The sequence below is a fragment of the Polyodon spathula genome, chromosome 26 (assembly GCF_017654505.1).
Source record: "Polyodon spathula isolate WHYD16114869_AA chromosome 26, ASM1765450v1, whole genome shotgun sequence".
NCBI lineage: Eukaryota > Metazoa > Chordata > Actinopteri > Acipenseriformes > Polyodontidae > Polyodon > Polyodon spathula.
This window is the reverse complement of record NC_054559.1, coordinates 2,324,137-2,380,263: the sequence shown is the minus strand read 5'-3', so window position 1 is coordinate 2,380,263 and position 56,127 is coordinate 2,324,137. Positions and strand designations below refer to the sequence as shown.

The 56,127-nt window shown below is 39.3% G+C and overlaps 2 long non-coding RNA genes across 3 annotated transcripts; one reads left to right on the top strand and one right to left on the bottom strand.

The window, feature by feature from the left end:
- Positions 1 to 5,199: 5,199 nt before the first annotated feature.
- Positions 5,200 to 28,386, bottom strand: LOC121300612. Its single transcript, XR_005947546.1, has 3 exons — positions 28,116 to 28,386; positions 6,593 to 6,879; positions 5,200 to 5,985 (listed from the first exon to the last, which is right to left on the bottom strand). It is a non-coding gene; the product is annotated as an uncharacterized LOC121300612 (long non-coding RNA).
- Positions 28,387 to 28,634: 248 nt separating this feature from the next.
- Positions 28,635 to 55,835, top strand: LOC121300680. Of its 2 annotated transcripts, XR_005947557.1 has the most exons (8): positions 28,635 to 28,667; positions 33,613 to 33,833; positions 49,002 to 49,038; positions 50,074 to 50,169; positions 50,808 to 50,860; positions 51,987 to 52,077; positions 53,394 to 53,429; positions 55,629 to 55,835. It is a non-coding gene; the product is annotated as an uncharacterized LOC121300680 (long non-coding RNA). The 2 variants fall into 2 exon arrangements; XR_005947556.1 differs by lacking the exon at positions 53,394 to 53,429.
- Positions 55,836 to 56,127: the final 292 nt, after the last annotated feature.

Genomic DNA, 56,127 nt, shown 5'->3' with positions numbered 1-56,127 from the left:
GTTTTTCAAAGCTGAAGAAATAAAGATGAGTCATTTTCCTTGTTCCGAGCGGTTTGGTTTAACAAGGACTGTATCCTCCAGGTCTTCTGTTCCTGGTCATTGTTGCATGTTTCTACACCACACAAGTTATTCACATTGCAATGTAAAACTGTAATTTTAATGGTGGCAGTTTTGACCTTGTATTCTGTTGGACATTGCACCCACTTTTTATCAATTTTTGTAATGAGGCACATAGGCTCACCCTGTTCCTCATATCTATGAAATACACCAGCAGTAATAAGTTTGCCTGCATACATCAGCTGTACAGCCATTTGAACTGCAGCTTTAGCAAATGTTCCCCACTCAAACTTGCCTGCATAAAGAATGCATTCTGAATGTGTCTAGAAAAGTTATCCATAAGAACGGTATACATGGAGGTGCTTACGTATACATGTTTTAATTGCAATTGTGCATAAGATTTATGACTGGGAGGTCCACCTAAGCTTCCAAGTATTTGATTGATTTCAAAACTTTGTCAAATGGGGTCTTACTAATCTCAATCTAAAAATTGATTGGTGTTGAACAAGGTAGAGGGGCCTGTGCTACTTCCTTAGACAGGCATGTTATACAGGGGTGAAAGTGTTCAGTCTAGATGGAATTGCATCAGAATTGCCTCTAACCAGTCCATTCATATTATTTGTATTGAAATACAAAAAAATGGGGGCGGTGGGTTCTGGTATCTGACAAGTGCTGACACGGAGGGATTCCTACATTCGAAGCTCCATCCATTGCTGATCTAAAAATGCAACTTTTTAGATTAGTGAGCTCCATCTATGAAAATGCGGCCAGTTTATGACATCCCAGCCACACTGGGACTCTAGGACTACAGATATAAGCAGTAAAGTGGCTTAATGTAATAAGGTGCAAGCGCCATTTTCAATGTGAATGCTTACAGAAACACGACTTGATGAGAACAGCAACAACGTGTTTTGCCAAGTCTTGAGTTTCTAAAAAAAAAAAAAATTTGCGGATGTTAAAATGAATCCAAGTATGACGCTGATACCACAAATGACGAAAATGCAACGAAACATGGTAAAATACTGTTAACGTATCTGTGCTGGACCAAAACATCAGGCAGGCATGACTATTAGCTATGTAGCCTGAACTGTCAAATGGCGATCGATTTAGTTTTGGGTTGGAAAGATGATACCAAAGGAGAATCGGTGAGTAACTGACAGTGAGAGAATTTGAGAAATGAGTACAGTTTGGAGTGCATATTTACATTTAAAGTGAAGGGAAAAGTTGTGAATTTTTTTATTGCCTTTAATAGTGCTTTTTAACAAAAGTACTGCAAAGCACTGTACAGTTTAAAGCAGAACAAGAACAAATCACAATGTATTTGTATAGCATGTCACACATACAAATGGTAAAAAGATACTTTAGTAACTTTCCTAATATGAGACTCAAATGACAGATCAGGATCAAAGATGACCCCCAAGTTCTTAATTTCTAGTTTTGATGAGAGTCTGCAAGGGTCAGCCTCATGTAATCCCACATTTCCTTTTAGTTGTTTCCCTTCAACTACGAAATGTATCTTTTAACTTTGTTTACCTAAAAATTCTGAGACTTACCAAAGCTGCCACACAGTGACCAGCAACGTTATCACGCCAGTCCCCTTCTGGAAGAGACTAGGCTCTGTAATGATGGTTTGTTCAACAGTGCCATTTTCTTTTCAGCCTGATTCGAGCAAGCTGCAGAGTCTTTGTTTCAAATGGATTAATCAAATGTTTATTTTTTTATTTTATTTTATTTTTTTTTAAACTTGTGTCATTCGATTGAACGTTTCCTTGTTTCCTTTCCTGTTTTTAATTGCTGAATTATTTTATAATTTAAGATTTATTTTTAGTTTTTAAATGTGTTTTGTGAGTCCATACGTGGCCTTGTGCCACGCCAGGAGCCTGTGGCTTGCCTGCACCTCCCCCTGTGGATCATTTCACCCTCCTCTCTGTGTCACGGTTCACTCTAGCTGGAGCTGTATCTCTGAGGAGATTTTTCAAGCTATCTGGACTCATAGTCTTGTATTAGTGCTGCGTAGTCTGGGCTCAGGCTGGTCTGTGCCTTGTGTGTGTGTGCATGTGTATATAATATATTACATATATATAGTACTAGTGAAAAGTTGAGTACGCTTGCTGGAAACTAGGTTTTTTTCATAATTGACAATGTTTTAGTCATACACGTTTCTGTAAATACTTAAATAAAAACACGTTACAATATACAAAACAAAACATGAGTATCAAAGCAAGGTTCAAGAAAATTGAAAATTGTCTAAATCTTGGATTCTTCAAAATAGCCACCCTTTGCCTTAATAATAGCCTCACAAACACCAGGCATTCGGTTAACAAGTTTCAGCAGGAAATCACCCGACGTGTCTTCCAAGCTCTTCTGCAGGAATTCCCAGAGATGTAGGGCACTTGTGGGTAGCTTTGCTTCGACTCTTTTGTCCAGTGAGTCCCATACAAGTTCTGTGGAATTGAGGTCTGGAGACTGGGATCATTATATTGAGTTGTCCTTCACTTTCCTTCTTGGCCAGATAGCTCTTGCACAACTTTGAGGTGTGTTTCGTTTCATTATCTTGCTGAAGAATGAGGAACTGCCCAACTAGCCGTAATCCTGATGGAATGGCATGCCTCTGAAGTATGCTATGATAGCCATGCTGGTTGAGCTTGCCATGGACTTGGTAAAGATCACCAGCAAAGCAACCCCAGACCATGACACTGCCTCCTCCATGCTTGACAGTGGGAACCACACATGCATAATTCATGCGTTCACCCTCTCTTTGTCTTACAAATACTAAACGGTTGGACCCAAATAATTCAAATTTTAACTCATCAGTCCATAAGACCGACTTCCACTCCTCAAACGTCCAGTCTGTGTTTTTTGGCCCAGGCAAGTCTCTTCCTCTTATTTGCACTCTTAACAATGGTTTCTTTGCAGCAATTCTTCCAGTTAGGTCAACTTCACGCAATCTCCTCTGAACAGTTGATGTTGAAACATCTGTACTTCTAGTAGCATTTAGCTGAGCTTGTATTTCAGGGGCAGTTAATCGCCGGTTTCGCAGACTTGTGACTCGAATGAACTTGTTCTCTGATTCTGAGGTCACCCTTGGCCTGCCTGACCTTGTTCGGTCCTCATGAGTGCCAGTTTCTTCAAATTGTTTGATGGTCGTGGCCACAGCAGTTACAGACACTTACAAAGTTTTTGCGATTTGTCTTAAAGTAATTCCAGACTGTCTTTTTTCTTTGCTTAACTCGGTGTATTTTGCCATTTTCTGCTCCCTTACAGTCAGGAATGACAAACTTGTGCCTATGCTACCTATATTTATAGTAATCATGTAACCTGTTAACAATAATTGGTGACAAAAGGTTAATTAGGTAACATGCTCAGAGAACATCTAATAAAGACACTTTTATACTTAAGCCAGTGTTCTAAAACAGTGTTATACACATTTCAGACTTAACTGACTTGGGCTTCATCCCCTTGCTTTGGGTGACCATTTCATTGAAATTGACAAGATTTACATTTTCTTTAAAAATTACATTTTTGAATGCAATTCACTTATGATTATCAGCTTATAAGTACACGTATCATATAATGAAATATTAAGTATAGACAAGTTTATACAGTTAAAAGCATAGATAATCATGAAAAACCTAGTTTCAAGCAGGTGTACTCAAACTTTTGACTGGTACTATGCCATGAATCCCACTGAAAACCACTGCTCACTAAGAAGAATATGAATGCTGTCTCAAGTTTGCCAAAAAGCACCTGGCTGATCCTCAAGAGTTCTGGAACAATGTTGAGTCAAAAGTGAATTTTTTTTGCCAACATGGGCCCTGTTATGTCTGGCGAAAATCAAACATTGCATTCCACAGTAAAAACCTCATACCAATGGTCAAGCATGGTGGTGGTAGTGTCATGATTTGGGGATGCTTTGCTGCATCAGGACCTGGATGACTTGCCATCATTGAAGGAACCATGAATTCTGCACTGTATCACATAGCCATCCATCTGTGAGATGAAGCTGATGCGCAGCTGGGTCATGCAGCAAGACAATGATCCGAAACACACAAGCAAGTCTACATCAGAATGGTTGAAGTATAAGAAATTTTAAGTTTTAGAATGGCCTAGTCGAAGTCCAGACCTAAACCCCATTGAGATGTTATGGCAGGACCTGAAACGAGCAGTTTATGCTCAAAACCCCACAAATGTCATTGAGTTGAAGCAGTTCTGCATTAAGGAGTGGGCCAAAATTCCTCCATGGCACTGTGTTAGACTGATCAATAACTACAGGAAGCGTTTGGTTGCAGTTATTGCTGCTAAAGGTGACGTAACCAGTTATTGAGTCTAAGAGGGTGATCACTTTTTCACACGGGGCATTGGAGGTTGCATAACTTTCTTTAATAAATAAATTAACTAAGCATCAAAAATTTGTGTACTTTTTTACTCAGGATCCCTTTTATCTAATATTAGATTTTGGTTGAAGATCTGATAACATTCAGTGTCAAAAATATGCAAAAATGCAGAAAATCAAACAGTAGGCAAATACTTTTTCATGGCACTATATATATATATATATATATATATATATATATATATATATATATATATATATATATATATATATATAAAGCGTTTTAGTGGGAGTTATTCCTGGCTCACTCTGATAATTCTAACTCTGTTTAATGAAGTAAAAATAATGTGTGTCTGGACACGCTGAAGACAGCAGCATTACTACTGGTTGCCAGTTTTCCTATCACCTCTCTACACCCAGGAGCTCCACAGCAGATGGTAATACTGCTTTTGTAACCCATCTCCAAAAAGCATGAAACCTAAACAATCACCTAAAACAACCAGTGCCTTTAGTCTTGCTGTATAACAGAAACAGAATTGTACTTCTCATGCGGGCACTAGAAGGATGTTGTAGTTAAAGATGTTTTTATAGATTTATACTGCATGCAAAACACAACAAAGGGCTGAACTAAAAGAATAATTCACAATGTAAATACTGCCTAACGAAAGCAGGGCAAAGCTGACAGCAACCCAAGCAGCAGGTTTTAACAATTGGAAAAATACATTGCAGGATCAGCTGGTGTTCTTTATGGTTGATAGTGTAAGGTATTGTACATGCAAAATAAAAGGATAGTTCCTTGATTGGGGGGGGGGGGGGGGGGGGGGTAACTGTTATTTACACCTAAACTACAATTTGATTCCTTTCTTGCTTCCAACAGCAAGAGTCAAAATGATTAATTTTTACCCATGTTACCCCACTCAGGCCCTAAATCATGTTACCCCAGAATAGATCAATTGCCCCAATTCTAGGAATCTATTTTTACATAATTTTATTGTGGTATTAAAACTTATTGTGGTTTGTGAAATTAAACAAAAATATATATATTTTTTAAAAATATTTTTCATATTTTTGTTTGGCAATTTTTTAAAAATTTTATTACAGTTAAACCCCCTCTTCAAATTGAAGCCACAATCCCATCTCACGTCTTTGTTAAAATCATTTTGAATACATTTGTTTGGGATTATCTATTCAGGGATACTATGATATTACCAAATTAGGGGAAATGGGCAACACATTTTGTACACCCTAGTTTTCATGTAGCATGCTCAATAAAATCTTCCGCACGTATTTGAAAATCTACACTAGTGGGCTCGGCACCCGAGTGGGTTAAATAATACACAGTGTCTCAGTGTGCAAACTCTCCCATGCAGAAACTGTCATCTAATCTCTCACCGACAGCGCTGGTAGTAAACTTCAGACCCTTATCCCTCCCCAGGTTCTACACATCATACTGGTTTGAGCGCTTTCCCAGAGCGTGGGTCTGCCGGCTGTACTGGAAGTGATCCGTCAGCATGTTGTTTCCTCTGTACTGGTAGTCCGAGTTGACTGGGAAGGGCATGATTCCATTGGCTTGGCTTTTTTCCAGCGCAGCACTTCTGTGATCAAAGGAAAGAGATTTTCTTTTGAAACTGGCAACAGTTTCTTATTTGCCTCCTGGTTTGCATCGTATTTAGCCTGTTTAAAAATGACAAAGATGTTAAATATTCAGCTTTGCCACATACACTGAAGTCTGCACCACTAGTTATTCATGAAATAGCTTTACATGGATGCTTAAAAAACATGGTGCTAACAAAATAATTCCTGTAAATCTTACCTTAATTATAGGTCTTTCCTTTAGGAAAAACACACACATTTGGTAAAAGTGAATTTGAATTTGTAATGGTAATTTACAGTAGTTGGTGCTTGAGCCATTAAAAATCAAATACACATTTAACATAATGTGATATCGGAAAATAGGAGATAGCTGAATTAGAAAAGATGTACTGGAATTATTGTGTTAGCTATACTTACTTTCTCATATATGATTTATAATATTTAAAAATGCAGACTTTATTGCATAACTCACAAGAACAAACACAAACTGTACGGAAAAGCAAAAAAAAATTTAAATGCTTTTAATTACATCTCATTTTTGTATCTAGAAATGTGGACTTTTTTAAAGTGCTAAAGTTACATCCAATAATAACCCAGGTACTAACGTACCTGTATACATTCCATAGTCACTTAGTAACCATAGCACAGCGAATGACTCTTGCCCTTGTTGGCACACTGAGTTTAGAGGTGTGTGCTGGTGATTTTGAGGAGACGGGGTTCCTCAGCAGCAGCAGGGACACGCTGATCACAATTATGCGCTTCGTAGCGTTTGCCACAGAGTAGCTCAGAGGACTGATGAGGTTCAAAATGCTGAAGGCAATCATGTTCTGAGCAACGTTACAGAACCCACTGACCAGCAGCAGGACCAGCGTGCTCGACCAAATTGATATGACACTCTGAAACGAGAAGGAGGGTTAGGGTGTAGCAATAATGCCTTGCTAACAAATTCTAACTGCACACTTTCTGGCATTATATAGGGCTCAAATTGGCAGTTTTGAAACAGACACCTGGTACTAGGTTAGAGGCACTTCCTAGTTTGCTTGCCTTGCCTTCCAGGAAGTCTGTTACTACTTTACTCCCTACTCCCTTGGTCACTCTAGCAGTGTCTTCTGGGTCAAGTTACTGGCTGAAAGCATGCCAGTCAAAAGGGGAAGCAGCTGATTGGTTATTTACAGGAAAGTAGTAGGGGTCAATTCAAGCTTCCAGGTGACCCAGGAAGTGCAAGACAGTCTAAAAGCATGGCTTACAAACAGAGATTTTGTGGTGAGGGTGAAGGCAGTGAGGAAAACATAGGTCAGTGATCCTTGTCACGTTGTCTGAGCTTGGGCCACTCCAAGCTCAGACAACGTATATACTCCTATATATATATACAGTGCCTTGCAAAAGTATTCAGACCCCTGACCAATTCTCTCGTATTACTGAATTACAAATGGTACATTGAAATTTCATTCTGTTCGATATTTTGTTTTAAAACACTTAAACTCAAAATCAGTTATTGTAAGGTGACATTGGTTTTATGTTGGGAAATATTGTTAAGGAAATAAAAAACTGAAATATCTTGCTTGCATAAGTATTCAACCCCCACACATTAATATTTCGTAGAGCCACCTTGCGCTGCAATAACAGCTTTAAGTCTTTTGGGGTAAGTATGTACCAGCTTTGCACACAGTGTCAGAGTGATTTTGACCCATTCTTCTTGGCAGATTTGCTCCAGGTTGTTCAGGTTGGTTGGACGACACTTGTGGACCGCAATTTTCAAATAGTGCCACAGATTTTCAATGGGATTGAGATCAGGACTTTGACTGGGCCACTGTAGGACATTCACCTTTTTGTTTTTGAGCCACTCCAATGTTGCTTTGGCCTTATGCTTGTCCTCATTGTCCTGCTGAAAGGTAAATTTCCTCCCAAGCTTCAGTTTTTTAGTGGACTGAAGCAGATTCTCTTGCAGTATTTCCCTGTATTTTGCTCCATCCATTCTTTCTTCAACTGTGACAAGATGCCTAGTCCCTGCTGATGAGAAGCATCCCCACAGCATGATGCTGCCACCACCATACTTCACTGTAGGGATGGTGTGTCTTGAGGCATGGGCAGTGTTAGGTTTGCGCCACACATAGCGCTTTCAGTTTTGGCCAAAAAGCTCTATCTTGGTCTCATCTGACCACAAAACCTTTTCCCACATCGCAGCTGGGTCACTATCATGCTTTCTGGCAAACTCCAGATGTGCTTTCAGATGGTACTGTTTGAGTAACGGCTTCTTTCTTGTCACCCTCCCATACAGGCCAGTGTTATGCAGAGCTCTTGATATAGTTGACTGGTGCACCATTACTCCACTCCCAGCCACTGAACTCTGTAGCTCCTTCAAAGTGATTGTTGGCCTCTCTGTGGCTTCTCTCACAAGTCTCCTTCTTGTTTACGCGTTTTGAGGGACGTCCTTTTCTTGGCAGTGCCTGGGTGGTGTGATGCAGCTTCCACTTCCTGATTATTGATCCAACTGTGCTCACTGGGATATCCAAACACTTGGATATTATTTTGTACCCTTTCCCTAATCTATGCATTTGTATTACTTTATCTCTAACTTCTATAGCATGCTCTTTGGTCTTCATTTCCCTTTAGATTCACAGCCTTACCAATGCTCATTTAACAGTGGGATTTTTATGCAGAAAATGTGACAGCAACTTTAATGGTTCACAGGTGGAGGCCAATGGTAAGGTAATTGTGTCCTCATTAGGGCAATTTCTTTCATCGGTGCAAACTGGGAGCTTCCACAGCACAGGGGTTGAATACTTATGCAAGCAAGATATTTCAGTTTTTTATTTTTCTTAAATATTTCCCAACATAAAACCAATGTCACCTTACAATAATTGATTCTGAGTTTCAGTGTTTTAAAATAAAATATCAAACAGAACGAAATTTCAATGTACCATTTGTAATTCGGTAATATGAGAGAATTGGTCAGGGGTCTGAATACTTTTGCAAGCCACTGTATATGTATATACACACACAGTTCCTATAGGAAGTATTCACCCCCCCCCCCACCCCCCCCACCCCCCCCACCCCCCCCCCCCCCCTTGGACGTTTTCACAGTTTGTTGTGTTACAACCTGAAATCTTGATGCATTTAAATTGGATTTTGTTGTGAACTAGAGTGGCCCAGTCGAAGCCCAGACTTGAATCTGATTGAGAATCTGTGGCAAAACTTGAAGTTGACAGAGCTTGAAGAATTTTGCCAAGAAGAATGGACGAATATTGCACAATCAAGATGTGCAAACCTGGTAGAGACTTACCCCAAAAGACTCACAGTTGTAATTGCTGCCAAAGGTGGTTCTACCAAGTATTGACTCAGGGAGGTGAATACTTATCTAACCAAGACATTTCAGTTTTTTTTTTCATTCAATTTTGTTTCACAATAAAAATTCTCTTGCCTCTTCAAAGTGTTGAGTAGGTTGTGTAATTAAAAAAAAATATATATATTACGGAAGAGTATTGCTGCCACGTAGAGCAAAATAAAATTCAGCACATACATTGTTATAACGATATAACTATTTCGTTATAACGAAATAATTATATCGTTATAACGAAATAGTTATCTTGTAAAAACAGAAATAGTTATCTCGTAAAAACTGAAACAGAAATCAGTGTCAGTCTTGAGAACGTCCCCAACAGCAGACATCTCTACTGTACAGCCGCCCAATCTGTGCAGGTAAGTCACACAGTCTGTTTTTAAGTAGACCTATTTATTTCTATAATACTTTATTAACACGATGATGTAGTTAATATATACGGAAACTTCCATAAATGTGGAATGTGTTTGTGTGAATTAATTAAAAACAATGTTTAGAACCCAGCCTGTTCAGTCCACTGAGGCACTTGCTCCTGTAAGAGCTGGTAAATACATTTGATAAATACCACTATAACTTTATTGTGTAATTATACATTTGTACTCAATAGTAATTATAACGGAAGATAACTTATTTTCCAAAAGGTTAAGTGTCGCGTCATGGCAAGAGCAACAGAGGACAGTGCTGTAAGGTTTCTCAGAGATCTTGGTATGCCTGATGATCAATTTTGCAAAAATGAAGCAGGACAGGGTAACGTGTTTCTAAATTACATACAGCTCTTACATTTAATTGCATCTCATTCTCTTTCAAATTGCACCCAAATGACATAATATAACATTACGCCCTGGAAACTTTCATTTAGTAGGTGACACATTTTTTAATAAAAATTAGAAAAGTGTGATCTGAATATGAATCGAAAATAAACTTTCTTGGTTTATCTATCTATCTATCTATCTATCTATCTATCTATCTATCTATCTATCTATCTATCTATCTATCTACGTGTGTATTTTTATACATGAATGTGTCTGCAATGTTTACATTTTGCGGTTAAATAATGCATTGTCATTCATTTTTAATTTTTTTAGGCCGATATACGTTTTCAAATATGTTTATACAGTAGGCCTACATACAAAGATTAAACGATCGCTGTCTACAGTCTTAACTTGCAAACCACTCGTCTGGGTTCAAGGAAACTTTTGCATGAACATTTTTGTGGGTAGCTCTTGGATGTATGTATGTCATTTGTTAGTGTAGTATTGTCTTATGTTTGATGTATACTGGCGCATTTTACTGATACACTTGCATTGTTTTCAAGAGTAGGTTGGAAAATATTTTTTTAAAGTCTGATTCAGGCGGCCGTATCTTTTTATAAATGTTTGTAAAGGGATTATTAGCAAGTGAGCAGGTTTTAGTAACCCTTTACAACCCTAAAACGGTTTTTACAAATTATTTTACGACCTAAGGTCTGTTTTGCTGTTTTGCACTATTGAAATCAAGAATCAATTATGTGTATTTCTTTCATGTTTTCAGTGATACGTAAATGGTGGCATTAATGGTGTATGGTTCCTTATTGTTTATTTATTTGTTTTGTGTATTTTTAATGGTTAATAGTAAATGATTATGATTACATCTCTATCTGATTTTTTGTGCTATTTTAAAACATAAGTCACAAGGTTTAAACGTATATTATATTAAATCAGCAGGATCACTGCCTCTTTAGGTCAGTAGTCTTTTTTTTATATGCCAGGGGATATGTACCCTTATTTCAATTCTCATATTTGTTTAAAAGGGAATTTACAAACACAGCGTAATTATCCACATTCCTTTAATTGCATTTCAGAAATCTGCTTCAATTTCAATTCAATATTATTGTCAAAGTGTGCCTGAAAAACACTGAAACAGTTTGAAAATTCCAAGAAGCATTTCATAATATGTTTTTTCCTTTTTAATTTGAATGCCAAAATAAAAATTAAGTGGGTAGATGAAGTTGAACTATATCCTACATATTTCATAGGCCTAACATCCATAAAACCCTACTGAAAAAAGTGTTGCAGATAAAATACTTTTTAGACACATTCATTAATGCATATAAATGTTTTATATGCTCTTAGAACAATGGTTTTAGAAACAACACCTTTTCAAATACTTCATACTTTTTGTGATTTGTGGAGGTTCTACAGTATAGAATAACAAAACATTTACTAAACATTTACTAAAATGTTAAATATTAATATGCATCTATGCATCTGAATATTTTCTGCAACAATATTTTCTGCAACACATTTTATTTACTATGTTATATGTAGCTATGTAACAATATTTTTACCTTTACAGATTGACAGAGAAGTAATCTGCCTAATGGATGATAACCGTCTGGCCAAATATGTCCCGATCTTTGGTGACAGGATTGCAGTACGAAATTTTTGCAAAAGTAGAGAATCAGAATATAAGGAAAAAGCAGAAACAAAGAAACAGAACCTATTGCAGAAGCTTAGAGACAAAATGATGCTACATAACAATGGGAAAGAAGTTGTGAACACTGGAAGGGATGGAGGTGGCTATGAGAACAACAGTAAAAGAAGACGTTACTTAAAAGGCAACAGTCATGCAGTAAAAGAAAGTTGCAGGATTGAATTGGAATGGTTGCATGAAGGAAAGCAAGTCAGGAAGCAAAATGGTGGAGGAACACATGTGTTAGAAGTTCCCGAAACAGCAGACAAACAGGCACTTATACAGTTGGTGAAGGATTTGTTCTTTCCCAATGGAAAATCCAAGAAAGGTTACTTGGAAGACTTCAAATATGACATCCTGGATTTCCAGGAAACAGTAATGCCAGATAGTTCAAATGTGGGGGAATTGTACAATGCTCTAAAATTGGGTATTTTAAGATTTTACCTGGCAACCTATCCAATTTCTGAGAGTACATTAGTTTCAGACAATAAACCTCAAAAGGATATTTTGTCTCAGATTGATCTAACTACAGACATAAATTACTCTAGACAATCCCTAGCTCAAATCCATGGTGAGGCCAAAGATGAGGGAATTAATCTTTCCACATTAGCCATGGAACAAGAGGCAGTTTTAGAAACCATGAACGAACACAGTGAAGACAGGTCAGAAATAATAGTGGAACACATTGCACTGAATACAAATGCTGTAAGTGAAGAACCCATTGTGCATGAACCAACATTTCATGTTGTAGAAGGATTGTCTGCAATCAACATGGAGCCAGTTAACCAAAGTTTCTTGTACGAAATATAGTTTGGACCAGTGTCTGAGGACATAGCAGCTTCTCAGTTGACTGACACGCACCCAAATGAGACACCACTCCAGAGAATTCACAATGTGTTGTGCACCTAGATTTATCTTCAGTACAGGTGGACAGTGTTTCTTATAGTGTCCCACCATCTGCAAGAAGACTGACCCCTTCTCCTGAAGACCAGCCCATAACAACTATCAGACTACATAGATCTAATCTCCTTCAAGAAATGAATGCACAGTTCAAGAATCCAGGTATACTGTCAGCACAGCTAAAAATGTTCTTCATAGATGAAGCAGGAGCTGATGTTTTAGGACTGTCTAGAGATGCTTATTCTGCCTTTTGGACAGAATTCTTTGCTTCTGTTGCTGAAGGGGAAAATGGTAGAGTTCCTGCCATATGTCCTAGGTGGCAAGAAGAAGAATGGAGGGCTGTTGGCAGAATTTTAGCCAAGGGATATTCAGACCACAGTTACTTCCCCCTACAGCTTGCCCCAGCTTTCACAATAGTACTCATTCATGGAGAACACTCTGTTAATCCAACTAGTTTGCATTTCTTTCCTATATAAGCCAAACTGAAAGAGGTTTGGTTGATGCAGCAATTGAAGGCATTCTTACAGAAGATAACACAGATGACTTGTTGGATTTTCTGGACAGGATGGGGTGTACCACTATTCCAACAAAGGAAAACATGAAACAAGTCTTCCTACAGATTGCCCACAAAGAACTTATCCAGAAACCAAAATACGCCCTTGATAAAATGTCGGAAGTCTCCAGAGTTATTCTGAAAGGGTTTTTCCCAAACAGTCAAGAAGTGGAGAAAATGTACACAGAAAAGATGCCAACTGTAAAAAAAGTGCTGAAACTGTTGCAAGCAACTCCATTAAACTGAAAGCCAGAGCTTCAAATATTTACAGCAGTACCTCAGAGGTCTAGATGATGTGTCGTTAAGGAAGATGCTCCGTTTTATGACTGTCTCAGATGTCATGGCAGTGGAGAAAATCCAAATTATGTTCACCAGTTTGGATGGTCTAGCAAGATGTCCAGTTTCACATACTTGGGCTTGTGTTTGAACTTCCTTCAATGTACCAGAGCTATCCAGAATTGAGGGGGGAAATGGAGAATATTTTATCAAGCAAAGAATGTTTCAAGATGGACATTGTTTAATGTCAAGTACAATTTAATTTTGGAGAATCACAGTGTGATGAGTCAAAGGGGTTTCGGTCTGCAATTCAGCCTCCCAACAGTAGAAGGCATCAAACCAACTCGGGACTTCCCTTACCAAGGTCTTGTGACCATGACAAAAGTCATCTTTTTGAGGGGCGGCACCTTGGTGAAGGGCAGAAGTACGAGTATGTAAATTCCAGCCACTGGAGTCAAGTGAAATTAAGGATACCTGTCAGTTTGGGATTGGTGATCCACTGACTACCGGGGCAGGGTTTGCATACTAAACGGAACGTGCTACTGTGTTCGGGGTTGGTCCTGAGGAATAGAGGCGGGGAAAAAAAAGGCTGGAGGGAAGTATATATATATATCTTCCCAGCGACAGCGAGTGGAAGCGACAGCGAGTGGGAGAAGTACAGCGTGGAAAAGTACAGAGCAGTTTCGAAGCAGAAAGGAGAAATTGCATCTTGAATTGCTTTAATCAGAAAACAGAGGACATTGGGGAAACACAGCCGCGTGTGTTTTTCTGATAACAAACAAGCTGAAACTCGGAGCAGCTGATTCAAATTCAGCGCCGTTTTGAGACACGGGCGAGGGGAGGAGCCGACAGCACAGCAGAACAACGCAGTTAAACGAGGCAGTCTTCCCAGCGACAGCGAGTGGAAGCGACAGCGAGTGGGAGAAGTACAGCGTGGAAAAGTACAGAGCAGTTTCGAAGCAGAAAGGAGAAATTGCATCTTGAATTGCTTTAATCAGAAAACAGAGGACATTGGGGAAACACAGCCGCGTGTGTTTTTCTGATAACAAACAAGCTGAAACTCGGAGCAGCTGATTCAAATTCAGCGCCGTTTTGAGACACGGGCGAGGGGAGGAGCCGACAGCACAGCAGAACAACGCAGTTAAACGAGGCAGTCTTCCCAGCGACAGCGAGTGGAAGCGACAGCGAGTGGGAGAAGTACAGCGTGGAAAAGTACAGAGCAGTTTCGAAGCAGTTTGAAAGCAGGTTGACGGCTGCAGAAGAAACTAAACTTCAAAAAAAAAAAAAAACCCTCAACATGGTCTTCAAGCCAGTAATCTGTGACACCTGCTTGATGTGGGAAATCCGAGAAAACCCAGCGGAGCTAAACCAAGTGTGCGTAAAGTGCCACGCGATCCAGGATTTGCATAAACTAGTAAGTATGCTAGAAATGGAGCTGGAAGAAGTGAGACAGCAACAGGATCTTGAGGAACTGGCACACCCACAATTCATGGAAGTCTGCATCACCCCTAACAGACTGAAAGCCACCAGGGAGATAGAAGGTCAGAACAGCTGGGTTCAGGTAGGCAGAAGCAGGGAAAAAAAGAAACTTCGTCAAACACAACCACCAGAAATCAAAACAACCAACAAATTTGAGTCACTTCAGAATTTTGATGAGCAGAACCAACAACAAGAGAATGAAAGGAACAACATCCAGGACCCCATTGACAGTGGTGACCAGACAGCAAAAAGAAGGGAGGTCATGATTGTTGGGGACTCCATATTGAGAAACACAGCAAGTTCAGTTCGCAGTTTGGACCCCCTTACTACAACAGTGTGCTGCCTTCCGGGAGCCTCGGTCAAGCACATCACTGAAAACGTGGACAGGCTCCTAGAACGAACAGGAGACGACCCGGTAGTAGTCGTCCACATCGGTACAAACAACATTGGAAGAGACAGACCAAAATCCCTGCAAAACAAATTCAGAGAGCTAGGAAGGAAATTAAAAGAGAAAACCAAAACTGTGGTATTTTCTGGTATACTACCCGCACCTTGCAAAGGACCATATGGACAGCTGGAAATAATAAATCAAAACCAATGGTTGAAGACGTGGTGCACACGGGAAGGCTTCACCTATCTTGATCATTGGACCACTTTCTACAACAAGGACTATCTGTATAGACGGGATGGACTGCATTTAAATAACAAGGGAACTAGTCTACTCGGAGAAAAGATCCTCGAGCAGGTTCGGAAGCATTTAAACTAGAAAGGAAGGGGGGAGAAATCAACAAAAAAACAGAAGGGAGACCGCATCAAAACAAGAACAACAACTCAGGTAAGACAACCATTAAATGTATTTATCTAAATGCTAGAAGTATCAGAAACAAAATTCTAGAACTTGAAGCTACTGCACTAACAGGTAACTATGATGTGATAGGTGTTACAGAAACGTGGTTGTCTGAGAGTGATGGGGACGAATATAATATTTGTGGGTATACACTGTATAGGAAAGACAGGCAGGACAGAAGAGGAGGAGGGGTAGCGCTATACATAAGAAACAGTCTTGAAGCCCAGGTGTTAAACCTGGACAAAGAAAATAAAACCGAATCAATATGGGTCAGAATAACAGACAAAAATTCAAAAGGCATAATAATAGGAGCATGCTATAGACCGCCAGATTCAGACGGTGAGCACAATAATCTGTTATACAATGACATTAGAAATGTGTGTAGCAAAGGAGAAGCCATACTAATGGGGGATTTCAACTTCCCCCAAATAAAATGGGAAAACCCGGTGGGTAGCGCGAAGGATGAAATAGAAATGGTGGAAATGACAAATGACTGCTTCCTAACACAATTTGTGAAGGCACCCACTAGAGGGGAGGCATGCCTTGATTTAGTCTTTTCAAATAACGAAGATAGAATAACTAAAACAGAGGTCAGAGAACCACTGGCAAACTCAGACCACAACATGGTCTCATTTGAAGTGTTTTTTAAAACCCCAAAAGTAAAGACTAAAGCTAAGGTTTACAATTTTAGAAAAGCAAACTATGAAGGCATGAAACAGAGACTAACAGAAGTAGATTGGAGTAAAATAGAGAAAACACCCACAGAAGAAGGATGGTTGTTCTTCAAAAATGTAGTACTAGAGGCGCAAAACAATTATATCCCTAAAGTAGACAAATCTAAATGTAAAACTAAATTGCCAAAATGGTTTAATAGATCAATTAAAAAAAAAATATTCAGCGAAAAAAGGCACTTTACAGAGCATTAAAAAAGGACCAAAAAGAAAGTACACAGAAAGAGTACACAGAACTGCAAATGCAAGTCAAAAAGGAAGTTAGAAAGGCCAAGAGAGAAATAGAAATGAACATTGCTAAGGGAGCTAAAACCAATTCCAAAATGTTTTTCCAATATTACAACAGCAAGAGAACATTCAAAGAGGAGATTAAATGTTTAAGAGATACAAATGGCAAAATCGTAGAGGAAGAAAAAAAAAATAGCAAATATGTTAAATGATTACTTTTCACAAGTTTTTACAAAGGAAGATACTGACAACATGCCCCACATGTCATCCAGTTCCTATCCAGTTTTAAATAACTTTAGCATAACTGAGGCAGAAGTGTTAAAGGGACTAGGAGCTCTTAAAATAAACAAATCCCCTGGGCCGGATGAGATCCTCCCAGTAGTACTCAAAGAAATGAAAGAAGTAATTTACAAACCGCTAACCAAGATCATGCAGCAGTCTCTTGACACAGGGGTGGTACCGACAGACTGGAAAATTGCAAACGTAATACCGATCCACAAAAAGGGAAACAAAACTGAACCAGGTAACTACAGACCAGTAAGCCTGACTTCTATTATATGCAAACTTATGGAAACTATAATAAGATCCAAAATGGAAAATTACCTATATGGTAACAGAGTACTGGGAGACAGTCAACATGGTTTTAGGAAAGGGAGATCGTGCCTAACTAACTTGCTTGATTTTTTTGAGGATGCAACATCGATAATGGATAATTGCAAAGCATATGACATGGTTTATTTAGATTTCCAGAAAGCTTTTGACAAAGTCCCGCACAAAAGATTAATTCTCAAACTGAACGCAGTTGGGATTCAAGGAAACACATGTACATGGATTAGGGAGTGGTTAACATGTAGAAAACAGAAAGTACTGATTAGAGGAAAAACCTCAGAATGGAGTGTGGTAACCAGCGGTGTACCACAGGGATCAGTATTAGGTCCTCTGCTATTCCTAATCTACATTAATGATTTAGATTCTGGTATAGTAAGCAAACTTGTTAAATTTGCAGACGACACAAAAGTAGGAGGAGTGGCAAACACTGTTGCAGCAGCAAAGGTCATTCAAAATGATCTAGACAAGATTCAGAACTGGGCAGATACATGGCAAATGACATTTAATAGAGAAAAGTGTAAGGTACTGCACGCAGGAAATAAAAATGTACATTATAAATATCATATGGGAGATATTGAAATTGGAGAAGGAATCTATGAAAAAGACCTAGGAGTTTTTGTTGACTCAGAAATGTCTTCATCTAGACAATGTGGGGAAGCTATAAAAAAGGCTAACAAGATGCTCGGATACATTGTGAAAAGTGTTGAATTTAAATCAAGGGAAGTAATGTTAAAACTGTACAATGCACTAGTAAGACCTCATCTTGAATATTGTGTGCAGTTCTGGTCACCTCGCTATAAAAAAGATATTGCTGCTCTAGAAAGAGTGCAAAGAAGAGCGACCAGAATTATTCCGGGCTTAAAAGGCATGTCATATGCAGACAGGCTAAAAGAATTGAATCTGTTCAGTCTTGAACAAAGAAGACTACGTGGCGACCTAATTCAAGCATTCAAAATTCTAAAAGGTATTGACAGTGTGGACGCAAGGGACTTTTTCAGCCTGAAAAAAGAAACAAGGACCAGGGGTCACAAATGGAGTTTAGAAAAAGGGGCATTCAGAACAGAAAATAGGAGACACTTTTTTACACAGAGAATTGTGAGGGTCTGGAATCAACTCCCCAGTAATGTTGTTGAAGCTGACACCCTGGGATCCTTCAAGAAGCTGCTTGATGAGATTTTGGGATCAATAAGCTACTAACAACCAAACGAGCAAGATGGGCCGAATGGCCTCCTCTCGTTTGTAAACTTTCTTATGTTCTTATGTTCTTATATGGGAGTTTGGACTGTGTCACGAACGGAGGCCTTATTAACTTGGCTCTTTTCTGTTTTTATTCCTTTTTGTTTTATTTTTGGATTTAAGCAGAGCGCGAAGAGGACTAAGAGGCTTCCGTTCCTTTATTTTTGATTACTCCAGCACTCCCTCCCTCACATCCTTCTTTATTATTTTTCTTTTTTTTTCCGTGTAATATTAAATACAATTTTAATTTTTACACGTAAATCATTGTCTGGAAAATCCATTTTTACTCACACACCTCACACACAGTAACTACAATTTAGAACTAGTAGAAACTAAAAAAGATAAAAGTCTAAACATTTGTTTCTGGAAGTTTTGAAGATGTTGTTTAGCACCTAAATAACCACCCAATTCATTCAGAATCTGGATTTGTCCAATTATTTACACCATTTTTGTGAAAGTGAAATCAGACTGTTAATGTGAAGATATAGTAAAATAAATGGCATTTAAGTCCATAAATTAGTAATGCAAATTTCTTGTTCAGAGTTATGTAACATTAACAGTTTGGATTTCCTAACACAACAAATGGTGTTAGTTGCAGTTTTGAGTCTGTTTTCTACAATTTCAGCTTTCCTTTTCAGGAAGCATTTCAGAAATGTTAAAATGTAGATACATGGTATGTGATTTACATATCATTTTATTTTTATACTATTTTTTGTTGTCTCCAGTTAACACACAAAAAAAGAAAACTTTTTTTGCAGTCCATACTTTACTTATTTGACACCAACTGGGAATGTTTTTTAAAATCTTACAACACTTAACTAGTACTGCACACATTAGACACTGATGCTTTGGGGACATGGTGTTCCAAGTTCATCTGGTCAGAGCCACCATCCTGCCACGTTATAGTGTCAGAAGCGGGATGGCGGTAATAAAACTCAGGGAGACAGAATTGCAGATTAAGCACTTCAGCGCATGTTTATTTACACAACACAGCACACAGTATCACCCTCACCCTCACCCCACCCCACACTCTCCACTCTTCTCCCTACTCCAACAACTCTCTCACACACACCCCCCCCCCCCCCCCCCCCCCCCCCCTCTCCGTGCCCCCCCCCCCCCCCCCCCCCCCCCCCCCCCCCCCCCCCCCCCCCCCCCCCCCCGCCCCCCCCCCCCCACCCACCCCCCGCCCCCACACCCCCCCCCCTCTCCGTGCACGACACAATCACAAACAAACCACCACAAGTGAACAATAAACAATTATCTAAACAACACACACACACACACATGGATTTGAATCACACACGCACTCACACAGGTTTTAATCAATCAAACAAACATTCTCTGATGGACATAATCTCACAATTTCATCTCACCTACATCAACCTTTAATTATTATTATGGATTTAATGCATTGTTATAGAATTTCTGAGTAATTTTTATTTCTGATAAAAATATATATTTTAATCATTCAGACACATTTATGAGGAACAGTGCATGTTTGTCTTTAACACACTACTTAGTACATCTGATAGCTATCATGAAGTAATTACATTTTATTGCAATTGATCCCTGACAGCAGGGCTTGGAACCACGCCTTCTCGAACGCCGCACCAATCAGCGCGGCCACTTCACATGCAGGCAAAGTGACCACACATACACACACACAGAGAGAGAGAAAGCGCGCACGAAAGAACAGTACCACACTCAACCATTCACGCCCCGGGACTCCACACGCACTCAGCGGTAAAACAGAAAACACTAACTATATACACATCCCAACATACTCCCTGGTAAAACACACTGGACCAGCCCTTATTCTATTTATAAATCTGAGTATATTGTGTTTCGAAGGAACTCATAGAGCAGAACTGCATCTGATGGGTTGGTTGCTGGGCTGCAACCATTTTCCTGCATCAACAAACAGCATAGTTCAAATACAGTTTTGTCACAAGGAAGGGGACCCTCCTGTACACATTCTTCCAGGCACATGTGGGCATGCTCAGCAGTGACCTCACACAGATGTGCTTGGGCACCATATAGATGTGGCAATTTATACATCATCATTGGCGATCACAACGTGCAACTTGATTCCGGCAAGGACGAATACGATGATTATTCCATAAGTGAACAATTCTGTTGAGGTCATCCTGTAGATAATAAACCAAAGTGTTAGAAATGTCTTATGTCAACTAAATACAGGGCTGGCAGAGTGTGTGTGTGTGTGTGTATACATATATATATATATATATATATATATATATATATATATATATATATATATATATATATATATATATATATATATATATATATACACACACATAGTACTAGAAATAAAACGCAAAACAATAAACTAGATCCTAAACGGCAAAGGTTTCGACTTGATTAATAAGATATAAGTCAACATTGATAATTAGTTATTCAGGTATTCTACACAGTTATTTAACACAGTGGTCATGTAACCTAGCATCTATCTTGATTTAATCTGCAAACCATATTTTGCCAATGTGTTGATTCCAGTGTAATGGAATAGATATGTACTATATATTCATTAACTGAAAGATAGATGTATATTTATTGGGCATATATATTTGCAATTAGACAATAATTGAAAAGATTAAAGTGAATAAATGTAATTTACTTTCTCCAATTCAAGCTAGCTTTCAAACAACTAACAGGAGCACCGCAGCACCCAGGTTGCTTTAGAAATCGTTTAAAAAATTGCGAGACAAGCGTATACTTTGAGCACCGATTAAATGAGAAACTTACCTGTACTATATGTAGATAACAGAACTGTATCACGTTCTTATCTAAAAAATTTCCTGCAAATTTGTCATTATCTTTGAGACCTTGGGACACCCCATTCTTGATTTCACAGCCTCCATAAAATAACTTGCTACTATGGCCGGATCACTGTTAGTTGTATATGCTTTTAACCAAATAATATGTCTAGAATAGCCATCGATTGCTCCGTTAATGCAGATTCCGTAGGGTTTCAGTTTATCATAGGAATCAAGGTGCCATAGAAAATCAGGACCTGAGTTGTGGTATGTTCTGCGTCTCAATCGATTTCTACCCCTCAAGTGAACTCCTTGGGAGTCAATAATATTAAGCAACTGTCTAACGTTATTCTGGCTGACAACAAATCCTTCTTGAATGCATTTCAAGTGCATTAATCTGTATCCATGTAACTGTCCAGAGTGTTCAATTTCTTGCATTAAATATAGTGCCACGTCTAGCACATCAGATTGGTGTTTTCCTCGATGCAGCCTTGTACTTTTCAAGTACCGTCTAGTGTTCTAATGCTTATAATAATTCCATCCAAGTGCGCTAAACATTCCAAAATCTCCTTATGGTGAAGGCCTAATCCAAAATAAAATCTGATTTTGTTCACCAAATCCACCATTGACTGACACTGTTTCTATTTCCGTTTTTACGAGATAACTATTTCGTTAAAACGATATAGTTATTTTGTTATAACGAAATAGTTATATCGTTATAACGATATATGTGCTGAATTTTATTTTGCTCTCTACGTGGCAGCAATACGCTTCCGTAATAAATATATATATATATATATATATATATATATATATATATATATATATATATATATATATACACAAAAATTAACCATGGCCCGGCGGCCCGGGGCCGGTAGAGAGTGCAGTTTGGCCAGTAGTTATGAAGCACCACAGGTCCAACTGGGCTGGTTACATTTTTTAACTGTATAATGTATATAGTACAGTCCACATGGCTTCTGTTTTATGAACGCAAGAAAATGGGTCAGTGTTACAAAAAGCTGAAAAAAACGAACTTACAAACCCATTTTTAAAAACATACCCACCCCCGCAACCCCGATAACGATGAGATTGAAATCGACCGAACTTTCCCGCCGCACGTCGTATTTACAGTCATTATCTGAGATTACGTACTGAAGTGGTGTTGGTAATACTCGTTACCTCGACATGGCAATTTTTTTTTTTTATAACTAAGCAAGCAACAAGCCAAATGTAAAGTGTTTAAATCAATAATCAACATTTATACCTAAAAGGTATTGACAGTGTCGACCAGGGACTTTTTACAAATGGAGATTAGAAAAAGGGGCATTCAGAACAGAAAATAGGAGACACTTTTTTACACAGAGACACAGAGTGAGGGTCTGGAATCAACTCCCCAGTAATGTTGTTGAAGCTGACACCCTGGGATCCTTCAAGAAGCTGCTTGATGAGATTTTGGGATCAATAAGCTACTAACAACCAAACGAGCAAGATGGGCCGAATGGCCTCCTCTCGTTTGTAAAAGTTCCTCATATCCAGTCTCACAGTAATAGTTCACGAGATAGCAGGTGTTTGTCTGCTGCTGTGACTGAAGCTAGAGAAAAAAACGCACCGATAGATACCCAGGTACGCCACCTGAAAGCTGGATAACGGGATCGAATTGTCTATCGTTTTTATTTGGGATACAGTGTGTTCAGGCCAGAAATGCCATTCACAATCTTTACAGGACTTGTTCATATCAGCAGTAAGATCGGTGCTGACTTGGGAGAGGCGACAAGCGGCAACGATCTGAGAACGATTATTTTGTATTATGATTATTGTTTGAATTAACTATTATGATTAGTATAAATCAGTTAGCCTTTTAGCGTTGCTAACAGCTCGGTTGCGAGTTTTCTTGTAAAGAGTATAATTTGCACACCCACATTTATTTTCATTTTCTGACAAGTAAGCCAATGTGTGTGTTAAATGGCTGAAATAACTACAATAGCATATATTGAAACGCTTCGCTTAGCCACTTTTTATTTGAGACGTGGGCTCCCTTTGGGTACCATACATAATATAAAACATACGGAAATTAAAAACCATCATGAAAGAATTTGCAGGCGAGCTAAAGTTTTTTTTTTTCTTCCCCCTTTCGTTTTTTTTTTCAGAACCGAGTCTGTTTGTGTTCACAATGCAGTTTCAAGTGCACTCGGCTTCTTTATATGATGTGTGAAACGGATGTTTACAATGTCCTGCAAGGCATTGAAAGTTGGCAGCTGTTGATGTACTTCTCCGGTTTTTAATATAGCATGTTTTAGATTCTTACATATTGCTGTAGAAGAGAACACTGGGGAGCACTTCGCTAATTTCTGCATTAAACACAGAAATTTGAGAAAAGATTGAATTTGTTTTACTATTTTGTGAGTTTTGTCGAGTTCGGCATGATTTTGGTGTCTGGCCAAAGTTTCTAGCAGAGCTTCAGTTTCTCGCACTGTCCTTGTAGTTTAAAATGACCAGATTTCCACAGTGAAAATAAACGGGGAGTTTTTAAATTCTTTAATTTACTGACCCCGTAGCAACTCTGAAGCCAAAAATAACAGTATATAAAATAACACAATAATAGTTTAAAAATTAAACATCTGGTGAATTTATTTTATTTTTATATTGTCATCTGGTCAAAGCATGTTAAATGTACAAAAAGCCAGATTAAAAAAAAAATAGATCAGCTGTTACCATTTAAACATATGGTATACAAATAATCAGAATGGTTAAACAAATAATCCATAAGATTGTTTATTTTATTTTTGAGTGGCGCTAACTCACAACCTAATACATTTATCTGGTATTAACTGCCGAGCAGGGTGATACAGCGAGTGCGTTGTCTTATTCACTGGTTGCTCCACCGGTGAACCTGTGTGCTTACCGAACTGTAAAAGTCAGCCACCGAGAAAAAAAGCCGATGAGATTCACTGTAAACAATGTATAGACAACATAGACGCCCCCCATGGAATCTGTCAATGTGGGCAGACTAAATTAAATATATAGTGGACAAGAATACTGTAAATTGTCGAAGTAATAAAAGTCCTACCAAATCCCATTAACCTAACAAGCAATTTCCGCCTGGAGCGCTATGGACTTAAATAAATCACATTATCTTTCAAAGTATAGACAGCACAGGCACTGTTCAGGGCTTGAATTCAAGGTAACCCCTTGGCCATTAGACTCAGATTTGATATAAGTCTTACTCAGTACCACACTGGAAGGAGATATCCAGAAAAAAAAAACCCATAAAAAACAAGAAACGCTTTTCATTTGTTTATATTCTATCGTCATTTTTTTCATTTTGCAGCACATGACAAGAGCCTGATTTTTTTCCAGTGCTTCCCAAACATGTCAACTACACTGGATAAAAATTTGAAACTAATTGATAAAGGGATCAAATTCTACATGAGTTTTTACAAAGCTAGGCCCAAGGGTCCCCAGACCTCTCCAAAAATTAATATTGTGTAAATCTTTATGGCCAATCATACACTAGTTTCTTGAGCAAGTTCTAAAAGGGAGGTTACCTTCTGGCACCTCACATGCTATACATTGCCACATGAATTAGATTTTGTAATCCTCTTTTTTATTTTTTGTCCAATATTTCATTCAAAAGTTGGCCTTTTTGGAGAGCTTTGGGGTGCCCGAAATGTATCCATGATGAGTATGAATGACAAATACTCTCAGTTCATATGCCACAACTGTCAGGCGCATTGCTTTCACATAACTGTGTGTTTGTGCAGGAGAATGTTGCTACTGAGATTTTTTTGTAGCTCTGAATTTTCAGTACCTGACTGTATCTGTTACTCACTTGCTTGAAAGTATGTAAATGTCAAGAAGCAAAATAATGAGGAGATTTTTTTTTACTTCAAATCAGATATTTTCTTTTTCAAACAATGAATACAACTGAACAAAAACCTAATAACACGAACTGTTCAAAATGAACAAATGAACGATTTACATCCCTAAAGTGCTAAAAACTGAACAAAAAACAAACACGAACTGTACAAAATGAACAAATAAACTTGTTAGGTCTTTTTTTTCCTAACACATGTGCCATTTCTTGAAGCAGTTTCTGTCCACAATGACACATAATGAATGGCACATCACAGGCTTCGCATTTCCAGGGCGTTTTGTTCCTCAGTTTGCCTTCATTGCACAAAGCACAGTGTGTGTGCCTGAAGGAGGCGTTCATGGAGGGGCCGAGTTCCTTCCCCTCTGTAATGGCTACAGGGAGACAGAGTTTTTCTGTACTTGCACTGGCCTCCTCCTGCTCCACAAGCCCGATGTCCACCAGCTGCTTGCATAGCTCCTCTCGAAATGTTTTGCGTGACAGTGCCTTTGTATTCTCAGCCTGTGCCAATTCCTTATGTAACAGAAAACTGTTGACAACAGCAATGTCAATGAAATGATAAAGTTTCTTGTACCACTTTTTGGTTTTCTGTGCCATGTTGCCGTACTTTATAAGGGCGTCTCACAAATCCACCCCTCTCATGTGCTAATTGCAGGCCTTCACAGGAGTAGGAACAGGAACATTCCGTATTCTCCAAGTCCCTTCTTCATTCCTAACCCATCTCTGGACTTTGTCTTCTGTGTGCACCTTATGGATATAACTGCACATCGTCACTTCACTTGTATCCATCCATTTTGTGTACACTAGTTTGTCACTTCTTATCCAACGAATTGTCCCCCCTATCAGCTTTTTTAGGGAGGGTGTTTTTATTTGTCTGTGGAAAGCCCTGATGATTTTCTCTAGTGGTCTCACATGCTCCAAATCTGAGCGTGTAAAGGTCCCGAAACAGTGTTGTGCTGGTGTAGAAATTGTCAACGTACACATGGTACCCTGTGCCTAAGTATGACACCTTCATGAGGTTCATAACGGAGTCATAACTCAGTCCTTTCCCAGAAACTGATTTGGATTTTCCTGTGTAGATGTTGAAATCACATGTGTGCCCGTTGTGGGCATCAGCCAGCACGAACAACTTGAAGCCCCATTTTGTTGGCTTTGCTTTCATGTAATATTTGAACCCGATCTTGGCTTTTGAGACCACCATGCGTTCATTGATTGAAAGGCTCAGTCGGGGGTAGTAGTATGTCTTGCAGAACAGGTAGAGGGAATCCAAGAGAGGTTTGAGACGGAAGAGGCGATCGTGTTGTGGAGTTACTTCCGATCATTCTCCTCATCTTCCTCTGGGTCACTTATGTGCAGAGTCCAGAAGATGGCCTCATATCTCTTCCTGGACATCATAGTGTGGCAGAATGGGATTCCATAAGGCCTACGTGGACTCCAGTAATCCCTCACATTGTGAGTTGTCAGTAGCCCCATAAAAATTAGGATTCCTAAAAACTGGTAGAGGTCCTTGATTGAAACTGGATCCCACTGGTACTTTTCCCCTGGGTCTGCTGCTTTTCTCCATTTTTATTTGTACACAAAGACTGAACGACGTTCATGCTGAAGTAGAGTTGGAAGAGGTCTAGCGGGGAATATTTTTTTTACATCTTTACTTTGATTGACATGTGGCAAACAAAGAAACTGAGTTAGTGATTGTTGGGGCAGGCAGACAGCTTATCTTGAAAGGCTAAGAAACCTGCACTGTCTCTAGGTGAGTAACATCACTCCTTGTAATCATGGAAATATAAAAAAGTTTGCTAAACACTCCCATACAATAATCTAAATCAATGAGAAAATAATAAAGACAGCCAGGAAGCAACAATTACTTCTTGCAACTTGTACTGCATCGTAAAGATCAGGGACCGTATACAGCAGCACAGCACAGATGAGACATGGTGTTGCTCTTTACTATGCAATAAAAATTGTTTAAAAAAATGTTATTCCTATGTGCCTGTGATAGAGAGAGAAAGGATCGATGCTGTAAATCTCCCTCCCGATTTGAAAGGGCGCTGTGTAAGGGGGAAGGTAAGCTGCCTCCTAGAGCTGCCACCTCTGTGGTAGGTGGAAACCGGAAGGTGACCATATTAGGAGGGGCGCGTAGCTGCAAGTACTCAGGACGATTCCATTGCAGTCAGCTGCGGGGCAGCCCTCTTAGGGAAACCATGGCAATGCGGTGACTGCGGGGAGGAGTTTGCTGGGTACAAAGGGGAGCAGCTACGTCAAAACCTCCCCTTACGCTGATAATGAAAATAGACGGCCGGAGCCTGTATTGCTTTGTTTTTGGGATTATGTGTGTTTTGTGTTGCAGAGGAGGAGTGAGCCGTGGACCGGTAAAACACAGAGCACGTCTCTGCACTGCACAGCACAGCACAGCATAGCACCGCACCGCACCACTCACAGCACCAAGAGCACAGCATGCACGGAGAATGTGGGGAAGGACAAAGTCCCGTTTTTTTTTACTTTTTATTTTCAATTAAGAAGAGCTGCTGCGTACCCCCCAATATCATTGCTGGTAAAGGGGTGGACTTATTTGTGTTGTTGTTTTGTTATTATTTTTGTTATCATTAAAACAAGCACTGTTTTGGGAGAAAGATTGTGTGGACCTGCTTCATTCACTGCACCTGACCACACTGCCCCTTGAGAGTCAAATGGTTGCATTTTCTATATTTGCAGTAAACATGCATATGGAAAATTATGCATAATAATAATAATAATAATAATAATAATAATAATAATAATAATAATAATAATAATAATAATAAAATGTAGTGTGAATCCATTATACTTACAAATCCTGAAGAGGATCTAATCCATCTTCAAATGCTGCTTCAGACGCTGAATTAGTGCTCTCCAACCCAAAGATGATCATTTTCAACGTCACTTTCACTCCTATCCATCTCCTCCAAAACTTCAAAAAGACTGAATCGACTTCTTTTAGGATGCTTTGGAACACTGCTCTTCTATTTTATAAATTTTACAAATTGAAAAATGATCAGAAAACGGTAAGAAACCTTGATCCTATGTGCCTAATGCTGCTCTCTCGCTTGCTAATATGTGTCTTGTTTACATGCGCACATCGATTACTCTTCTATGGATTAGGCTACAAACAAAGCCAAGGTAAGATTGGACAGCTTGTGACCTCCCCTACAACGTGATCAGGGAGATTTCACCATCTACAGATACATGTAAGGCCAGAGCAGCGAAACGCACAGTCGATCAGAGTTGTTTTTGAACTGTGAGGTACTAGACACATTGCAAAGGGAATATCTCAGCGGTGAAATGGCGAATTCGAATCATTCATTTGCTGTTTGACGGTAGGAAAACAACGTTTCTGATATGGAGTTAGTATTTTTTGCTGTTTTGCTTTTGTTATAATACTACAGTTGATTTTTGATATAATTTGTAATTGAACTTTTCAACCTTTAAATTAAGTATTCAAATTATAAAGCAAAAATTTTAAGTTGATGTGATTTTTTTGGTTTTAAATTTTTTAAATTGTATTTAGTGGTCGGCAATTGTTTTTATCATTTTTTCTCCCAATTTGGAATAACCAATAATTTTTAGGCTCAGCTTACCTCTACCACTCCTGCGCTGACTCAGGAGTGGTGAAGATGAACACGCGCTGTCCTCCGAAGCGTGTGCCGTCAGCATCTTTTCACACTGCAGGCCCACCATGCAGCCACCTCAGAGCTAGAGTGTCTGAGGACTACTCATCTCTGGGCAGCTTACAGGCAAGCCCGCAGGCGCCTGACAGGGGGGCATGGTGAGCCGAGGACACCCTGGCTGACATAACATTTGAACAATTCTAGTACTAGTTGCCATATTTAATTTCTCCAAACTCTTGTTTTAATCCAGTCACTGGTGGATGTACTTCTGGCTCGCCAATACATTTGCAGCGGTGAATAAAACAGTGCGCCCAGTTTTGCACTTAAAATTGTATCTGGGCCAGTAAAAACACTACCTCAGTAGAGTACCGTGTGTGTGTGCATATATATACACACACACACACACACACACACACACACACACACACACACAAATATCCCAGACGTGGCTGACCGCTAGCAACATCATTATGGAGATCATAATGGCAATTACATTACCTACTGCTACCACCTCAAACGAGCATGCGCAGTAAGGACCTTGGGCAGTTTCCCTGCTGCCCCTGTGATTCCTGAACTCTATGTTGAATGGTAATGTTTGCGTGTGTTCAGTGCTCTATGGCAGGGGTGGCCAACCTTTCACAGACAGAGCCAAGGAAATAAAATTTACAGTGACAAGAGCCACAAACTTTAAAAAGCACTTAATTTAACATTTCACTGATATGTTTTTATTACAATTACTATCACACACACACACACACACACACACACACACAAAATTAAATGAAGCGGACCTTTATTTTTTCCACTACCTACGTAATATTGATATCCAACCAAATACATTTTCACTATATATAAAAGCATAGTTTTGTTTTTGTTTCTTATTTGGGTGAGTGGCTAACTATCGTTTATGTTCTTATACCACATACAGGCAGGATCTGTACACAGTGTGACTTTTGGCATTCTTTACTACGCACATTGTTATATAACTAAGTGAAAATACTTAAATGTCCTATTGAGGCTTCTTAAATCGGTAAAACGGTATGGCAGCGTTTTTGGAAATTGAAGAGGACAGAGCCACACTTGGCAGAAGGATTTGCAGAGAGAAAATCCTTTGGATATAATGGATGACAAGCAATTATAACAAACTATTGACTTGACCGAAATAATGTCTTTTAATGCCTGTATAATGCTGGCAGCAGATTAACAACCCTGAACAAGAAGAAATCAAGCATTGCTCCCTGTTCTTCAAAAACAGCGGAAGCACTTCGTTTTTATTACTTTAAAAATGTATACTTAAAAAAAAAAAACACACATTTGGCCGGTTGCATAACATCTTAAGTGAGATTAATGATTAATTCTGCTAAGTACAAATTGCGAACACAGCCATACAAATTGTTTAAACAAATATGTTTAGTGTACATTTTTTGTAGTTTTTTGTAGATTTACTTGTTTTTTGTGATGCTTTTCTGAAATCAGAATATATATCTATTTTTTTTAATCTCGTGAATGCTGCGATTTACCGTTAAATTTCTTGCATTCACACATTCAGTTATTTCTGCCAATTTCTTCAACTTCATGGCATTTTTTTAATTCAGACATAGTTTGTCTGTTATTTGCTTTCTTTTATTTTATTTTATTTTTATTTTATTGTGTTTTTGCTCCTCTGGCCAGTTTTTTTTTTATCAGCCATACTGTAGTTTTCCTACTGCCCATGTGTTGCCATGGAGACAGGGTATTTACAGAGTACAGTAAGCTACTCGCCTATTGGTTGAAATCTTAAATAGTGCATGCATACTTAAGTGTTTTCCCTTAGCTAAGGAGAGCGGTTAAGATATTTGTGCAACCCTTAAGTTTTTCCCTTAGCTAAGTGAAAAATTCTCTTAAGTGAATAATAATAACTTAATAATAAGATGGTTTATGCAACCGAGCACTGGCAAATAAGAAACAAATCCAATACTCTCCCACTCCGGTAAGAAGGTTCAATATTCATCTTCAGATTTTCTTTTTCGTTTTTTTTTTCTGCCATTATGAACAAAACAGAAGCCGGTCCTGTTCAAAGTCAAGTTAATGGTTTCCAACCTTCTGTAACTCGAGTCCCGAATGCACTGTAAAGTAAGGGTGGATATGATTTGCTAGTTAGTTGCTATATAAGTTGCTGCCACACTGCTGATTGGCTAGGGTCAGAAATTGACCGGTTTAGGATGAAAGACTTATTATAAAAATAATACGGCAGCCCATTCTATACCCTCACCACTGTGTGTGAAGAAGGGTTTCCTTTCCTGTCCTGAGTCTATCTCCACTTAATTTTCAGATGTGTCTTCTCTTCCTGGTTTCTGTGCTGTGTTTAAAGTATTGGCCAGGGTTAACTATTTCAACTCCTTAAGACTTTAAAGACTTCAATCATGTCCCCCTTAACTCTTCGAAAGTATGAGTCAATATTTATGTATGTGCTGTCAGTCAGTAAAGAAAAGAAAAGCTGTCATATCATGTTTTAAGCTGTGAGAAGGATGGTAACAATATGACTGAACATAAATGCCTGCAAGTTCAGAGGTGCTGTATTAACCCCAGCATCATACCATAGGAGTGGTGTTGTTTAAGAATGTACCTTAAAATGAACAGTTGAATTCAAGAAATTTAGAACCATGAAAATCTAAAACAACAATACACTTAGGTGTGTGTTGCACACGTGCCATTAACAGAAAAAGGTACCATATCAAGTTAAAAAAAAAAAAGTTTTCTTTGTGAACTCCAATCAATCATTGTTTTCTTTAGCCAGTCAAATTGTAGTGTGCGTAAAAGTTTCAAGTCAACAAAAACTTAACGTATTTTTTGTCTCTTGCATCCTCTTAGCAGTTGCATCTATCCCAGATATAATCTATTTGGTTATACGGTTTGCCTTCAGGAGTTTGAGGTTGGTTTAATTGCGCAGCAGATTCCCTAGTTAGATGATGAGCTGATAATATGTCTTCAGCCAAAGAATCAGGCACGATAATTCAAGAAGTTACCATAATGAAAAACAGTACATGTAGCGTGGGGGCTTTGCACTAAAGCGGTCAGCTGCTGCATGGAAAACAGACCAGCTGCTGCTGCAGGGAAAACAGTTTCTCAAACTGACCATTTTAAGAACAGTGAAAGCAGAACACATAGAAATAGGGAATTAAATGAAATATAATGCTCCTTACTTGATTGCAGAAGAAAAACTTCCATTCACTAAGCAAAGGTTTCAGATTGTGGTAATGAGAAACAATGGTTTGAAAATCTCTCAAATATAAAAATGCCAAGCCCATTAACCAATCAGAATGAGGCAACAAACAAAGGAGTACAAACTAGGTTGCTGTTTTAGTATCACTTTAGTGTCTAGCTGTTGTACAGCTATGGCCAAACGTCTTGCTTCACCCTATATAATAGAATTAACAATTTTTTCTTTATAATGTCAAATGAAACCTGTTGAATAATGTTACATTAACTTATTGAATTACACACTGCGTTGTAGTTTTCCATATACCTAACTAAAAAATACTGTACTGTTATGGCTTCCGGGTCATTCCATGACAAATCACACCAAAAAAGTTATTTACCTGATCAGTCTAAAAATGCACATTTGAGCTTGTTTGCCTGAAACTACAAAGTCTGGTGTAAATCAAAGAAATCAGGTGTAACCTGTTGGGTGATTTGTCATGGAATGGCCCTTCCGGTAGATTTTTGTGATATCATTTTGTAGTTTCTTTGATTACATGATGAAAGATAAATGTTCATAAAGTTTTTGTTTTTGTTTTTGTTTTGTTTTTTCAAAATTATTATTACGTCTCAATCCTGTGCCCTAAACGTTGGATATTTGATTGGCTGCTTTAGTTTTATTTCTGTTTGATCTGGTGTCAGCTTCAATGTCATTGGAGAGAGCAAAAGAAAGAGATACGCCTATTTTCACCTATTACTGTTAAGATCCACTTGAATGCAAATCACAAAGGGAAAAGGTGAGACCCTCTGGGACCCCTGCACTCCCCTGACTGTACGACTCACCCGGCACACCACGCAGCCGAAACGTCTTCATCTAGACAATGTGGGGAAGATACAAAAAGGGCTAACAAGATGTTCGGATACATTGTGAAAAGTGTTGAATTTAAATCAAGGGAAGTAATGTTAAAACTGTACAATGCACTAGTAAGACATCATCTTGAATATTGTCTTCAGTTCTAGTCACCTCGCTATAAAAAAGATTGCTGCTCTTGAAAGAGTGCAAAGAAGAGCGACCAGAATTATTCCAGGTTTAAAAGGCATGTCATATGCAGACAGGCTAAAAGAATTTAATCTGTTCAGTCTTGAACAAAGAAGACTACACGGCGACCTAATTCAAGCACTCAAAATTCTAAAAGGTATTGACAATGTCGACCCAAGGGGCTTTTTCGACCTGAAAAAAGAAACAAGGACCAAGGGTCACAAATGGAGATTAGACAAAGGGTCATTCAGAACAGAAAATAGGAAGCACTTTTTTTACACAGAGAATCGTGAGGGTCTGGAATCAACTCCCCAGCAATGTTGTTGAAGCTGACACCCTGGGATCCTTCAAGAAGCTGCTTGATGAGATTCTGGGATCAATAAGCTACTAACAACCAAACGAGCAAGATGGGCCAAATGACCTCCTCTCGTTTGTAACTTTCTTATGTTCTCATGTTCTTATCAGGTGAGACCCCTGCACTCCCCTGACAGTACGACTCCCCCTCCACAGTAAGCAGCCGTGCCTTTACCAGTTGAGACCCTCTGGGACCGCTGCACTCCTCTGACTGTATGACTCACCCTGCACAACTTGCGGCCATACCTTTACCAGATGAGACACTCTGGAACCCCTGCATTCCCCTGACTATACGACTCACCCTGCACACTATGCGCCCGTGCCTTTACCAGGTGAGACCCTCTTGAAATCTATGAAAAAGACCTAGGAGTTTTTGTTGACTCAGAAATGTCTTCATCTAGACAATGTGGGGAAGCAATAAAAGGCCAACAAGATGCTCAGATACATTGCGAAAAGTGTTTAATTTAAATTAAGGGAAGTAATGTTAAAACTGTACAATGCATTAGTAAGACCTCATCTTTTCTTATCTTATATTATCTTATATATCTTATATCATCTTATATATATCATATTGTCTTCAGTTCTGGTCACCTCGCTATAAAAAAGATATTGCTGCTCTAGAAAGAGTGCAAAGAAGAGCGACCAGAATTATTGCAGGTTTATAAGGCATGTCATATGCAGACAGGCTAAAAGAATTGAATCTGTTCAGTCTTGAAAAAAAAAGACTACGCGGCGACCTAATTCAAGCATTCGAAGTAACGAGCAAGATGGGCCGAATGGCCTCCTCTCATTTGTAAACTTTCTTATGTTCTTATATTTCACATACCTCTTTATAGACGTGCATACCAATAAATCCTCTTCTGATCACTCGTTTTATCACCAAACTCCTCAATAATGTGATCCAAGTCATTATTTTATTACTATAACATCTCAAAAAGCTCTGCAAATGTCCATGATATGTGTCCTTTAAGCACTGGATGCAGAAGCAGCTATATCCTTTGTTTATGTCCGTGTTATCTGTGTGGTGCAAGGGGCTATCAGATACACCCTTTTTTCGACTTCATTCAGCTCTTACCAGTCTCACTTGGCCATCGAATGGTTTTCTTGGCTTTTGGCCGGAAAAAAAATTACTAGAGACCTGTGCTTTACGTCTTTTTGATGATGTCAGACAGGGTCACCCTCTATCACTGGGGACTGATGTGGCTCTCCCTTGGCCGCTGGGGACTGGTGTGGCTCTCTATCGGCCGCTGCGGACTGGTGCGGCTCTGGCGTGGACATGCCTACTGCCTGTACAGTTGGAGTAGGCAAAGCCCCTCCTGATGGGACTAGAAGCTTTCAGGGAATTCTCTTTTCTGCAGCCAGGTAGTCGGCGGGAGGGAACTCTTCCCCAGGATTCCCATTGCTCCCCATCTCTGTCCCACAGCAGGTTGATCGTCATCAGGAGGGCCTCCATGAGGTCCACCATAGGGTTCAGCAGCCAGTCCCATATCTCAAATCGAGGGAGCTGGACGCTCAAGGGGTGGTGGTGGGGAGTTGGGTGGGTGGGTGTTGTGAATATAGGGTTAGAAGGGAGGGGGTTAAACTCTTCTCTGACAGAATACATGAGGCTGTGGCTGGAATCTTAATTGAATAAGTGACGATTAATTAAGCTCCAGCCACATGGTATATAAGGAAAGAGAAATCCTTTGTCTGGGGGGAGTGGGAGTTTGGCGAGTGTGCACACTGTGTTGTTGGTAAATGTTTATTAACTTGGTCAGTAAAGGTGAATGCCCAGCTTGACATCACAATTGTTTTGTTTAAACCTTTTATTTTGGCCCTTATACCTTGTTAAGTTGTTGCTGTGTTTTGTGTGTTTGTTAATAAACGTGTGCAGCTGCGCTTTAACTGCAGTTTCTAGCCTCTGAGTCTCATTCCTGATGCTATCCTGCTACAGGACTATTAATATTCCCAGTCTATATAAATTACCTGGACTGAGACATAATCAGTAAGCTGTGCAAATTTGCAGACGACACACAACTGGGAGAGGTAGCCAACTCCCACTCAGCAACTCTAACAATACAAAGAGATGTAGACAAGATTCAAACGTGGGCTGACACATGGATGATAAAATGTAATCTGAACAAATGCAAAGTCTTGGACATCGGGCACAAAAACATTAGAGGCAAGTATAACATGAACAGTGAAACAGAGGAAGCTATGTATGAAAAGGACTAGGGGGTAGTAGTGGGTGAAACTCTTAAACCAACTAGACAGTGCAGAGAAGCTATAAAAAAGGCAACAAAATGTTAGATTATATAGCCAAGACAGTTGAATTAAAATCTAGAGAAGTTTTATTAAAATTATGTAATGCACTGGTACAACCATGTCTAGTGTACAATTCTGGTCCCCATATCGTAAGAAAGACGGAGGCCTTGGAAAGAGTACAGAGGAGAGCAACACGATTAATTCCAGGATTAACAGGCAAGTCATATGAAGATAGACTGAAAGCAGAGCATTAAGTTAAGGTCATGAAGGGCAAGGCAACATTGTCTTTGTTGGGCATGAAGCTTCAGGGGCACCAAGGCAGTTCTAGGGGGCAAAAAGGCAAAACATAAATCCAACCCAAGGGCACCAAGGTGATGTCATACAAAAAAGAAATAGCCTATTATGTTGATACAATTTGAATTGTTACATTTGAATTGTTACAACTGTTGTGAAAATAAAATGGTATACAAAAAATCCAATTTAAAAACAAACTTTCATAATGAAAAAATACAACAGTTGGCAAAAAAAAAAATCTAATAAAATTGATTTTTGAGGAAAACCTGTTGGACTCAGCCAAGACTCTGAAACTGGGTAGGAAATTCACATTTCAGCAGGACAATGACCCAAAGCACAAAGCCAAAGCCACACTGGAGTGGTTGAACAAGAGGAGAATTAATGTTCTTGAGTAACCCAGTCAAAGTCTGAAAATTTATGGCGAGACTTGAAGATTACAGTCCATCGACGATCTCCAACAAACATCAGAACTGGAGCAATTTTCCAGTGAAAAATGGGAAAAAATGTCACCATCCTACTGTGTAAACCTAGTAGAGACCTATCCAAAAAGATTCAGCAGTAATTGCTGCAAAAGGTACTTCTACTAAGTACTGACTTAAGGGGCTGAATACTTATGCAACCAGTAAATTTCATTGTGTACATTTTCTTTGCAAGTTGTGCTGACATGGTAAAGGGATTGTTGGTCTTTAAACAGCAGCCGATGGTGTGCACACGGACTGGCCTTTGTAGTCTGGGGTCAAGGAAGGACCCAGACCCTGTGTTATTTTCTTTAGTGAACTGTGTGCGGTCAGGTTTCTTTTGTTTAATTATTTTCTTTACTGGTTTGGTTAGTCTGTATAATCTTTATTTGAAAGTATAATAAAACTAATCATTCTTCAACCTTATTTTCTGCCTAAGTGTGTCACCTCTCATACTGCCAGTTGGCAGTATTTCCTGGTTTCTGATCTGACGTCACCCACTACAGCCGTCTTTGTGACACAGAGCTACACTGGTGTTTTCTTCTGAAAGGAGACTAATACCTGAGATAGCAGACTGTTTGGTTCAAATTGTATGTACTGCTAACACTAGAGAGGATCAGGGTGGAGAGAGCAGAGGTTTTGCTGGTTGCATCCAGATGGCTGAGACGCACCTGGTTTGCTCTCCTCTCCGACATGTTGTCAGGTCAGCCGTGGTGGCTCCCACTGCGCAAGGACCTCCTGAACCAAGCGTGGGGCTATTATGGCACCCGAACCCAGCCCAGCTCCACTTTTGGGTCTGGCCGTTGAACGGAGCCGTCTATTCAGAGAGGTTTGTCAGATGCAGTAGTAGAAACACTACAGTCAAGCACTAGGGTGCCTAGCACTTAGAGCCCAGTACTCATACAAATGGAAAGTTTTCCAATGAGCTTCATGCGCTGTCAATCGATGACACATGCATGGTATTCACAGGAAATGACTCGTGGGTAACATTAAGAACAAATCCAGACTTTTTGCCAAAGGTGGTATCTCCATTCCATATTAACCAACCAGTGGTTTTGGAAATTTTCAGACCTCCCCCACACGAGTCAGAGGAGAACCATAGACAGCACACGTTCTGCCCAGTTCAGGCTCTGCGCTGTTACCTGGATAGGACGCCGTTCTGGAGACAGTCCAACCAGCTGTTTGTCTAATCCTATGGGTCCCGCTCTATATGTCAGGCCCTATCGAAGCAACGTTTAGCACACTGGGTGGCAAATGCTATACGCTTGGCGTATGAACAGATGGACTCCCCCTTATCGGGGGTCTTTATGGCCCAATCTTCCAGGGGTCAGGCAACTTTGTGGGCTTTCCTTCATGGCGCCTCCTTAGATGAGCTATGCAATGCTGCTACATGGACAGGTAGTCAAACATTTACGTGTTTTTACCGCCTTCATCTTGCAAACCAAGCAAGACTCTCTCTGGGTTCTGGGTGTTGCAGGCGGCATGTCCTTAGGTGTCATCTGGGCTCTGAGTCTATCGCCGTGAGGCTGTACTGTTGGTAATCTGGAGCCACGACAGTTTTGGTACAACTTCCCATTCGGTAAAGGGAACGTTAGGTTATTACCATAACCCTGGTTCCCTGAAAAAGAATGACAACCATTACCCTTCGAGGTCATGTCCCCAGCTGACCTCTGATTTTAAAAAAAAATGGCGATATGCTATTGTGAGGACACTCCTCTTCAGCAGGAGGTGGGAGGTTGGAGGGACTTCACCCTCATAGCAGGCCCTTTCTAGGGCAGCTTTTTTATATATGCTCAGTGATTGGTGGTCAGAGGGGGCTCTTCTCATTCCGTAATGGAAGTAAAATTTTTTAATTGTTTCTGATTCAGGTTGTTTTTAAGAGCTCCAACAATTTTCAACTTTGTGTAGCAAGAGAAACAGCGGCATATTTTGCCGTTTGCACTGGTGGAAATCTTAATACAAAACAATTCAATGACATGACGGTAGTTCTGGAAAGATTTAATAAACCAGTCAGTGTGCCTCAAGACACTCTCACGATGACAAGTCACTTTTGAAAATACTGAATAAACCATTTTAATTTAAGTTTGATGGTGATGACTTATCAGGTTACAAAACAGTACTGAACAAATCGTTATCAGTGCCAAGAAGGTGTTCTTTTGAGCAAAGTTCCTGTTCCTTTATCCAGAGCATTTACAATGGGAAAAATCTATTTCACCACAAGTGTTCCCTAAGGTGAAGTGTTCTCTTAGGAGGTGCTCTATAGGCGGAGACTACTGCATAAACATGATTTGTTTCATTGATGCTAAAACAATGTGACCGTGATCATTTCTATCAGAAGTATCACCTCCAATAGAACTTTATTGAGAGAACCAACTAGAACTACGCTCAAAACATTTTTGTGACACCACCTTTTTGATCTTTTAATTGATTCATTCTACAAATCTTCTAACTAAATGTGGTCGTAAAGAGAAAGGGATTGCGGGGCAGATACACTGTTGATTAACAAAGCCACATTTATGCTACACATCCACAAAAAACTATTGATTCATCAATGAAACCAGTCAGAACAATTCAACAGAAAAGCGAATACCATTTTATTATGCAACAATCACTTCAACAATGAGTTAATTAGTTTTACACATTTTAAACGTAACTCTTAGAACAGGGCTTGCGATTTCAGTTTAGCATTTCACATTGTTTGCTTAAAGTAGTGATGGGATGATTCCCTTTCAATTTGAATAATGCCACCAAACATCATTATGGGATACACTCCTGCCTATTGGTATGCAACTGAGCTCCTATATCAAAGCTGCCGATAGGCCCCCTCCACCAAGTGACCTCCTTGGTCCTGTCTCCCGAGGGTACTTAACCGTCATGCAGGGGGAGGAACATCCTCTTTCGCAGCTCACACTGGTTCGGTAAGACCTCTGTGTTGCACTGAACCCTCTTTTCTTCTAAAAAGTGCTTTGTAGGCTACTGCTGGTTCTCCTGCACTTTGTGCTGAAAGCTGGCGGTCGCCGCTTTTTTCGGAATCAGTAGTTTAAAAAATCGTAGCCTTTTTATTTCTGACTATCAGCACCTGCGCGCTCCGCGTGTCAGGCTGCTTCTTTCTGTCTGTCCGTCTTAGTACAGTAAGTATTATTGTTAAGAATTGCGTGTGTTTTTCACCCTTTCTTACTTCGAAGACCACTATTACTCCACGGGACTGGGCTTGCTTTGTTCCCGTTGTCGAGTTCGCCCACCATCCACCCTCGGGCCGCGGTTGGGCCTTGTTTTGATTGTATTCCGTACTCGCGTAGAGTGCCAGTCGCTCCGCGGCTGCTTTCACTGGGCCGGCCATATACTCCTCACCGAGGCTTCCCTCGTTTTTGGGTTGAGATGTAAACAGGCTGCACGGCCCTTCACTTTTGGTGTAAGTCGCTCAATCTACCGACAGAGTGCTCTCCCCATCTGTCCTGTAATATTGAACTGGTTTTTGTATTTTAAAAACTGTTTTTATTACTGTGTGTGTAAGTCAATCGTCCTCCTGTTGTCTGCTATGCGCTGCTCAGGCGTGTGACCACGTGGTCAGGGTAGGCACCATGCACAACTGCCCCGGTGTTTTTTAATATCTCGGTGCATAAGACTCTGCCCGTGCTTCTACGGTACAACGGTGTGCACGGTGCTTACTTACTATAACCTGCCGCGGCTTCGGCCCTATCCCCCCGTTGTACAGTAAGCGCTGCTCAAGCGTGAGACCCCACGGTCAGGGTAGGCACCGTGTCTAGCTACCCCAGTGTTTTTTAATACCGTGGTGCATAAGACTCTGCCTGTGCTACTTCGATACCACGGTGCCCATTGTTGCTGTACCGATATAGGCTAGCACGCCGGTCCGGTATGGTACTCGGTGCAAGCAGTGCATATTAGACCAGTGCTGAACGATACACACAGTGCTCCGTGCATGTTATACTGGTGCTGCTCGGTGCACGTGGTGCACAGTGCAAGCGGCGCACACAGTGTGTGCGGTGTTTATTATTGCATGGTACGTGGTGCACGTAGTACTTGGTGGTATTTAACCCGGTGCCACACTACTCCCGGTGTCCATGGTGCTCGGTGCGCGCGGCGCACGCATTGTTTACAGCGCACAGTTGTTTCTAACCTGGTGCTATGATTGGTAAGGCCGGCTTCCATGCCTGCGAGGCCTGTGGGACCAATATCCCACAGGAGGACAGGCACAGCATGTGTGCGCGGAGCCTAGGCCCCGATCATGCCGCCTCAGCCCTAACCCCTAGTGAAGCAAGCAAAGTGTTCTCTAAGACAGAGTTCACAACCGGACACAATATGCCAAGGCCAATCACAACATGAATCAATGAATACAAATGAATTTATTACTTATGTCATGACGTACATGTATCAACATATGAAATGAACAAATTAAGTAAGAGAAAAGCAATAGGCAAGTGTATGTTAATAAGCTAGAATAATAAACTAACTGACAAACATATGGTATAAAATCAACCACGACTCAACAGTAATTCTGAATACGAATCTTAGACTGAACACAATGAAGCAGTAAGACACTACAGGGTGTGGCCCAACTTCATATAACCACACACTAAGGGTTACAAGGTACAACGGAACCCACATCATGTCAACCCACTCCCTGGACTGACTTAATGAATTAGTACATTTATTTACTATTTAAATTAACACAGCAAATTTAAAAAATATTTCCAACAACACTACGCAGAAGTTCCAGTGAAAAGTAAACCTTTGTTTACTACTACTATTAATAATAACTAGAGTTGCTAGCAACTATAAAGGCATACAAAGAAAACATGGTTCAATCATCACAAATAATTACAAAGTTGTATTGTATACAGACCATAATCTTATGCTGAAGTTTAAGTGCACTGATCTGTGTTAGATACAGCTGAGGAGCTATAGGCCAATTTGTGGGTTTTGAACCTTAGCAGAGGTCAAAGGTTATGGGTGATGACTTTTTTTTATAGAGCACTGTGGCAGTGCGATTGCCCTGCACAGTGGTAAATTAGTGTTGGTGTGGTTTATATGTGGGAATGGGTTTATTTTGTGACGTTTTGGTACTTAATTAGTTTATTGTATGTTTTTGTGTTAATTGTTACAATTGATTTAATTGTTTAGCTGCTGCAAGGCCTGCCGTTTTCACGGCACCTTTTGAGTTATAGTTTAGGGTATTGTGTTTTATTTTGCACTTTTTGTACGGTTTTCTGTATCTGTCCTCTGTGCGTTACCATCGCTGGTAACGTCACATGACCGCCTTTATTTTACTTTCACTTTGTTTGTTGTTAATAAATCCTGCGCGCCTGTGCCGGCGTTTCAACACCACCTCTGTCTCTCTGTATGCTTGAACAGCGGCTACCCACGCGTGTGACCCGAGGAAGACCCTGTCACAAGCACATATGCCTTCCTATATGTGTGCCATATGAACCATGACTATCTGTGATCACTGAGGCACAAGGAGCCAGTTTTTAGTTTGACCTCTGAGAAGTCAAAGGTCGCGGGTGATGACATTTTTTCACAGAGCACATGACTTCCTAGACGTGTTCTATTATAACTTTGACCATATCGGCATGCCCTAGGAGATAAAAATTAAACTTTAATTCCAACATGGCCACCAAACCATGTGACCAATCTGTTTTTGATTTTAGCGGTTATTACTTTATTATGTGCCGCACAACTGTACCAACATTGAAGAGCATAAGTGCAACACTTTTCTTGTTATGGGTCATAAGTCATTTTTCAATTATCAATGTGGCCGCCAAATGTGACAAAAACACACCATTTTGAAAATTGACAGTACTTCACATTACCCTCTACTACCATACTCAGTTTCATGTCTCTAGTTTATTGCAGTATGGATTTATACTTTAATATATGTAAATATAGCACTCGTGAAAGTGTTATTTTGCTCGCTGCATCCATGTTTTTTAACGATAAAGTGGGGATTTTACAAAATTTAGAAAGGACCTTATCATGAGCAAACGTGACAATTTTGGTGCCGATCAACATTGAATATTTTGCGCAAATCCAACGACGCAGGCAAACCAACCGTCCAATTGATTTTGTTTCAACCTTTTCTTTTTATAGGCCATTCGTGCGCTATATACTGACATTGTCAGATCTCCATGTTAAGTTGTTTTTGTCGACATGTGTTTTGAAAATTGTTCAATATTTTCACAAGAACAAGCCTAGTGGTCAAACTGTGAACTTTTTCCACTCCGGGGACGCCAGTCTGGTTGTCCACACATAGGCATCTACTTACGTATGCATTTTCATGAGAATGCAACAAGCTTTTGGGGGAAAAATAATAATAACTAGAACTGCCAGGCAGTTTTACAGATTCCAAGCCCCAGTACCAGTACCAAACACTTAAGCAATTACTGTAAGAAACGGGTTTAGTTAAAGAAAATGCATCAAACAGCCATTTTGGTTTCAGATCAGCACCATTTTTTTAAAAGTCAGTTGAATTGCTACAGTGTCAAGGATGATGCTTGTGAAGTTTGGAGTTAGTCAAGTAAATTGTTTGTCAACTGACGTAGGTTTAAATTTCAGATGTAAACATACACCTGGTGGCCATCTTGTTTTATAAAACATCACCATTTTCACATATTTTATCCCATTGTCACTGGGACGATAACTACCATGTTTGGACTTAGTTGGACAGCCGTTTGTTGTTAGGGGCACGTTTTGATAAGATTTGTGGCAGCGATTTTTACATAAAATTTTAAACACAGCAACTTCGTTTCGCAACCTTGATGTGGGTTTGGATGCTGATGATATATGCCAAGTGTCAGATCAATTGCTTCACTGGTTCCCAAGAAGATTTCGAAAGGTTTTATGGAAAAATGCGTCATGGTGCCAATTGCAAGGATGCAGCAGCAAAAATTTTTTAGCAACAGACAGCCAAAGTATCCAGCTTGTTACCTGCCAAGTCAGAACCTGATCAGTAACACAGCTTTGAAGCAGCAGCAGTTTAAAGTTTTGGGAAGGAAAAAAAAAACAAGCTTCCCAGCCTTTGGACAGACAGGCTAAAATAATTGAATCTATTCAGTCTTGAACAAAGAAGACTACGCGGTGACCTGACTCAAGCATTCAAAATTCTAAAAGGTATTGGCAATGTTGACCCAAGGGACTTTTTGACCTGAAAAAAGAAACAAGGACCAGGGGTCACAAATGGAGATTAGACAAAGGGGCATTCAGAACAGAAAATAGGAGGCACTTTTTTTACACAAAGAATTGTCAGGGTCTGGAACCAACTCCCCAGTAATGTTATTGTAGCTGACAACCTGGGACGTGCTTGATGAGATTCTGGAATCAATAAGCTACTAACAACCAAACAAACGAACAAGATGGGCTGAATGGCCTACTGTCACAAAGACTGCTGGAGTGGGGGACGTCAGACCAGAAACAGGAACCAGGATATAAACAAAGAGAGAGGTGGAGTTGGGTGGAGCTGAGCGAATGGTCTTGCTCAGCATTTAATAGTGCACAGACAGACAGAAAGTAAAAGGTTGCAAGACAAACAAAAACACAGGACATGGCACATTCGGCAAAACAAAGAGATGAAACCAAAACTGACTTAACTAAACAAACACCGTGAGCTGATATTTTAACTATTATTATTATTATTATTATTATTATTATTATTATTATTATTATTATTATTATTACCTCCGCCACCAATCTGTTCTCCACTCAACGAACACACAACCCCGAGTGAGTGAAAACATGCAGCTTTTATGCAGCTGTAACGAGACTTGATGCTAATCAATCATTCAATTGGAGTCTCAGTACAACTGCACGTGAATTAATAAAGTGCAGTTCCCCGAGCTCACATATTATTACTTTTTTACTTGCACGTGAAGTGCTGTACAATCCTCGTGCCTAAATACAAATATATATTTTAAAAACTCGTGTTACACAGACCCGTTTATATCCCGTGTACCAATGACTATACACCAACATACAATATAAAATACACACAGGGGCGGGCACTCTTGTTTATAAACTTTCTTATGTTCTTAACAGCACAGATCCATGATATTTATTAGGAAGTCCGGTCATGCTGTGTATAAACTTCTTTATAAGTAGTATTATATATTTGCTGCAAGTGCATTTTAAAAAAAGTGTTGCTATGCATAACCAGAACGAAAACAGTGTCGCTACGCATAACCAGAACGAAAACAGTGTCACTACGCATAACCAGAACGAAAACAGTGTCGCTACGCATACCCAGAAAGTATTGTCATACTGACTACATTGCGGCATTACAGTGGCTCTCAAACGTATTCACCTCCCTTGGACTTTTCCACATTTTATTGTGTTATAACATAAGAACATAAGAAAGTTTACAAACGAGAGGAGGCCAGTCAGCCCATCTTGCTCGTTTGGTTGTTAGTAGCTTATTGATCCCAGAATCTCATCAAGCAGCTTCTTGAAGGATCCCAGGGTGTCAGCTTCAACAACATTACTGGGGAGTTGATTCCAGACCCTCACAATTCTCTGTGTAAAAAAGTGCCTCCTATTTTCTGTTCTGAATGCCCTTTTGTCTAATCTCCATTTGTGACCCCTGGTCCTTGTTTCTTTTCTCAGGTCGAAAAAGTCCCTTGGGTCGACATTGTCAATACCTTTTAGAATTTTGAATGCTTGAATTAGGTCGCCGCGTAGTCTTCTTTGTTCAAGACTGAACAGATTCAATTCTTTTAGCCTGTCTGCATATGACATGCCTTATAAACCTGCAATAATTCTGGTTGCTCTTCTTTGCACTCTTTCTAGAGCAGCAATATCTTTTTTATAATGAGGTGACCAGAACTGAAGACAATATTCAAGATGATGTCTTACTAATGCATTGTACAGTTTTAACATTACTTCCCTTAATTCAACTTAAATTCAACACTTTTCACAATGTATCCTAACATCTTGTTGGCCTTTTTATAGCTTCCCCACATTGTCTAGATGAAGACATTTCTGAGTCAACAAAAACTCCTAGGTCTTTTTCATAGATTCCGTCTTCAATTTCAGTATCTCCAATATGATATTTATAATGCACATTTTTATTTCCTGCGTGCAGTACCTTACACTTTTCTCTAGCAATGTGCAGTTCCGTGTACTCTTTCTGTGTACTTTGTTTTTGGTCCCTTTTAAACGCTCTGTAAAGTGCCTTTTTTTGCTGAATATTTTTTTTAATTGATCTATTAAACCATTTTGGCAATTTAGTTTTACATTTAGATTTGTCTACTTTAGGGATATAATTGTTTTGTGCCTCTAATACTACATTTTTGAAGAACAGCCATCCTTTTTCAGTGGATGTTTTCTCTATTTAACTCCAATCTACTTCTGTTAATCTCTGTTTCACACCTTAAACCTTTCATAGTTTGCTTTTCTAAAATTGTAAACCTTAGCTTTAGTCATTACTTTTGGGGTTTTAAAAAACATTTCAAATGAGACCATGTTGTGGTCTGAGTTTGCCAGTGGTTCTCTGATCTGTTTTGGTTATTCGTTATCTTCTTATTTGAAAAGACTAAATCAAAGCATGCCTCCCCTCTACCTGTGCCTTGACAAATTGTGTTAGGAAGCAGTCATTTGTCATTTCCACCATTTCAATTTCTTCCATCGCGCTCCCCACCGGGTTTTCGCATTTTATATGGGGGAAGTTGAAATCCCCCATTAGTATGGCTTCTCCTTTGCTACACGCATTTCTAATGTCATTGTATAACTGATTATTTTGCTCACCCTCTGAATCTGGCGGTCTATAGCATGCTCCTATTATTATGCCCTTTGAATTTTTGTCCGTTATTCTGACCCATATTGATTTGGCTTTATTTTCTTTGTCCAGGTTTAATCGTTATACAAAAGGGTATCAAAACAGGTTATAGTTTTATGCAAATTCGTTATATCGCACATTCGTTACAACGGGATTGTAGTGTAGAGTTATTTTTTATTTATTTATTTTATTTATTTATTTTAATTTTTTTGTGGTAATTTCGTAATGCATACAGCTGCTAGCGCCGAGCTGTGTTTTGACTGGGTTAACACTGTAGAGTCGATTTATTGTTATCTAGCAATCGATGTACTGGATATATAAAGAAGCAAATAACATTAAAAAAATTCAAGAAGCACAAAATCAATTTCAACTGTCACATGATAATAGATTGGTTCTTAAATTATGTTACAAAATTAGAAATTGCAGAAAAATAAGTTTCGTCTGCTGTCCGATGCTTTATATTACACTCCACCTCTTGCGTGGGCTCCAATAATGGCGCCTGTAGCGATTACACGCATTGAGCCATACGATTGATTGTCCTAGCCGCCTTTTTACTTAAGAAAACTAAAAAGTCTTTGCTTGTCGACCAAACTTTAGACTAAACCCACCCCCCTTATTATGATTGGACAGAGACTATGCTAGTTCCTAAGTGATTTCACTAGAAGACGTCAATCGTAGCTTATCAGGTTAAAATAGTAGGTGTTGAGCTGGACAGAAAATGATCGGAGATGTCCTTCTTTTTGGGTAAATATAAGTACCTTACACTTTTCTCTATTAAATGGCATTTGCCATGTGTCTGCCCATGTTTGAATCTTGTCTATATCATTTTGAATGACCTTTGCTGCTGCAACAGTGTTTGCCACTCCTCCTATTTTTGTGTCATCTGCAAATTTAGCAAGTTTGCTTACTATACCAGAATCTAAATCATTAATGTAGATTAGGAATAGCAGAGGACCTAATACTGATCCCTGTGGTACTCCACTGGTTACCACACTCCATTCTGAGGTTTCTCCTCTAATCAGTACTTTCTGTTTTCTACATGTTAACCACTCCCTAATCCATGTACATGTGTTTCCTTGAACAGAAATAACTACTAACAATGATTCAATGTCTGATCGCCATTTAATAATAAAAGTAGAAAGCAAATCTATTTTACTGAGAACATTCAAACAGCATCTTGCAAACAAATATTTATACAAATCCCACTGTAATGCTATTAAAACAGCATGTTATTCATTTTAATGTTATTAGAACTAAAAAAGTTCTGAAAATGACAGCGCAGCCAGCATTCATGTTAACTAATGAAAGCATGTCAGTAAGGACTGCTTTATTTATATTGAATAAACATCTTGAGCGCCTGATTAAGTGTAGCGCTGTCTTTTAAATATGCATGTTATAACTCCAATGTGTTTAAATGTAAATGAAAAGTTTCTAAATTAAATACATAGCTTGACAGTAAACAGAGGGAAAATAAACTTACGTGCGTATCCACTGTGCCATCTTTGAGAGGCGTGCCTTAGGTGCATTTCTTAATGGTGCCAAACAGTTTTTTTTAAACCCAAATAAAAGATCTTTGACAGGCACGGTTTCTTCTGCCAATTCCCTGTGCCTGTTGGTGGCTGCGTTGCTATTATTTCTTAAAAATAAAGAAAACATAGACGTGTGCACTTAAGTTTTTCATTATTTCTATAATAAAGCCAAAGGGTTTCTTATTTTAAAACATACAGCAGCCCCTCAGCTTCTCAAGCCTTTTAGTAATAAACTGGAGATGAAAACCTGGTGTTTTGTGCAAAAACAACAAAAAAGACAGTGACGCTCAGAAAACCAGCCCTTCAATTAATAACAGCTTTCTTTGCCAAAGGAAAAACGAAGATCAAGAAAGTTACACACACAGAGACCTTTGCATGTTGTGACCCGGTCAGCAAGTCTGTAGTAGACCTGATCCCACACTCACACACTGCACAGTATTCTGCACGAAAGACTAAAAGACACACAAATAATGAAAGAAGCATTTCTATTACAATTTCAGCATCAACATTGCTTTAGAAATGCAGGTAGGTTGATAACATGTGTTTATATACAGCAGTATATTCATTTAAAATAGAAGAAAGTTGACTTGATGAAATGTTACTGGCAGTGGTATTATTGCTCTGCTACGCATGTGCAGTGTAATGAATAATTCTGCAATGCCGTGCTGTTGAGTAATTTGGATTTTTATTTATTTGAATTTTTATGATGGACTTACTGAATTTAGAGATTTTTTTCTTGTTATGAAGTAGGTGCCATAGCTTGTCCTTTTGATGAATGATAAATCACTTAAACATACTTAGCAAGTACACCACTTGATTTCCAATCTTGGCAAACTGACTTTGTTGCAGTATCATCATTTCAATTGACACAAATACCATCATCAAGAGCTACATACACTTGCAGTGTTTTACAGTCAGACACTTGGAGTTCATCTTGGCATTTTTTTTAGTTACTTTTTGGTATTGGCCACACGACTGGCACTGCACATTAAAATAATCATTTCATAAGCTACAAGCCTCCTACACAGCACATTGAATGAGCACTTTTAAATAAATTTGTATTAGGCCAGGTGTTGTGCTGTAGCACACATGTATAATAATTCATTCTTTTATTACTATAATGTGCAGTAGTTTTTTTCTTACTATGCACGGGTTAGTATTATTGCTTGTTTTTTTCTTTTTATCTTGTAGGACCTTGCTCATGAATGCAAGTCCTTAATTTTAAACTGTAAGTATGATTTTCTCATTCCCTGTATTACTAGTTAGATACAATCATATATGAAAAGGGTGGCTTGCAATAAGAGCCACAGACCTGTGCAGACCTGTGTCGTATGAAGGAGAATAACATGCAGTACCGTACCATGTGACCCAGTCCTGGATAGAGGACAGGCCTAGCAGTGATGTGTACTGTATTGTTGTTGCCTGGTAACCAAGTTAAGACATGTAAAATCCTCTGTACTGTAAACATGAGTTTGTAAGATGCTCACGATCAATACAGGTGTACAGTGTGTGAACACGCCTCATCAATACAGGTGTACAGTGTAGTATTTTGGGATACTTCTGGCCATACAGACCTGTCAGCTCCTGGATGACACATTTTCACATTAGTATTTCTCTAGTGAGTTCACACTGCGGCTCCAGCTCGATTCTTTGCACGATATAGATCGCTATTCATGTCTGCTGTTGTGGCTCAGTTTCTCAGTGGAGCCCCTTTGCAAACATGACGTTGCAACCCTCAGAGAGGAGCAGCATCGTCAGTGAGACAGTGCCACCAGTTCGCTCCTAACACAGCTGTAGCAGCATAGTGTCAGAAATGCGACTCTCATGCGCATGGTTATTTACAGACAAACAACATAGCAAAGCAAAAAAACACGGAACAGGTGCCAAAATAAAAGGTTCAAACAAAACCAATCCTTGCTGTCAAAAATAACCTTGACCCAGCTGAGTAGTGCCTTCACTGGATTTTTTCCTTTCATTTCACTAAACCAATCCTTGATGTCAAAAATAACCTTGACCCAGCTGAGTAGTGCCTTCACTGGATTTTTTCCTATACATGTGCCATTCTTCAATTAGCACTCGATTACCTAATTAGGGAAAGGCCACATTCCACCCGTGGGTGTTGGCAGAGGTGGATTTAACCCTATTTCTGCCAAAGATACATTCACAAATAACTCTGTTTGCATGTGCAGGGCTTCTATCTTGACACACAGCACAGTCTGATGTCCTTTTTGAAACATTCTTTGTTGTATGCTGTTTCATTTAGTTGAAAACAATGTGGGCAAAGTCCAATCCAATGGTGTGGTTCTCATGGCTAGTGGTTTTACTTTGTCAAGCCTTATGATTCAGCATCAAGAGCAAGGTAGCCCATTCCATATTTGGAGAGGCACAAGAGGATGGGGGGGTGGGGGGGCGAACCAATACAGACGTGAAAGGTTAGAACCATACGGAAGTAAGGTAACATTTACCTCAGTCTCCTACCCCCCCCCCCCCCCCCCCATTCCATACATTTGCACTTTCCAGCTGGTTCTGGCACTGCCTTCTGTGCAGAACTTAAAGTAATGGCCAGGTTGAACTTTTTAAAGACTTCAGTCCAGCCTCTCTTCACCCTCTTGCTCTAAATAGATTCAGTTCTCTCAATCTTTACAGCTCCTTCCTTTAATGATTTAGAAGGTTGCTGTTCATTGGACTCTCTCCAACATCACTGTCAAGACTGATTGATACCTGATCGACTGCAGTAACTATTGCAGAAAATCATGTTGCAATAAATCAAAATCCTGAGCCTGTCAATTTACATGTTCTCAGCTGTCCCAATACTTCATGGAGGGGAGAAAGCGCACACATCTTACTGCAGTACTAACATGTCTTACTACAGTACTAATAATGTGTCTTACTGCAGTACTAATAACAAGTCTTACTACAGTACTAATAATGTGTCTTATTGCAGTACAAATAACACACCTTGTGAAAAAGCTGCTTTTTTTACGCCCCATACAACAGGAAGAAGAAAGACACTCAAGGGTTTGGTGATGAAAGCCGAGGCCCAACTACAGGTGTGTTGTCTTGTTTCTTTTCACTGTGTGACCAGTTAGTTGCTGGTGAAGCAGTGTGGAAGTGGCATCAGGATTGGGGTTTCAATGGGATTCAAGTGCACACTGCTTTACAAGGACGGATTCCTTCCAACCTTTGTGGAATGTCTTCATAATTAAAATAATTAAAGTATTGAGTCACGTGCATGTAAGCATAGAATGTACTCAAAGCTGTTTTTAAAAAATGATAATCAGATTATCTTTAAACAAAGAGAGAAGCGCTCTTCTGTACAGTAGAATACTTGTTTCAGACCTTGTGTCTTTGTAAATATTTACAAATTCTGTTACAGGAAGGAATACAAACACATTTATTTCTGAATCAGTTTCAAGCAGTGGGTGTTTGATTATTTGTTCCAGGAACCTTCCAATCTTATTTTTAACATTAGGAATCTGAATTTTTACAAATTATATTTGGATGGGGCTGTGAATAAAAAGGTAAATTTCCCCCAAATTCCACTTTCCTTGTTGGGCTAATTAAGCAATGATAAGTCCTGGATACAGAATCTGGCACAAGAAATATATGACTTCACCTTTGCTGTATCCCTATTGTCCATATAGCTGAGTTTTTCAATATGTGCCCCAAAGTTTTGACATTTTTGTATTCCCATATCATGGGTAAATAAAATAATGAATTACATTTTACTCAGAAACGCTAGCCAGGAGAGAGAGATTGTCTGTTGTAAACATGGCAGTGTATCCAGATCACACTCCCTCTGCAACAGTGCTGGTGCTCTGATTGAAAGGAGTGTTGTATTGTGGGAACAGAAAAGTGGCGTCGCTGCAGGTGGAAGTGGGATCTGGATACACAGAAGACACTTTTACTGTACATACAGCAGAGATTTTTACTGTATATACAGAAGAGATTATTTTTTCTCCTGACGAACGCTCCAAAGTGGGGAAGTGGATTGCTCGGTTGATTTATGACCCACAATGTGAAATAAAACATTCGAAGAGAGTCTCCAATGTTTAAAAATATAATGCTGCTAAACGGACAACTCAGAACACAGGTAACGTAATCCGTTTCTTGTAAGCTTTACAGGGTAACGCTTTAAGCTGTGTGATAGCTGGGATTTCTCTATTGTATTTTCAGGTGACAACATCTGGAAGTTTTTATGGAGTCTCCGATATTTCTGAATCTTAATTGCCTTGTGGAACGACTTAATGATGTTTTGCATGATACTGTAAGTAAGTTCAAATTGCATCACAGTCCTGCGTTCTGATTGACAGTACATTGAGGGTAAAAGTAACGATGTACTGCGTATAGCTTAGCTGAGTATAGTTAAGGTTACTGGACTCCAACCAATTTTGAACTGTTGTAACTCGTCTATGCGTTTCAATGGCTTCACATTGCTGCCCAGTTTAATTACGTTACTTGCTATCAGTTTAACATTGTTGCCCAGTTTAATTACGTGGCATGCTGTCTGTTTAAGTCAGAGGGCAGCAGTTTCTACTTCTAGCAGTATCTGAAACCCATTAACATCAATAATGGTTCTGAAAAATGTTGCAAAAAACAAAAACGAGTGCAACTGAGCAATTAGACCAGCCTTCATATTTTGAACACAGTATTTAACGATACTGAAACTGTTTTATATTTGAATTTGTAAAATGTTCAGCTTTTTGTGATGGGCATTCCTAGTTGTGATTGATTTACACAGGATCTAGGTCCTACACCATGCCTGTGTGTTTTATCAGGACAGATATATGTGACCCATTCAGCACTGCTTTTGCAGCCCAGTCTTCTACACTGACTCAGGAGTAGACTTGGGCAGAGAACTGGTTTATCTGAGTTTGATGTAGCTTTTCATTCACACAATTAGGGTGCAGTACAATACATCTGCTATCCATCCCACAATTGAGAGGTCGAGCGGCGCTGACATTGAGAGGGTGCAAATCAGCCAGTATTTTACACAGCGCCTTGGACTAGAATTCTTATCATATATACCTACAGAACAATAACTAAACAATACAGCCAGTTTTATTGTGAAGTCATTTCCATCTGATGTATTTTAGATAGCTGTATCACACCACTATCAGGGAAACAAGAATAGATGGAAACTGATACTAAATCACCGGGAACTAGCATCCAAAACACTGGAAACATTTAAAAAGCAACTAGATTCTGTCCTAACAAATTAGATCCACAAGTGTGGGTGAATGGTGTGCTGGGACAGGATGAGCTTTGATGAGCCAAACAGCCCATTTTCTTTTGTTTTAGTAGCTGTACTGTGGTTGAAGTGCAGTTTTTCAAGGCTTAGGGTGCCTCAGTTAGATTACATAGAAATGAGAATTGTAAAATGACAGCCTACTACTACAGTTCTGTACAGATAAAAAAGACAGTACATTGTTTTTTATTCTGCCTGAAGTAGTGCAATATCTAGTATTATACTGTATAGGTCCTTGTGGCAAAGTGGTTGATAGTGTGCAGGTGATTAAAGAACAGGCAGACAATTGTAATCCAAGTGAAAAAAGGTTTGTTTTTTATTATTTTTATGTCCAGTGCCGGACGGCGAAACAAACAGTAAATAATATGCTGGTAAGTAATACAGTGGCGTGTATCACTGACATTTATAATCCCTGGGCTGGTCCCGAAATAATAGTCTCGTTATTGTATCCCCACATTAAACACAAAACACATACACAAGTCTGTTTAGTGCGTGAATTAGTGATTGTGATACAACACAGTTTACAGTGGTATGGGTGAAGTGCTGTCCCGGGTTTGTGCTGGCCTCTGGCGACAGCTCCGGAACGTGTTAGCTGTCTAGTGATTTACAAACACAGACATAAGAACATAAGAACATAAGAAAGTTTACAAACGAGAGGAGGCCATTCGGCCCATCTTGCTCGTTTGGTTGTTAGTAGCTTATTGATCCCAAAATCTCATCAAGCAGCTTCTTGAAGGATCCCAGGGTGTCAGCTTCAACAACATTACTGGGGAGTTGATTCCAGACCCTCACAATTCTCTGTGTAAAAAAGTGCCTCCTATTTTATGTTCTGAATGCCCCTTTGTCTAATCTTCATTTGTGACCCCTGGTCCTTGTTTCTTTTTTCAGGCTGAAAAAGTCCCACTGTCAATATCTTTTAGAATTTTGAATGCTTGAATTAGGTCGCCACGTAGTCTTCTTTGTTCAGACTGAACAGATTCAATTCTTTTAGCCTGTCTGCATATGACATGCCTTTTAAGCCCGGAATAATTCTGGTCGCTCTTCTTTGCACTCTTTCTAGAGCAGCTATATATTTTTTATAGCGAGGTGACCAGAACTGCACACAATATTCAAGATGATGTCTTACTAGTGCATTGTACAGTTTTAACATTACTTCCCTTGATTTAAATTCAACACTTTTCACAATGTATCCGAGCATCTTGTTAGCCTTTTTTATAGCTTCCCCACATTGTCTAGATGAAGACATTTCTGAGTCAATAAAAACTCCTAGGTCAATTACTGACAGACACAAACAAACAAAACAAACAAAACACTCACGAATATTCTTAAAACACAGGTTTATTTCAGCAGTGGTTACTGCATCTCTCACGGTCCTTCAGGTTCAAGTTCACAAACCAAGGAACAGATTACGATTCTCCGCCCCCCTTATATACTGACACACATGACCCCTTGGTAAAGAATGCAGCTGCCTTTACAATCTATGGCTGCTACATTGTTTCCCTTCTAGGTCGATACGTTTTTGCAACAGTCTAGCCTTTTTCTAGACTAACCGACTTCCTGACCCGTCCAAACAACTCTGCCCTTGCTTAGCGCCCTCACAGGTCGGGAGGGAGATTTACAACCAAGGTTCATTATATTTCTATCACAGTCCTGTTTTGTAGATATTAAAAAGCTACATAGGTCTTAGATGTGCAGTTCTGGAAGAAAGATGTTCTAGCAAGCAAGCATACAGTATGTTTTCAATTTGAAAATCTGGTACTCTATTTGAATTGAATTTTACATTGTGTTGCTCTTGGTACTGCTTTTCAAACGACACATCAGTCTGTGCTGTATGTAGGGTTTAAAAGTAGTTTAGTCAAGCTACTTTGGTTTCGGTTATTATTACTGACTACACTATGTAATGTATTTGTTATTCTGGCACTCGGATTAGTGGATGGGCATTTAAACAGTTTTGAAATGGCTCTGTGTGACGACAATGTGTTGTGACGGCATGGAGCTGGTATGAATTGCCCTGACTACCTGTTGTGTGTTTTAAAGCTTTCTGTATCTACTTATTTATACCAGAAATCTCAAGGATGGAAATGAGACTCCTGTTGCATAGCAGTTTCATCCAGTCCAGGTTTTACTACAAGTTTGATTAGCCCCAGTGTATAGGTAACAAGCACAGGTCTGTCTTAATAAACTCATAATAAAACCAGGAATGGATCAAACTGCTATGCAATGTGAGTCTTATTTCCATCCCTGCATCTAGACTATAAATTAAACTGCTCAATCCTAAACTATGAAGTATCCATAACTTTTTTAATTAACTCTTTGTTTAGAGTATATGTAAGGGTTTCTGTAATGAAGTATGGGCACAGCTGCTCCATGGTTTAACCCCTGTAACTAGCAAGTTGCTTTACAAATCAATACTGTAATTATTGATATGTATTTTTTTGTAAACAACTGTGGGGAAGGGCATCTGCTAGGAAATAAACAATAATTCAGGCGTCACGCCTAACCTGTAAATACATGTTCAGTTGTATCAGAATAATAATGCACAATAATACATTTTATTTTTATATTTGCAGGTTGTTTGGATCATAAGAAGTAGAGGAGCGTAGAAAACATCAAACTAACCACGTAGATCATTATTTAAGCTAGAAATGTTTTTTATTCTTAAGAATTTATGGACGTGGGGCTAGTTAAGGTTCTACCCGCATTTGTTGGGATTTATATTCATAATTCTTTCCAATGGTACATACAGTGGCTCTCAAAAGTATTCACCCTCCTTGGACTTTTCCACATTTTATTGTGTTACAAAATAGAATCAAAATGGATTTAATTAGGAGTTTTTGTCACGGATCAACACAAAAAAGTCCATAATGTCAAAGTGAAAAATAAAATCTACAAATTGTTCTAAATTAATTACAAATACAAAACAGAAAATAATTGATTCCATAAGTATTCACCCCCTTGAGTCAATATTGGTAGAGGCACCTTTGGCAGCAATTACAGCCATGAGTCTATTTGGATAAGTCTCTCCCAGCTTTGCACATCTGGAAACTCCAATTTTTGCCCATTCTTCTT